This window comes from Lithobates pipiens, unplaced genomic scaffold (genome assembly GCF_037356315.1).
Source record: "Lithobates pipiens isolate NorthernLeopardFrog02 unplaced genomic scaffold, aLitPip1_a1.2 Scaffold_8, whole genome shotgun sequence".
Taxonomy (NCBI): Eukaryota; Metazoa; Chordata; class Amphibia; order Anura; family Ranidae; genus Lithobates; species Lithobates pipiens.
Window position 1 is genome coordinate 648,833,245 of NW_027507903.1, and position 72,089 is coordinate 648,905,333.

The 72,089-nt window shown below is 45.4% G+C and overlaps 1 protein-coding gene across 1 annotated transcript; it reads right to left on the minus strand.

The window, feature by feature from the left end:
* Positions 1-16,271: 16,271 nt before the first annotated feature.
* Positions 16,272-54,782, minus strand: LOC143962461 (C-type lectin domain family 4 member A-like). Its single transcript, XM_077471731.1, has 5 exons — positions 54,666-54,782; positions 46,726-46,824; positions 25,324-25,407; positions 21,297-21,359; positions 16,272-16,471 (listed from the first exon to the last, which is right to left on the minus strand). The coding sequence occupies exons 1-5, from the start codon at positions 54,673-54,675 to the stop codon at positions 16,272-16,274; spliced, it is 456 nt and encodes a 151-aa protein (XP_077327857.1). The 5' UTR covers positions 54,676-54,782.
* Between the last annotated feature and the right edge of the window lie 17,307 nt (positions 54,783-72,089).

Below are 72,089 nucleotides of genomic sequence, written 5' to 3' on the forward strand. Positions count from 1 at the left end.
CTCCATAGTAAATTGGGAGCATTAAAAGGGGAATGTGACATGTCACTGGTAAAATTATATGTATGTATTGGTACCATTTTTTTTTTCTTAAGGAATCTGATCAGATACAAATTTTTAGAGTCTAAACTTTAAGATTGTTTTGGGTTTTGTTGCCTATCCTTACATTATTGAAGTTAAAAGGTGTTTTTTTTTTTTTTTTTTTCTGATAACAGAAAATGTGCTATATTTGTGCAAATTGTTTTAATAGTGTTTAAGCTGTATTAACAATGATTGGGGATTTTAAAATGTTGATTTTGACAGACTTGGGAATATTAGAATTAAGAGTCCAGAATTCAAAAGTAAATAAAGGGAAGTTGTATATTCCAGGCGCTACGCCAGAGGAATTGTGGTTAGTAAAGAAAAAGAGAAGTAAATGTATGGTGTAATTCTGGACACTAGAGAGAAAATATTAAGGTTTGAAGGTGTTATGGACAAATGAAGGATGAATGGAATGGCCAAATGAATGTGGAATGAGAGAGTGGTTGTATTGTGTTTAACGAACACACAGGGTATAATTTCGATTAGTAAAATATTTTAAGTGTGTTTCTGGAATGTGCACAACATGTTGTCTCATACTGTGTTTAGGCCCATGTTATATTTTCCCTAAAAGTTTGGGGTTAAATTAAAAGAATTGATAAAGGGATTTTGGTAAAGGAAGGGTGAAAGTTAAAAAAAAAAAAAATGGTTGAAGAAGTTACTGCAATTAAATGACTGTAATCAAGATACATTGCTGCATATATTGAGTCCATGGGGTACTAAAATGTGATGGGAAGGATTTATTTGAAATAAACAATCAGAATGACTATTCTGGATATTTATCTTCTAAATTCCCAGGGTGTCAGTCATAGAGTGTTGATGATGAAATGTTGTTTATTCATCAATGTTTTGTTTGTTGCTGATGATCAGACATATTTGCTAAGTTGGGAGACTTCTGAGTCAGAATATGTTTGGGTAAAATGTTCTGTCCTAAGTCCCTTGGGTCCACTTGGGTCCCAGGAATAGAAGAAACTAAAGAGGTTTAAGTTTTGTTGAAGTTCTGCTATAATACTGGATTTGGAAAAATGTTTAGTTAAATATATTAAATCTATATAATGAAAACCTTTGCTGAGAAACATTTTCATTCCTGCATGTTTTACTTATGTTTGAGTCAATTAAAAATATTATGTTTAATATCTTCAATGGTTAAAGTGGTTGTAAACCCTTACAATCAACTAGATGAAGGCTTACCTGTAGGTCCAAGAAATATCTCCTAAACCTACACAGTTTAGGAGATATTTGCCGAAAGACAGGTACGGCTGTCTACGGCAAATGCGCCGTAGACAGCGGCGTGCAGGCGCACTGAGCGCGCCGCGGTCAATGGCAATATGCCGTGAGTGGTGGCTCCCGTGCGCATGAGCAGGAGTGACGTCATTGCGGCTTTGCCGAATGACAGCGGCGGAGTGGCGAGAACCACCGAGAAGATGGATGCGCCTGACTACAGGGGACAGCGGTGACTTCGCTGGCTCCTGTGTCAGGTAAGTGACACATAATGGACTACTATGCCATACATAGTAGTCCATTATGCTTTACCTTTGCAGGGAATGAAAGAGGAGGTAAACTCATCAGGGTTTACTTCTTCTTTAAGGCCTGAATTGATCAGGTAGATTATGTGATTACTCATGTCAGATAAGGAGTATCTGCCCCAGCTGGCCTGCATTCACCCACAGCCCTATGCACATGAAGAAATGCCCATCCTAGTCATACCCTATTCATACCCTGCCCTATCCGGATGAAGTGATGACTACAGCTTTAACATGGGAATCTTCGTTGTTCAAATACCATAGGAGGTGCTCAGATGACTAAAGGCGGATTCCTACTGGAAAATGTTCCTACGAATGATAGCTCAAGGGGGAGCCAAATGACGCAAACCTGGGGTACAAAATTCCTGTGAGCACCATATGAAAGAGATCCAGATGTGCCAGCTGAAAGTCCCCGGTCTCACCCAGCGCATAAGTTCCAGTCTGTCTGTGGATATCAAGTTCTGTCCTTACTAGGGATGAGCCGAACACCCCCCCGGTTCGGTTCGCACCAGAACTTTCGAACAGACCCCAAATTCGTACGAACTTTAGAACCCCATTGAAGTCTATGGGACTTGAACGTTTGAAATTAAAAGTGCTAATTTTTAACGGCTAATATGCAAGATGCTGTCCTAAAAAGGGTTTGGGGACCTGGCTCCTGCCCCAGGGGACATGGGTCAATGCCTAAAATGTTTTTAAAAATGACCGTTTTGGTGGGAGCACTGATTTTAATGACGATTAAAGTGAAAAAAAAATAGTGAAATATTCCTTTAAATATCGTGCCTGGGGAGTGTCTATAGTATGCCTGTGAAGTGCCACGTGTTTACCGTGCTTAGAACAGTCCCTGCAAAAAATGACATTAAACGGAAATAACATCATTTAAAACTGCTTGCCCATTACCAGCCCCTTTTGGTCTTGTACGCATATTAATGGGAACCCCGTACCCATATTAAAAAAAGGAAATGCGTGTGGCCCCCAGGCCCTATATACTCAGAACAGCAGTATACAGGCGGTGCAAACAAGACAGGGACTGTGTGGGTTTGTTGTGTTAAGTTGAATCTGTTTGTAATTTTCAACTGGTACATTTTTAAAGTGTAGCTCCAGTCAAAAAAACTATTTTTAAGCTTTTTGGAAAACACAGGGAAGGGTTATCACCCCTGTATAATTTGTTTTGTCGTCCATCTTTTTTCATCTCACTTGCTGCTGTCTCCTTCCGTTTGCAAGTAGGAGATGTTTGTAAGTTGGATGTTTGAAAGTAGGGGCCTGCGTTATATGCTCTACAGAAATGGCGGAACAAGGTGTTGGTTTTGCCACAACACTGTAAGCCCTCAAAGTGACTCTTGGTGGGCGCTGGAGTGCCCTGCTGTGAACGATTATATCAAGAATTGTAATTACATACCATTGTTGAACAGTGGTAGAAATTTTTTTATTATTATTATTATTATTATTCAGGATTTATATAGCGCCAGCAATTTACGCAGCGCTTTACAATATAAAAGGGAGACAATACAGTTACAATACAATTAAATACAAGAGGATTAAGAGGGCCCTGCTCAGAAGAGCTTACAATCTAAAAGGGTGGGGCAGGTGGTACAAAAGGTTATAACTGTCTGGAATGAGTTGATGGAAGTGGTAGGAGATTAGTTTGAGACGTGATAGGCTTCCTTGAATAGATGAGTTTTCAGGGATCGCCTGAAGGTAGCAAGAGTAGGGGATAGCCGGACCGGTGGGGATAGCCGAACCGGTGGAGGTAGCGAGTTCCAGAGGATTGGAGAGGCTCTGGAGAAATCCTGGAGACGAGTGTGGGAGGAGGAGACGAGAGAGCTTGAGAGTAGGAGGTCTTGAGAAGAACGGAGGGGACGGTTTGGCTGATATTTGGAGACAAGATTGGTGATGTAGCTCGGGGCAGAGTTGTGAATGGCTTTATATGTGGTGGTTAGTATTTTGAATTTAATTCGCTGGGTGATTGGGAGCCAGTGTAGGGATTGGAGGAGAGGGTTGGCAGACACTGAGCGGTTGGTAAGGTGGATAAGTCTGGCAGCAGCATTCATGATAGACTGAAGAGGAGATAGCCTATGGAGAGGCAGGCCAATGAGAAGGGAGTTGCAATAGTCAAGGCGAGATATAACAAGGGAGTGAATGAGGATCTTGGTAGTCTCATTTGTTAAAAAGGGACGAATTTTAGAGATGTTACGGAGATGAAATCTACAAACTTTTGACAACGATTGGACTTGGGGCTGAAATGACAAGTCAGAGTCTAGGGTTACACATAGTACCCTGGCGTGAGGGGAGGGCCTGATGGTTGCATTGTTGATTATGATGGAAAAGTCATGGAGGGGGGCATGTGCAGGGGGGATTATTAATAGCTCAGTTTTAGAGAGGTTAAGTTTAAGGAAATGGTGTGACATCCATGCTGATATGTCAGTTAGCAGGTTAGTAATGCGAGAGGACACTGAAGGAGTGAGGTGAGGAGTAGACAGATAGATTTGGGTGTCATTGGCGTATAAGTGGTATTGGAAGCCATGGGCGGTTATCAAGTGACCAAGGGAGGAGGTATAAATAGAGAAGAGAAGGGGTCCAAGAACAGAGCCTTGGGGGACCCCCACAGAAAGGGGCAATGGAGAGGAGGATACAGAGTTGTAGGTGACACTGAAGGAGCGCTGTGATAGATAGGCAGAGAACCAGGAAAGCGCAGAATCTCGGAGGTCAAGGGAATGTAGTTTATTGAATAGGAGCGAGTGTTCAACAGTATCAAAGGCAGCAGAGAGGTCAAGTAGTAGGAGTATGGAGTACTGGCTGTTGGTTTTAGCAGTTAGTAGATCGTTAGTGAGTTTTAGTAAGGCAGTTTCCGTGAAGAGCTGAGAGCGAAAGCCAGACTGTAATAGGTCAAGAAGGTTATTTTCAAAGGTCAAAAATTGACCTTTGGTGGTTGTGGTGCTGGTGCCACAACACTATAAGTCCTCACAGTTACTCTGGGTGGGCACAGGAACGGGCCCTCCTGTGAAATATTATATCAAGAATTGTAATTACATGTCCCTGTTAAACAGGGGCAGAAAAATTGGGCCTTAGGCACTGGTGCTGGTGCCACCACACTGCAACCTCTCCCATATACTCTAGTTTTATTGCAGGAATTAGCCCTGCTGCAAAGCATTGCATAAAAAATTGTAATTAAACGCCCCTGTTAAACAGGGGCAGAAAAATTGGACCTTAGGCACTGGTGCTGGTGCCACCACACTGCAACCTCTCCCATATACTCTAGTTTTATTGCAGGAATTAGCCCTGCTGCAAAGCATTGCATCAAAAATTGTAATTAAACGCCCCTATTAAACAGGGGTAGAAAAATTGGGCTGATGGCATCACCCAGAACCAAAAATGTTCTTCCAACATATCAGCGGAGGAGGAGGAGGATAGAGAATCAACATAACAGGACAGTCACTCAGCATCAGCATAGGCAGTCTTGAAGGGATGTGATATTTCAAAAAAAATATTCGGTTACATCAGCTTCAGGTGCTTGATAGCTGTGGGTGATCCAAGACTGATTCATCTTGATGAAGGTCAGTCGATCAACTGATTCGGTGGACAGGCGCACCCTGTGATCGGTAACAAAGCCACCAGCAGCACTGAAGGTGCGTTCCGAAAGAACGCTGGATGCAGGACAGGCCAGTAGCTCAATTGCATACTGTGCAAGCTCTGGCCAGTGATCCATCCTCAAGACCCAGTAAGCCAGAGGATTTTCGGTGGGAAAGGTGTCCAAGTCTGACCTTGCCCCTAGGTATTCCTGCACCATGTAAATCAGACGCTGGCGATGGTTGCTGGAACCGATCATACATTGGGGCTGCGGACTAAAAAATTGTCTGAAAGCATCAGTCAGATGGCCACCTTCTCCACCGCTCCTTCTGACCGATGCCTCAGCAACACGTTGTCCAGGACCAGGAGTTTATAACCTCCCAATTTCTGGGAACGCGTTGCGCAGACCTTTCTGCAAGGCCTCCCGGAGATGTCTCATCCTCTACTCCCTCTGCGATGGCATGATAAGGTCGGCAACCTTACCCTTGTATCGTAGATCAAGGAGAGTGGCCAGCCAGTAGTGGTCCCTCTCCTTGATCTGAAGAATACGAGGATCCTTCTGCAGGCTTTGCAGGATCACGGAGGCCATGCAGCGTAGGTTAGCTGAGGCATTCGGTCCGGAGTCCTCTGGGTCACTAAGGACAACATGATCCGCAGCTACCTCCTCCCAGCCACGTACAAGTCCACGTGTTTCTTGGGACTGTAAATCATCCCTACAAGACTGCTGCTGATGCTGAGTGCCAGCCTCCACCTCCATGCTGACACAATAATCCTCCTCCTCCTCTTCCTCCCCCTCATCCTCTTCCTGTGTGATGGGTGGCACATCAGGAACACTGTCTGGATAAAGGGGGCCGTGAGAGGCAAGAAAGTCCTCCTCTTCCTGCCTCTGTTCTGCCTCAAGTGCCCTGTCCATTATTCCATGCAGCGTATGCTCCAAGAGGTGGACAAGAGGTACAGTGTCACTGATGCATGCACTGTCACTGCTCATCATTATTGTGGCCTCCTCAAATGGTGACAGGACAGTGCATGCATCCCTGATCATGCCCCACTGGCGTGGTGAGAAAAAAACCGAGCTCCCCTGACCCTGTCCTGGTGCCGTAGTCGCACAGGTACTCATTGATGGCCCTCTGCTGCATGTGCAGCCGCTGCAGCATGGCCAACGTTGAGTTCCACCTGGTGGGCATGTCACATATGAGGCGGTTCTTGGGCAGGTTCAACTCCTTTTAGAGCTCAGCCAGCCGAGCACAGGCATTAAATGATCGGTGGAAATGCACACAGACTTTCCTGGCCTGCTTCAGGACATCCTGTAAGCCTGGGTACCTGCCCAAGAACCGCTGCACCACCAGGTTAAGGACGTGAGCTACACAGGGCACATGGGTCAGTTGTCCCTGTCGGAGGGCGGAGAGGAGGTTAGTGCCATTGTTGCAAACCACCATTCCTGGCTTAAGCTGGCGTGGCATCAACCACCTCTCGGCCTGCCCCTGCAGAGCTGACAAAACATCCGCCCCAGTGTGGCTCCTGTCCCGCAAACAAACCAGCACAAGCACGGCATGGCATCGTTTTGCCTGCGTACTTGCGTAGCCCCTTGAACGCCTACGGAGCACCGCTGGTTCTGAGGACAGAGCACTGGAAGAGGCCATGGAGGAAGAAGAAGAGGAGGGGGTGGAGGAGAGAGGTGTGTCACAACCAATAGTAGCATTTTGGAGGCGTGGTGGCGGAACAACCTCCAACACTACTGCACCTTGTCCTGCATCCTTCCCAGCTGCCAGAAAAGTGACCCAATGGGCCGTGAAAGACAGGTAATGTCCCTGTCCATGCCTGCTGGACCATGGGTCAGCGGTAATATGCACCTTACCACTGCCCGCCCTGTCCAGCGAGGCAAGGACATTGCCTTCCACATGCCGGTAGAGAGCCGGAATCGCCTTCCGTGAGAAAAAGTGGCGTTTGGGAACCTGCCACTGAGGAACCGCACATTGTACAAACTCACGGAAGGGGGCCGAGTCTACCAACTGAAAAGGCAGCAGTTGAAGTGCTAGCAATTTAGCCAAGCTACCATTCAACCGCATGGGCATGTGGATGGCTGGGAGTGAACTTCTTTCGCCGGTCCAGACATTTGCCTGCTATAATCGGACGTGGGTGTACTGCTAGCAGAGTGCCCGGAAGCACTTGGCTGTGACACACCTAATTCTACACCTTCATTCCTCTCAGAGCAGGTTTCAGAGAGGACTGAAGGTCTAGTGGGGTTGGAGATCCCAGATGATGAGGAGCAAGGAGAGGTCCGCTTTGTTCTTTGGTGTGGGTCTTTGAGGTACGCTTGCCAACGAGCTGCATGGCAGGTCAACATATGTCTGGTCAAGCATGTGCCCAAGCGGCTGATGTTTTGGCCACGCGAGATACGCTTGAGACATATGTTGCAAATAGCAGCGGTGCGATCTGATGCACTCGTCTCAAAAAAGGCCCACACCAAAGAACTTTTAGAATAACGCGCAGAGGCAGCGCCCTGCACAGGCGGAGCTCTGTGGTGTGATTCAGTCGGTGTGCTGCCCCTAAGCTGGCCCCCGGAGGGCATCCTGCCTCATTGGACATGTGCCTCCTCCTCCTCCTCTCTCCTACCAGACACCCACGTGGAGTCAGTGCCCTCATCATCCTCTCCCTCTTCATCGCTGTAGCAAACCTGGCAGTATGCTGCAGCTTGTGGAACATGACTGCCAGATTGCTGTCCTTCTTGAGCATCCCCTCTCTCTGCATTCACGCTACTGCCTTCCTCTAGCTGAGTATCATCATCAGAGCCTACAAAACACTGGGCATCCTCCTGGAGCATGTACCCCACACTGTGCTCAAAGAGTTCAGGAGACTCCTCAGGAGGACATGGTGGGTCTAGGAAAGGAGTCACTGATGATGACATTGAGACGAGGGAAGACGATGCGTTGGCAGCTGCTTTGCTAGTACCCTGAGACTTGGTGAGAGAGGATGAGAAGGATGAAGAGGGCTTGGTCATCCACTCTACCAAGTCGTTAGCATGTTGCGGCTCAACATGTCCAGCTGCCGAAAAGAAGGACAAGCGTGTCCCATGGCCACGTGCTGATGATGACGATGCACCGCGTCCACAACCAGCACTGTTGTCTCTAGACACAGAGCCTGCTTGCCATCTTTTATCGGCTCGCGCCTGTCTGCCTCTCCTTGCTACCCTTCCAGACATGGTAATGGCCTGAAGGGAGTTGGGAAAAACAGCAATTGGGTAGTGTATATTGTGCTGGAGGCACACAACACCCACTAACTCCTGCAGATGCCTTTATTATAGAACACCAGCAATAAAGGGTAAATACAGATGTATACTGTGCTGTGCTGGAGGCACACACAACTTCCAATAACTCCTGCAGATGGCAGATAGCTCAAATAGAGAAGCGCTATGTAGGTGGATATAGCGGTGTGTACTGGGTACAGAGCACGCAGGCAGCACGCACAAGCTCCTAACACTGACTGCAAGCTCTATTATAAAAGATAGATATATCGCTAGCTATATAGGTGAGGTGAATATAGCGGTGTATACTGCGGTCAGGGCACGCAGACAACAACCCCTACAGAAGAGCAAGATCGAAAAATCGTTGTATACTGTGTTGAAGGTACACAGAACACCCACTAACTGCTTCAGACGGCAACACACTACACAAGGCCGCCGCGCTGGCGGCCTTATATAGTGTGGGGCGTGTACTACACAGCCTGAGCTATGATTGGCCACAGGCATCCTGCCTGTGGCCAATCATGGCTCTCCTCGCTGCCGGCGCTGTGATTGGCCAAGCATGCGGGGTCACAGTGCATGCTTGGCCAATCATGAGCCAGCAATGCACTGCGCCATTGCAGTGCATTGTGGGCCCTGAGCACCACACGAATTTGGCGCGAATGGCCCATAACGTTCGGAATTCGCCGAACGGGCGAACAAACGATGTTCGAGTCGAACGTATGTTCGACTCAAACATGAAGCTCATCCCTAATCCTGATGAACAATTTCATTTCTTGAGGCCCGAAAATGTCAGGACCGTACAAATACAAAAAGTAGACAGCCCAAGGTATTTAGTAAGAGGCACGGAAAGATTTTGTTAAAGTTGTAATGTTTTGTCACAGTTTTTTGGAAAATTAAGAATGTTTTATTTACATACTGCTACCAGTGTAGTACAGCGTCATCATATAACTGGTGGGGCGTGATCAGGGATACTAACTGGTGACAGTATGTAAAAAAAAAAGGAATTGTTTTTAAAAAAATGTTTTACTTTTTTTAATAAAACATTTTTAAACTGTGACCAGAGCACTACAGTGTTACAGTAGTCAAGCATCGTGCTAATATTATGTGATGTATTGGAACTAACACTATTTTTCTTCTCCAGGGTCTCTGATTTTTATAAAGTGTATAATGTTTGGGGAGGAAAAAATGCAAGGATGGCTCTGGCAGCAAAAATGAGAGAGGCAATACCCTCAAGGCTTGGGCTCCAGCCCCGAGGTCTGAAACCAGGCACTCAGCCTCTCTATCATGCACCCCTTTCCCAGCTAGGGAGGGCTGAAGGACATCCTTAGAAGAGAGGGCTGGCAAACAGATTCCTCTACCCAGAATAGAGAAAGGAAAAAAGTCCTTGGAGAACATTGCCTACATGTTCTACCAAAGCTAGGCCCATTCCATTCATAGCAAGCTCATAAAGGGTTGTTTAGCTGAAAAAACTCTGGAGACTCTAGAACTTCTTCTACATAGCAGCTTGTAGCTATAACCAACATAATCTCCACTGTAGATGGCACCCGAAGCAGCATGACAGCTTAAGGGAAGATGGGTAAAACTCCATATCTCTGGGGTTTCCTGGCTCTTGGAGGCAGCGTTCCGGTTGGCTGCGCGGGGTTCAGATGACCCTTGGAAGTCATCTTGGGTCAGCAGAGTCTTTTTAAGTCCCTGCTCCTCAGGTTTTGGCACGCAGGTTACCCATTTGTCAGGGACAGTATTAGCAACAGGGAAAGGTTCCAGTCGAAGAGGGAAAGTGTAGGGTTCACAAATTCTCTGGACTTCTTCCGGCATTCTGCCCCTCCAAACAGGCGCTGCCAGTATGGCTGAAACCTGCTTCACTACACGCTGTTTAAATTTGTGAGTGTCCCGGTTGGGCTGTCTTCCTATTGGGTTGTTGTGAACTGTCTTTGCTTTATTTCAATGCAAGTTTTTACATTGCACCTTGACTGTGTATTGCCGCCGCACCATGCTGCACCCCACCTACACCTGGCAGCAGGATATGTCCTTTGCAGCAGGTGTGGAAGATCGACTGTGCTCTAACATGGCTCTGCTAGGATCAGCCTTAGCCCTAATATTGACATTTAATGGCGCTAACATTCCCCTGGCAGAGCGGGAGGAGAAGCTGGAGAGTGCCACCCACCTGGTGGTGTTGCTGGCCATTAAACGCCTTAGAGGCTTTTTTTTTCAATAAATGTTCTTTACATTGCACCTGGAGGACTGTGTGTGTTATTGTACCTCTCGCCTCGACTACTGCAACTCCCTTCTCATTGGCTTACCTCTACATAGTCTATCACCTCTTCAATCCATTATGAATGCCGCTGCCAGACTCATCCACCTTACCAAGCGCTCGGTGTCTGCCACTCCTCTCTGTCAATCCCTCCACTGGCTTCCGCTCAGCCAAAGAATTAAATTCAAAATACTAACAATTACATACAAAGCCATCCACAACTCTGCCCCCAGCTACATCACTAGCTTAGTCTCTAAATACCAACCTACTCGTTCTCTTCGTTCCTCTCAAGACCTCCTGCTCTCTAGCTCCCTCATCACCTCCTCCCATACTCGTCTCCAGGACTTTTCCAAAGCCTCTCCAATCCTATGGAATGCCCTACCCCAATCTGTCCGCCTATCTCCTACTTTATTAGCTTTTAGACGATCCCTGAAAACACTTCTCTTCAGAGAAGCCCACCCCACCCACACCTAACTGTATTTTCATTTTCTCCATCAACTCACCCCCCCCCCCCCACAGTTATTACCTTTTGTTTCAACTTGACCCTCCCTTCTAGATTGTAAGCTCTAACGCACAGGGCCCTCTGATCCCTCCTGTATTGATTTGTATTGTAAGTGTACTGTCTGCCCTCATATTGTAAAGCGCTGCGCAAACTGTTGGCGCTATATAAATCCTGAATAATAATAATAATAATAATAATAATTGTTGGTGCACCATGCTGAATACCACCTTCAGAAAAAGAAGAAGTGTGTGTGTGTATGGGGGGGGGGGGGGCATACAGCGTATGGGTACCCATATATACCCTCAGTTCAATTACCCACTCACTAAATATTAAAGTGCGGCTCTATGGCCAGAGTTAAAGTGGTTGAAAAGGCAGAAGGTCTTTTTTATCTTTATGCATTCTATGTACAGCAGCCCCCTTAATACTTACCTGAGGTCCCTCTCTGTCCAGCGATGTCCCCAAGTGTCTCAGCCATCCCAGATTCTTCTTCCTGATTGGCTGAGACACAGCAGCGGTGCCATTTGCTCCCACTGCTTTCAATCAAAGTCAGCTAGCCAATCAGAGGAGAGAGGGGACGAGGCCTGGCCAGGGCTCCGTGTCTGAATGGATACAGGGAACTGTGACTCGGCTCGGGTGCCGCCATAGCAAGCTGCTTGCTGTGGGAGCACTGAACTGGAGGGAGGAGCTAGGATCACAGAAGAGGGACCCGAGACGAGAAGGATCCAGGCTGCTCTGTGTAAAACCACTGCAACAGAGGAGGTAAGTATAACATGTTTATTATTTTTATAGAAAAAAAATAGACTTTACAATCACCTGATGAGCACGTGCTATATGGTTTTTGAAAATGAATATTCCTAAAACCATAGTTGGGTTTTAGGGCTAATTTTTCCAAACGATGGTTTCAGTGCCAGTCTAGCTGGAGTTCTCCTTGGCTGCGGGTGTCGCTGTCACTGCCAGCAAGTGGTAGAACGCAGTCTAGTTGGGTGTATTGAGTACCATCATTGTCTCGGAACCAGCCTAGTGGGAGTGTTTTCCTGCTGTGCATTCTGGGAGGTGGTATTTAAGGTTCTGCGATCACTTGCTTCATGGTTCCGGTCCAGAAGAGATTTTCTATCTGTTTGGTCCTGGTCCTCCTGAACAGCCCACATGGCCCATCTGGCATGGGGTGCAGATCCATGCAATTCCGAGCCTCGGGGCTGGATAGCCCGAGGCGAAGCAACTGCAGGGACAGGCCTGAATGGATATGAGGCCATAATGATTCAAAGGTGGTCCGGTGCCGTCTCATCTAGGGAGAGGCCCAGCAACTGGAGAAGCATCCAGGGGAGGACTCTTCGGGAGAAGACCATGCGCAAGGCTGGTTTCTCAGAAGGAGCCTGGAGGCTCAGCTGAAGGACACTTTGTGGATCTATATTCATACGGTATCGCCGGATTGGCTGAGAGATACTGGTACCGTATGATAGTTCTCTAAATTTCTCTACGTCCCTCAGTTACATCAAAGTCTGTGGCAGAGACTTTGCTTTACTTAACGCCCTACTGGCTGCTAGGCCTAGTGAGAGGAGGTCTATCCAGAGGTTGTGAGAATCCAGCTGTGAAACGGTTATTCTCTGGATTTTGCAGTTCCAAAAGTACCTGAACTTCTTTTCTAACCCTCTAAACTTTTATTAAGAAACTGTTGTTATCTTCTAAAATAAATAACCCAAAAGAGGATCCAGTGTCAGTTTCTGCATTTCTTTGGACTATCTACCACGGGAACCCCTTGACGGAGGCGAGGTCAAGAAGGTAAAGGTGAGCAAACAACACCATCTGTGTGTGTGTGTGTGTGTGTGTGTGTGTGTGTGTGTGTGTGTGTGTGTAAACACACAGATCACGGTTCTCTCAGGGGAGAGGAGACAGATCATGTGTTCATACTAAGTATGAACACCGATCTCTGTCCTCCCCTCGTCAGTCCCATCCCCCTACAGTTAGAACACACACAAGGAAACACATTTAACCCCTCGATCGCTATCCTAGTTTTAACCCCTTCTCTGTCAGTGACATTTATACAGTAGTCAGTGCATTTTTATAGCACTGATCGCTGTATAATTGTCATTGGTCCCAAAAATGTGTCTAATTTGTCCGCCGCCATTACTAGTAAAAAAATAACTAATAATAAAAATGCCATAAATATATTCTCTATTTTTAGATGCTATAACTTTTGCACAAACCAATCGATATACGCTTATTGCGATTTTCTTTACCAAAAATATGTAGAATACATATCGGCCTAAACTGAGGAAATTTTTTTTTTTTTTTTTTTTTTAATTGGGATATTTATTATAGCAAAAATGAAAAGATATTGTATTTTTTTTCAATACATATATAAAATGTTTACTACTTCTATATATATTTATTATGTACTTTGTTGTCTTTATATGTGGTCATATTGATGAATTTCAAACACATGTAAACAAAAAAATCTTTTTATAGCACCCCAATCTTCTAAAGAAGAAATGGTGGGGTCGAAATGTGAATCATCTTACCCCAGCGCTTAATTATTTTGTATCACTGTGTTTGGTTGTATTTGTGTTATTGTGTTCTTATCTACTTTATTCTTTGTAATACAGCTCATATTTTAATCTTTGCTGTCAATTTTTGAGATCTTGTCTTAATAATGCCATTTAATCCCAAATCACACGGTACAATTCTTCCACCTTTTTGCTGCCTTGAAAACCCCATTTGGGGGACAATTCCCTTTTTTCGATTTTGACACCCTTTTTGAACTCCTCTGGTCTAAAACACATTTCTCAGATAAGGTCAGTACCTGACCACTAAGGATAAATAAGGTTTAGACAGAACTCAGAAGTTTGGCCTCAACCCACGATGAAAGTGTGACCTGATCGCAGGTCATCTGCCCAATCAGCTACCGCCATAGAATTCTCTGCACTGTTGACCCAGTTTGGCTACATGGCCCTATTTGGTCATACCATTGTCCAAATGTGGTCACATTTGGTCAATGATGTCTCCAGCATCTCTGACCCTTTGTTATGAGCAGTTGTGGTGCAGGGAATTCCTTGGCTGATTTGGCTGGCGGCCTGCTATCAGGTGACAGTTTTCTATGTATTCAGGCCAAACTTTATCCCATCCTTGCCTACCACATGCATCATCTCAGCTACCTGACCTCTAAAGAATATAAGTTAGTCGTAACTGGCAACAAAAACTGACAAAGCCCACATCTCAGCATAGCAGCGTTTTTTAATGAAACAGCACAAAATATAAAAAGCTGCCACCAACACATCCAAAATTTAAATTTGTAACATTGTTCTTTTGTAAAGAAAACTACGACAAGGGAAATATATATTTAGGGCACCAGCATTGACCATTCTTAGGGTCTGTGTGGTCATCACTTGAGTCCAAGGGATGAGGGTTGAGTTGATGGGATCAGATCCTTCAGAACTCATTGACAGATGCATTTGGCTTTACTTATTTTCTGGAGTTAATTAGCTGCAACTTCACTGGCTGCATGAAAATTTTTACGCCAGAAGATCAGTATAACTGTGATGCCACGTACACACGATCGGAAATTCGACCAGAAAAAGACTGATGAGAGCTTTTGGTCGGAAAATACGACCGTGTGTATGCTCCAAATTCCCGCCAGCAAAAGATTGATAGCAGGTTCTCAATTATTTGGTCGGAATAAAGTTCCGATCGTAAATTCCGATCGTCTGTACCAATTCCGACGTGCAAAATTTCTACGAATGCTTGGAAACAATTTGACGCATGCTCGGAAGCATTGAGCTTCTTTTTCTCGGTTTGTCATAGTGTTATACATCACCAAGTTCTTGATGGTCGAAAGTTCTGCAAACTTTTGTGTGACCATGGGTGTGCAAGCCAAGCTTGAGTGGAATTCTGTTGGAAAAAAACATCCAAGATTTTTCCAACGTAAAATTAGGTAACTATCATTTTTACAAGGAAGCCTACGATGTGTTTCAGTGGGCTCTATTTGTATTTTTTTTTTTTGTAGCAAGAAGCATGAGAAGATCATCAGATGGAGATACAGTAGGTGGTGTTTCCTGAGCTTCAGCAGAACAATTTAGAGTAATCTCTTTTCACAGATGTACTTATGGTGCTGGGAACAGTAACCATTGGTAAGGCCAGTTCCATGTTTTAAATAGTTGCAATCTTCTCCTTTGAGATCCTGACTGGTACCATTATTGAACCTGCAGGAAAAAAGTGCCATTAGTGACCATGGTTGAAGTCCATACTCAACAGAATAAGAGCGGGTGATTCGTAAAATAGAACTTGAATAAAAATGTGGAATTGAGTGAAGGAGCTGCTGGTGACATTTTCAATGTGTAGACAAATGAAACAGATGACATGTCTGTGACTTGCTGTTTCTGGAGCAATTCCACCCAGTATCTTACCATGTTGTGTTATCGGAAGTCCTGTCCACCCAATCTTCAGGCTTCACCTCTCTGAGACCAATCCACCAGTCCTGATTATTCGAAAATGTATTCAGAAAATGCTTTAAAAAGATAAAAAAAAGTTTTTTTTTTATCATCATCTGTTTTAATATAATTGACATACCACAGTGCTGTACAGAGAACACAACGCCATTCAAAAATATTTACAATAAAGGATTTTTGGGGGATTTTTTCATAGTAGTAGACTTGTCAAACAGTCTGGTGTCTTTATTTATAGGTTATATCTTTTACCCCATACTTGTTCACACGATTGGGGGGGGGGGGCAGTATCTGTGGGGCTCCTTCTTATTTAAGGGAGCTTCCAGATTCCAATAAGCCTCCCACCCACAGGTGCCCACAATCACCGGCCAGGGTTGTGGGGATGAGGCTCTTGTCCTGATCAATATAGGGACAAGTTGCTCCAATGTCAAGGGCATGTGACCTGATATGGTCCGGGGGTGGAGGGCATGCTCATTCTTTTTTTTCCTGTCCAGTTAGGCTGCATGTTCTGCTTCGTAATTCATGACATTTCATTGCTAGCTTCTTAAATACCAAAGCAGAAAATAGACCCCTCCAAAGATCCTCCAAAATACATCCTGGTCCTGATTTAATGAGTGCTGTCTTTGTGTGTGACAACATCAGTGATGTTCCTGCTATAGAGGCCATCACTTCCAGGTCATACATGAGTCCCTCTATTCACCATAATGGTTCCTGGTACTCTTACCATCTCATCATCTCCATTAATTATAACCAGATCAGCCTTCATTTTCTTACAGTCTTCTTTGGCAGAATCCCATGGTTGTGTAATTGTAGACTTGTAGTAACAACTGAGGTTATAGAACTTCCAGTCTTTACCACACAACAGACCGGCAGTGCCTGAGAGAGGGATAGAGAGAGAGAGGATGATGAGACTTGTACTGAACTGTCACCTTATCCCAGGTGGACCAATTTATTAGGATTGTCAAAACCAAAAACAGCTATTGAAGTGGTCACACCTCAAATTAATGGGGGTCTTTTCCTACTGAAACAATCACCATATTCCGAACGCACACATCCCTGGAAATGGCTGTTTGATGTCAGCGGGTGCTGCAGTGACTATTGGCTGGAAAGTGAAGATATTTAAAGCAGAAAATATGTCACCAGCATGGATTCTCCAAACTGGTCCAAAGATTTATTCAGAAGTCACATAATCTTTACAAATGCAATTTTTTTCAGTGCCGCACAGGGCCCTTTCAGGGCTGGTGTCTGATGAAGAGACCTTGCTTACACTTGTGACATATGTTCTGCTTGTTTTCCTACTGAAAGGAACTGCTCAAACTATGCTCTGCATAAAGTACTAGTTCTGTTTCAAATTCCACTTTACTCATTGACATACCTCCGAGTCCTTAGACTCAGTCTGTCCAGACAGTATGGTTACCTGCTGACTTGGCACCATCCACAGACAGTTTAACACAGAGGTTAGACCACAAAATCCTATCCTTCTCATATTCCACATAACACAGAGGAACAAGGATTTCGGGACCCAGATCTGAACCTGCAACCTTTGCTGTGTCTCTTTTTACTGAGCTACCTGAGAAGCTGGACAGCTTCCTGGGCAATTCCTTGGACAATCTTGCCTTGTACCTTTTTTCTGGCAAACTATGAACTCTTTGCTCCTCCCATGAACTTCCTATTTAATCCATTCTTTTGTACTTCCTGTTTTGCCAGACTACTGTGCTCTCTCCAGCCAATATCTCACTCTGTTAACTCCTACCGCCATCCATATGTTCACTACCAATCATTACCAACCTTTGGCTTGTTCCTGAACTACGTTTCTGCTTGATCCCTACCTGCTATATCTGCTACTGGACTAGCTTGCTCACCTCCTGGTGAAACTCTCCTGAGGACCACAATCTGGTACTAGAACGCAATAAATTCCAACTCCACCATCAGGATCTCTGTTGAATACTGATTAGTGTTTAGAACCCCCACCCCGGATGAGCCCTCGTCATCTGCTCGGGTGTCCTGCTTGTATGCGTATCCAACTGATCAATGGGAGCCTCTCTATTGCTATAGCTGCTGGACTCTGAGCCTGACCCCTGATGGTGACAGCAGTTCTGTAATCATTAGAATTGTCTCAGAATATATTGTAATTGATAACAGTCAGCAGGATAGAAGGTTATCAGCTCACCAGCTTTCTAGCAGGATCATCAGGTCATTTCTTATTTGGAGCTGATCAAACAGATATAACATAACACTACAGTATATTTAACTTCTTCAGATCTGCGCTATAGCGGAATGACGGCTACAGCATGGATCTGCTTTGCCGGGAGGCCATTAATAGACGTCCTCCCCTTTGCAGTCTTGCCAGCCCCTTACCACATGATCAACTGTCAGCCAATGACAGCTAATCATGTGATGTAAACAGAAGATCGGTAATCATTTTTTTTTTCTGCTCACGCTGACCGCATTAGGAGAAAAAATGCAGATCACCGGCTTCTGTTTGAAGGGACATTGGTCCCTAGGAGGAAGAGGCAAAGCCGCCTTATATGTGCCCACCAGTACCGCCTGCCAGTGCCACCTGCCAGTGCCACAAATCAGTGCCCACAGTACATAAGTGCCAGCAATCAGTGCCACCTATCAGTGCCCACCAGTGGTGCCAATCAGTGCCACCTAGCAGTGCTGCCTATCACGGTCATCTACCAGTGCCGATCAGTGCCCATCACTGCCACCCAGTGCCTATCACTGACACCCATCAGTGCCCATCAGTGCCAGCTATCAGTGCCACCTATCAGTGCCCTTCAGTGCCACCTATAAATGCCCATCAGTGCCACCTATCAGTGCACACCAGTGCCACCTATCAATGCCGACCAGTGCCACCTCATCAGTACCCAACAGTGCCCCCTATTAGTGGCCATCAGTGCTGCCTTATCAGTGCCCATCAGTGTTGCCTTATCAGTGCCCATCAGTGTCGCCTTATCAGTGCCCATCAATGCAGCCTTTTCAGTGCCCATCAGTGCAGCCTATCAAAAATTTAATTTGGGTACATTGTTGTATGGCCGCGCAATTGTCATTCTTATGTCGCGTACACACGATCGGACATACCAACAATAAAATCCTGGATTTATTTCCAAAGGATGTTGGCTCAAACTTGTCTTGCATACACACGGTCACACAAATGTTGTTGAAAATTCCAAACGTCAAGAATGCGGTGACGTACAAGATGTATGACGAGCCGAGAAAAATTAAGTTTGATGGCCAGTGTGGCTCTTCTGCTTGATTCCAAGCATGTGTGGAATTTTGTGCTTCGGAATTGTGTACATACGATTGGAATTTCTGACAGCACATTTTGTTGTCTGAAAATTTGAGAACCAGCTCTTAAATATTTGTTGGAAATTTCAGACAAAAAATGTCCGATGGAGCCTACACACGGTCAGAATTTCCGACAACAAGCTTCCATCGCACATTTGTTGCCGGAAATTCCAATCATGTGTACGCGGCAACAGAGTGACAATGCTAAAAGCTGGAAATTGGTCTGGGCAGGAGGGGGGTTTAGGTGCCCAGTAAACAAGTGGTTAACAAACCAAAAGAGACCCAGTCAGAGAATTTTTTAGAATTTAAATATATTTTAAGGTCACCTTTCATATATATGGTTTTTGGAAAACAGCTTATTTTGCCCTGTGTCTCCACATATAATTATAATTGAGCTGCCATCAAATTGTGGTGCCCCTGTGGAGTACACAATTATACCTAAGAGCTCTAGCATTTATTTCTTAGGAATGATGGTGCCTCAAATCTCAAAATTTAGGTCAGTTGGTGTCACCTGAAATGTAGTGTCACAGCCCAACTTCTACCCACCATGCTTCCATCATTATACTGGAGAACTGAATCACTAGTCTTTAAAAACAATTAGGGATATGGGGTGGGTGCAAAGAAATTGGAGCTGTGATATTTCTGGTGTACCTGAGCCCCTCTATTCTCCTTAATGGTTCCTGGTACCTTTTCACCATCTCCATTAATGATCACAGTCTTCTTTGGCAGGGTTCCCATGGTTGTGTAATTGTAGACAAGAGATTTTAGAACTTCCAACTGCCACTTTTTACTTATCCAGCTTACACACGACCAGTTTTCTCATCCCCTTCAAATGACCCCTTTTTGGAAAACAGACATTCCAAAGTATTTAGAAAGAGGCATGGTGAGGTTTTTGAAGTTGTAACTTTTCCCATGATTCTTTGCAATATCAAGTTATTTTCTTGTTTTGTTTTTCACAAAATTGTCATATTATCAGGTTATTTCTCACACACAGCATATGCATACCACAAATTACACCCCAAAACACATTCTGCTACTCCTGAGTATGTCGATGCAACATGTGTGAGACTTTTACACAGACTGGCCACATACAGAGGCCCAACATGCAGGGAGCGCCAGCAGGCGTTCTAGGGGCATAAATTTCAAGGCTAATTTGACTATCTAATTACACTTTGAGGCACTGTAGTGGCATGGATGAGCCATGGATGTGGATGTCTGGGTGGGTATGGGCAGAGTATGGGCATAGTATTGACAGAGTATGAGCAGAGTATGGATGTAGCTGGAATGGGCACAGAGCAGTGCTGTGGGCACTACACATCCAGCCCACAGCGTTGCTGCAAACAATCTCTCTCCCTCTTCCCTCACACTGTACCGATCGGTACAGAGAGAGGAGAGAGGAACCGGACATGACGTTGATTTGTTGTTGGTGTGATAAGGTCATTTCTCACACACAGCATATGCATACCACAAATTACAGCCCAAAATACATTCTGCTATTCCTCCTGAGTATGGCGATACCACATGTGTGAGACTTTTACACAGCCTGGCCACATACAGAGGCCCAACATTCAGGGAGCGCCAGCAGGCGTTCTAGGGGCATAAATTTCAAGTCTAATTTGACTATCTAATTACACTTTGAAGCACTGTAGTAGCATGGATGCGAACTGACGTGGCATGGATAAGCCGTGGATGTGGATGGCTGGGTATGGCTGGGTGGGTATGGCTGAGTGTGGGTGGGATGGCTGGGTATGGCTTAGTAAAGTTAGGTATGGCTGAGTATGGATGGGTGGATGAATATTGCAGAGGATGGATGAGTATGGGCAGAGTATTGTCAGAGTATTGTTGTGGGTGGAATGGGCACTGAGCAGCGCTGTGGGCACTACACATCCAGCCCACAGCGCTGCTACAAATGATCTTGCCCCCTCTCCCTCACACTGTACAGATCGGTACAGAGTGGGGAGAGAGGAACCGGAAGTGACTCCGGTTTGTTATTGTGATCACTCTGTCATTTGATGGAGAGATCACGTGGTAAATGGCCGCTATCAGTGGCCATTTACCATTATCCATGATGCACCAGGTCTTCTGGACCCAGCGGTTATGGATATTTCCGAGTGCATGCCCCACGGGGCACGTGGGAGCAACATTCTTCGAGGACGTCCATGGACCCCCTCCCAGAATAAGCCGAGCACGCTGTAGCCGTCTCTATGGCCCGGTCGGCACGTGGTTAATGCACAATAAAATAATTGTGTAGAATAATACTTGGCTATGTGTTTTACTTCAAATGACAGTTTGGGAGTAGGCAGTTACATTTTATAAAATAAAATACAATGCAAAATTGACAAGGGACACCAACATAGTTGTATCTTTGATCTTAAAAACTACGGGATAATGGTGTTGTGGTTCAGTTTACCGTTTGCCAAAATATAATTCATGGTGGTATTGATCTCGGCCAGTTTATTGGTCATATTGAAATCTGCAGAAACAGGAAAACAAATATCATCTATAAAGAAAATCACCAAAATCATTGATCAGTCTATTAACTATACACATGGTTCTTTTATGTTAAAGAGGGGCTTTTTTTTTTTCTTTAAGCAGATCTTCACCACATCTGAGCACCAAAATCCAAAAACAGCATTTAGTTAATTTTTAATATTCAACGCAAACTCCCCCATCTATCCAAATCTCCATTATTTATTTTGTTGAGAAATCGTTTTGAAAAATACTCCCCCCTAGCATTTCTAGTGAGTAAGGGCAGATGATTAATTTAGCATTTACTTCTTGGAACCCATCTGCCCTTAGCTCCACATGCATGCAGAAGGGCGTGCTTAGCTAAGAAAACCCCTCCTTCTCTCCTCCCCTCTTGAAGACTCCAGGGATGGATGACATAATTGACCTTGGCAAAACCGCAAATAGTTTAAAACAAGTAGATACAAGTAAACATTTTCTCTAAACCCCAACAATATATAAATAAAATTGATATAAAGTGAATATTAAAAAAGGTGCAGCATCTTAAAAAAACAGAATATCCAGCTCATAAAAATGTACAAAAAGAAAAAATGCGCAAACCAAAAAAAAATTGTGAAAAAGGGAGAATTGAGTAGTGAAAAAAAACACAAAATTATTTTTGCAGTTAACTACGGCAATCAAATACTGTGATTAAATAAAAGGAATGTTCAAGTGATAAAATATCCCATATAGTATAGTCCACAAAATGCTGAAAAACGTAGCACACGAATACAAACGTCATAGGACATCAAAAAAATTATTTTTGTGGTGAATGAGTAGGGATATCATGTACTGTACCTCTTACTTTCAGTATTCATGCTAAGAGGGATGGTATTTTGGGGTCCTCCTCTTTTCCAGATTTTGATAAGCTTCTTATCTGAAAACCCCCACAACTCCCAGCCTGGGTGGTAGGGAAGAGACCCTTGTCCTCATTGGAAAGTATCCTCCCTGTGTTGGGAACATGGGGTCTGTTTAATGGGGAGGAGGGCACATGCTTGTGGTGAGAGGTAGGTTCCAGGGACAGTGGTGGAAAAAGGTAGTGCAGGTGGCGAGAGACAAGGAATGCAGGTGTGGAGACCAATGCTATGCATGCACAGTAATGAGATATACTGTAGGTCTCCATTCACACGGGTTCTCTTTGAAGCTCAATGAATATGGCGGGGAAATCTCGTGAGTATTCAGGAGTTTAAAACCAGTCCGGCACATGTGTAGGATCTTTCTGGCACACAAATAGGTTTGAAAAATGGTGGAGGTATATTGTGAATGCTTGTGAGTGTCTCTGCCCTACCACATATGTGTGAGATCTAGCCACAATATTCATCCACGGGTCAAAGAGGGCGGAAGCATCAAGATCAATGAAGCCACAATGTAGTACCCATGCATGGGGATCTATAAAGGGTGGGACACATTGTTCTGTCATTGGGCCATACTACTGCTGGAACATATCATTGTGTGATGTATGTAGGGATGGGCCGAACAACTCCCCCGGTTCGGTTCGCAGCAGAACATGTGAACAGGCAAAAAAGTCTATGGGACACGAACATGAAAAATCAAAAGTGCTCATTGTAAAGGCATATTTGGAAGCTATTGGCATAGAAAGTGTTTGGGGACCAGGGGACATGTATCAATGCAAAAAAAAGTGAAACAATAAAAATGAAATATTCCTTTAAATATCGTGCCCGGGGGGTCCCTTTAGTCTGACTGTAAAGTAGTGCATCTTTCCGATGTTTATTACAGTACTGCAGCAAAATGACATTTCTAAAGGAAAAAAATATAATTTAAAATTGCTTGCGGCTGTAATGTATTGTCAGATCCCAGCAATGTAGATAAAAAACATTGAGAAAAATGGCACGTGGCCCCATCCCACGCCAAAATGTGGAAAAGAAAAATCGCGTGGGGTTCCCCCCAAAATCCATACCAGGCCCTTCTGGTCTGATAATACATTTGTAAGATTTATACAATTGGTACAAATATAAGTATAGGTATAAGTGCTCTCCAAACGTATGGCATTGATATTAAAATGACCGCAGCACCAAGAAGGGAGTGAAGATGAAACACCCTACAATGATTGTGCGGTGAAGCCAGATTCATGAGCTTGGTCTGATGGACGTCAATTGTATAAATCTTATATATATATTATGAATAAATGAATTGATATTGATACTAATGGTATAGTAACGGTTGAAGAAGCAGACAAGAAGTCTGAGAAATGCGTAATTTTTTCACATATACATGCTGCCTTGTATATTGATTATCAACTATGGTCAACCATTAATGACCAAATGTTACTGTATCTCTATTTTTAACTTGAACATTTTGTAATAAATCGAAAATGTTATGAACCTTTCTGTGGTTGTGCTTACCTTAGTAACAGTAAAACATATCCGTTAAAATAAGGTGATGGGAGTGGTGCGCTCTCACCAATCTTTCTCTATATATTTACTAGGGATGTGGATGTGTTAATCTGTCCCTAGAAAGTTTCCAACAAACTGCATATATATACCCTGCCTAATCTCTCTCCACTATATCACTCTATATACAGCCGCCGTTGGAAGCAGCCTTATATAGTGTGGGGCGTGGACTTAGCCCCTGAGCCATGATTGGCCAAAAGCACCCTGCCTTTGGCCAATCATGGTTCTGACAGTACATCGCGCTGTGATAGGCCAAAGCATAAAGGTGAGGTGCATGCTTTGGTCAATCAGCAACCATCAATGCACTTGTGGTTCTGTTCTAAGAACAAACGAACACCTGATGTCCGAGTCGAACTTAAGTTCAACTCAAACATCGGGCCCATCCCTACAGATTGCGGGTAGGTGAAACATGCTAGGTGAGCGGGACCCCTGGAGGAAACAAGCTGAAGCCATTTCTTCATAGACCTTGTGACAGACCTAGCTGGGGCTGAGGCTCTTGGAGGGGACTGAACGCGAGCCTCTTGCCTTGTGATTATGAACCCCCGCATTTGGGGGAACGGTGCTCTTTGTGAGCTGTATGCCTGGGGACCCCTGAGGTGGTGTTACTTGGATTCAGGTCCGTACTCCCCCAAGACGCACAGACTCTGGATATGTAAATGCCATGTTAGCAATAGACTGAATCACACTATTGGGACACAAACTCTTAGATGCTAATATCATCACCTCCAGCCACCTTCTGTGTCTTGTCTAATGTAAATGAGTCTAGTTTGGCTTGACACAGATTCTAAAGAGTATTTCACCTATTGTTGTTTTGTTGTTTGTGCTAATTAACCTGCAATTGAATTGTTAGTGAGCTAGGAGCTGAAAAGTCTTATCCCTCAGCCAACTAGTGTGTTGATTTAGATAATTAGCTCATGCTAATTAGGTTAGGTTTTAGTCTTCTACTGTATTATAAATACTTGGCATTTTGGTTCTAATAAATGAGTCCATGTTGAGCAGCTAAGCTAGTGTTGTCTTGCTTTGTGCTTGTGAGCGGTTGGAATATCTGATCTCTATATTCAGACTTAGGAAGCGGTATACTGACGGAAGCACTCATTCGGAGTGTGGGATCGGTTCCGTCACAGACCTTAACTGGGCTGAGCATCAGTTGGGCAGCTTTCCACATCCTTCGTTAGTGCGACCAACAAATGTTTCACAAGTTTTGTTGGGCTGGGATGTCTGTCTGTCTATCAGCAAGCAAAAGATAAAATGGGGTGTGTACTGTAGATGTTTGTAGAGGCCAAATTACCCCTGTGAAGCCCCTAAATATAACAATCTGCCATGCCCTAATATTGGATGTTTTCAGAGTGTTACGGTATGTGATATTCACTATACAGGGAAATTAACCCAACACCACACTGTGAGCTATTGGCCTCTCCATACATCCAGCTCTATTGGACACATATGATATCTCAATGCTACGCCACTCTGAGGGCATTGCTTTATGATAAATGATATATAGAAGAAGAAAGAAATACTCACAGAATGTGAACAGAAGACTTGTGGAGAGAAATGTCATGAAGAACAGAAAGATTAGGTGGACCATCAGGAACTGAATAACCTGACCTAGAAATATTAAAGATAAAGAGCATTAAGCCTACACATATTAACTGGTATAGCAGTGTAAAAATGCTACAATAACATTATGCATGTATAAATCCCTGTGGTAGAAACTTAGAGAAATCTACCTTGCATGCTAAAATATTTTACCAAAATTTTTTCTCTGTGACAATGTGAAACAGCTATACATATATACATGCTAATAAACAGCAAGGAAATAAAATGTCTTTGTTGTTTGTGCATTCCGATACACCCTCTCTATAATCCTTACATCTTACAGGGGAATGTTTTCATATGGTTTTTATACATATATGCATTGCTATATGAATCCGTCTTATATCCAGACATTATTTTACAAACCGTATGAAACTCATGCAGAAGCATGGGTCCTAGAGTACTACATATAAAAGACATAAGTTCTTGTATATGGCTGCACCAAAAAAAAGGGGGTGTTTTTCCTGCATAGGTGCCCTATAGATTTTCATATCATCATAGTTTAGTATGGAATTCACAAATCAAGCTTAGATGCATGTGTATCTATATGTGCCGTATTGATTCACACATCATTTTAGTTTAGAATATAATTTACATATGGTGCTTGGATACACATGTGTCTATAATCATTTCTATACTACATTATTATTGAGGCTCATGTATGTCCTTGGATGCACATATTTACATTAAAGCTATCTGTTTATACATAACTATGAAGGACAGTACACATGTTCACACTGATACACTTCCAAATTGACTGAGTTTCCTTCTTTCCTAGAATAAATTCATTTTTAGAACCTATATTGAGGTGCTACACATGTTAGAATCGGCTTGAGATAGAGCAAGGATGTGCTCTCCATGTTGTCGTCTGGTTAGTTGCTTCTACTTTTAATTTTATGGGCTTTTAATCTTTTGATTTTTGTGGAAGTGCATATTTCATTGCCTGTAAGGGTTCTGGGGTTTCTTTTTCTTTCTTTTTTGTTCGGCTGTTTTCACTACCTACATTATACATATTGTTCACGTATACAATACCGATGTCCACCTTGATTCATGGTCTTTGGATATTTTCTGAGATGTTCTTGAGGCATTTGTATTATTCACATGCTTGGTGGCTAGAGTCTACAGCCGAATAATATTAAACCTGATTTAGGATTGTTTTGAAAAATGTATGGTTTTACATTTAATGTGTGTTTCACTTAATTTTGAAAAATATAATGCTTTTTCTATTTTTTGTATAATAATGAGTTGTCTATTATTAATTTATTTCCTCACTTTAAATGTATTTATGACTATAACAGGGCGAATTATTTATCCGCTTATGCTTGGTCACATCTATCACCGATAATTGTTTAAGGTCGGTTCGTCTACGTGAGCCTCTGTTAGTGATTGCCGATTGCTGTTCGCCCGGAGTTTCGGGATCTCCAGATATGTGGACAACTCACTTTAATGATAATTTTCTTATACTTTACTTGAACCGGTCATCACACTATACATTACCATTTGGTAGTTCATACAAGTAACATTTAATGAATGGCATTTTGGAGACGTGCTTGATTTTCTCTCTATGTCTTATTTTATAGGACCGGTTCAGGAAATTGTTATTATTTCATTTAGTTTAGATTCCATCACTCTGTATAGGAGTCTCTACGAGCACTTCCAAATTCACATATATTTTTCACTATTGGTTTTATATATATATACTGTATATATATTTTATTATCACTCATCTCTATATGAATAACTCACACTTTTTACATATTTTTGATATTTCACAATTATTTACCATTCTCGTTGACCTAAGACCATTTATATTTAATAATTTCTTCTCACACACATTGTCTATTTATTTTTCACACATATATCCACATAATTTATTCTGATTTTATTTTTTTTTTTTAACTTCACTCTTGTTTATTTTTAACTACTCAGTGATTGAGTGTAGGAGTCACATGTGTGGAGATTCCATGATGATGGGTTGCCGGCTGTCACGGTTTTTCACTCTTGATTATACCATCACATGATGACACCTATATAGTATATATTTGTTTCTCACTTAGAACAATAACTAGCTATGAGTAAGCGCTAGCTTTAGCGTGAAATGCGTCATAGATTTTGTTCTATTTGTTCTCCTTTGCTGCTGTGATTTGTGTGATGTGAAAGTTTTTTATTCGAGAAAATAAAGGCACAATTTACTTTTTATTCAATCCGGAGTGCGGCTGTCCAGAGTATCTTCATTCCTCATTTATATTACCAAAAATGTTTGGGCAGCCAGCCAACATCACAGATCTGGTGGACAAATTTCTGGGAGGGGCTGGGGAAGACCCAGCTGTCATGGTGCACGTTGGCACCAATGACAAAGTCAGAGGCAGATGGAGTGTCCTAAAGAATGATTTTAGGGACTTAGGAGCTAAATTGAGGAAAAGGACCTCCAAGGCAGTATTCTTGGAAATACTACCGGTACATCGAGCCACACCAGAAAGGCAGAGGGAGATTAGGGAAGTAAACAAGTGGCTGAAGAGCTGGTGTAGTAAGGAGGGGTTTGGGTTCCTGGAGGACTGGACCGACTTCTCAGTCGATAACCAGTACTATAGAAGGGACAGACCGCACCTAAATGAGGAGGGTGCAGATCTGCTGGGAGTAAAGAAGGCCAAAAAGTTAGAGGGTCTTTTAAACTAGGCTATAAAAATAAAAAATGTAATCAAATAAAAATAGTCCATATACTGTGCCAAAACAATTGTAGCCAAAAATCGTAGTCACAGGTAATGTAAAGATGTATTAAAGTCTCTGAATAATGAACACCACAGTGCACATGCATGAAATCCAAAAGTGTGCCCGATCACCATGGAAGTAGATTATGCTTATCAAATAGCAAGCATTTAAAGGTGATTGGCTAAACCCAGCCTAGGGCCTCTAAGCTTGCAGATGTCCACACCTCGGATCAGGGCCACATATACTTAAAAACTGCGTCCACCAAACAAAGTCTGTGTGCTGTCATGAATGGCTCCCGAAATAGAAAGGGACTATCATAGCATAATACGTTCAAGATATTAAGAAAATTTATTCTTAAAAGTTACACTTACAAAAGCAGATCGATAAAATGCAGTTTCAACGAAAATGCCGGCTGGCATACACATGGAGCCTGTGCTCCTACTCGGATGGCGTGGTGACGTCACTATGTGCCTTCCTCCCGACGCATTTCATCATCAACCAGACGTTTTCAATGGGGAACAGGCAGGGTAGTGACTCACCATCCTAAATAGAGGATCCAAACCTCGTTCTGAGTCACAAGTAAATGTATCTATACACGCCATGTTGAATATGGGAAAAATTTTCCATTACTGCCGGAGGCAAAGACAATTAAGTATGAAGTGCCTACACAAGCAGGGTGAGAAAGAAATATAAAATTAAAATTAAACTGAATTATAATGTACAAGGGGTAAAATATCATTCTACTAATCACCGTCCAACTCCAGAACAATATTAACCCCTCTTGAACACGAACAAAAAAAAAAAAGAGCAGAAAAGAGAACGAACCTAAATAAATCTGGTAAGCACAGTGAAAAATCATAATAGGTGCATACACTTTACTTGCCGCTACCATTCTCTATATTATAGATATAATTATTTATATCCATAGAGACTCTAGTAAAAAAATTCCACCAATACATATAAAATAATTAGTGAAAATTAGAAGTGTATATAGAAGTACTGAAACCCATAATATGCAATATATATATATATATAATTCTATGTTTATTTTCATACATCCATTTTTGTATTTTTTATTTGTATTGATAAAAACAAATGAATGTGTAAAAAATACCATAATTTAAAATAAAATTAATTAATGATAAAGTGTAATAAGTGAAAAATGTATTATTATAAATCTTATGAAGAATAAATTTCATATATGAAAAATTATATAAAAATACAATTAAAAAATAAATTCAAAGGGACTTCCACCCTATGTTGAGAATTAGTGCATCCAGTGTCACTAAATATATATATATATATAAAAATAAATAAAAATAAAATAAAATAAATCCAAAGTTTACATATATAATCATAAAAACAGGATAATATTATGAATTGTCTATAAATGCATTGACATTAGTATCAATATTGAGCCCATAAGGCGCATAGGTTCTCAATCTATGGATCCAAGCCATTTCTAATTTTGATATTTTCCTCACTAAAAGACTGCCCCTCCAAAGGGCCTTGTACTTATCAATTCCTAGAAAAATTGTTTTAGAGGGGTCTTTATCATGCATCAATAAATAATGCCTGGATACTGAATGGTTTTTGAAACCTGTCTTAATGATAGTGATATGTTCATTAAGACGCACTTGTAAGGGTCGCTTGGTATGGCCCACATATTGCAAGCCACAAGGGCATTGCAACATGTATACGACCCCCTCAGTGGCACAAGTAATGAAAGGCTTAATCGTATATGATTGTTGCGTACTAGTGGAAATGAAAGTGGTAGTGCGTCTATGGGTACACGCACTCAGTGCACACACTCTGCATCGTTTGCACTGATAAAACCCAGTCAGCTGATTAAAAAAATGGATTTGACAGTGGATTTGACAGTGGGTTGATTTAAAATATTGGGAGCGATAGGGTTTTTCAAGGAGGGTGCCCCCCTAAAGATGACCCGAGGTTTTTCCGGCAATACTTTATTCATTTATTTTATTTTATTGGTATTTTCTGTGTTATCGCACTGTATTGCTGCTGCTTTCCATAGGTTTCTCTCTTTTCTGCTAGTGCAGTTATATTCTTGTTTCTCTTTTAAACTAGGCGATGGGGGCGTGTCCAGAGGTAGAGATAGTCAGCGCGGAACATATTCCAGAGGGTAGTATTGGGGGCATTAGTGGTAGGTTGACTAAAGCACATAAACCGGAGGTAAGTATAGTAATTATAGTCCTATTTGCAATCTCAGAACACCCAATAAGAGGACAGTATGTGACCGGTCTAAACTGCGTAGTATGTTCACCAATGCCAGGAGCCTGGCGGACAAGATAGGAGAATTAGAGATACTGTTGTACGAGGAGGATTTAGATTTTGTGGGAATTTCAGAGACTTGGTTTAACAGCTCTCATGATTGGCTGGAAAACATTCAAGGGTATTCCGTTTATTGCAGGGATAGAGAGGGTAAAAAGGGGGAGGGGTATGCCTATATATAAAGAATAATGTACAAGTGAGTGTGAGAGATGGCATCACTAAGGGAGCTAGGGAGGAGGTGGAATATGTATGGGTAGAGCTTCAAAGGGATGAAACTAAAGGAAAAATAATACTGGGAGTAAGCTATAGGCCCCCTGAGGGAGAAGGGGAAGATGGACCTCCTATCACAATTTGGATTAGCAGCAAGGATGGGAAGTGTCATCATAATGGGGGATTTTAATTATCCAGACATAGACTGGGTGGAGGGAACCGCCCATTCGTCTAAGGCTCGCCAGTTCCTAAATGTCTTGCAGGACAATTTCATGAGTCAGATGATAGACGTACCAACTAGAAACAAAGCGTTACTGGATCTACTGATTACCAACAATACAGACCTGATCACAGATGTGGAAATAAGGAGCAATTTAGGTAACAGCGATCACGGGTCAATTAGCTTCAGTATAAATCACACAAATAAGAAACATAAGGGTAATACAAAGACAGTGAATTTCAAAAGAGCCAAAAAAAGAAAAAGAAAAAACCGCGCTGTCTAAAAAAACACCCAATAAAAGACTGCATGCAAGGTGCTACAACCACTAAAAGACTGTATGCAATAACAAAGTATCTGTATAAATACAGTGATAATCAAATAAACAAAGTATCTGTGTAAATATAAACAGTGATAGTCAAAATATGAATGTAATTAAACAATAATCAATAATGATATACAGTGTGCAAAGAATATTAAGTCCCATCTGTACACAGAAAAGCCAACTTCCCTAAACTACGAGCCTTGCTAGAGGATATAACTTGGAATAAAATCTTAGGAACAAAGAACACGGAGGAGAGACGGGTTCACTTTAAGAGCATATTAAACAAAGGCATTAGCCAATGCATCCCATTGGGTAATAAATTTAAAAGAGCGAACAAAAGCCCTGGATGGCTTAACTCCAATATAAAAATGCATATAAAGGCAAAGGAGAAAGCCTTCAAAAAATACAAGGTTGAGGTCATCATCAGCATTTGGACTTTACTAAGAATGCCGTGTACACATGATCAGAATTCTCGTCAGAAAAAGCTATGATGGTCTTTCCAACGGAATTCCGCTCAAACTTGGCTTGCAAACACACGGTCACACTAAAGTTTGCTGAACTTTCGACCAGCAAGAACGCATGTGACGTACAACACTACGACGAGCCGAGAAAATGAAGTTCAATGCTTCTGAGCATGCGTCAAATTGTTTCCGAGCACGCACAGGAATTTTGCGCATTGGAATTGCTACAGGTGATCAGGATTTCCGATGAAAACTTTTTCTGTCGGAAAAAAGGAGACCTGCTCTCAAATTTTTACTGGCGGAAATTCGGCCAGCAAAATTCCGATGGAGCATACACGCTGTCACTTTTTCCGATAAAAAGCTCTCATCGGTCTTTTGCTGGCCGAATTTCTGATTGAGCGTACACATCGTGAGGGTGCAATTAGGGCGGCTAAGATAGAACACGAAAGACACATAGCTGTGGAGAGCAAAAAAAAATTCCCAAGAAATGATTTAACCCCAGAAGACTCAAATATTGAACAAAATTGCAAAAACATTTTTTCATATTTTAGATATTATTGTAAGAGGCCTCTAATGCAGAAATCAATGGGTTTTAATTTTTTTTTAATTTTTGAATGTTTTTAGGCTAATGTTGTAATTTTGCAACATTGGGCCTGTTTGGTAGCAGAATTTCAGTAATTTTATTCATGCTGTCAGAACAAATGTAGAGACCAACAAAGGGTTTATTTGAAGGGCTTTCTGCTTATTAAAGTGGAAGTAAACCCACTTTTTTAACTTTTACCTACAGGAAAGCCTATAATAAGGCTTACCTGTAGGTAAAAAAAATATCTCCTAAACCTGTACGGTTTAGGAGATATTCCCCTCGGTATGCGCCGCTGACTGCGGCATGCGCACAAGGGGGTTCTCTCCGCGAAAATCCGGCAGCGCTCGTCCGGCCGGATTTAAATCTCCCGCGCGCATGCGCGGGAGTGACGATATCGCGGCTCCGGCCACTCACAGCGCCGGAGCCGCGATACCCGGAAGAGACGCCGAGGGAGCATGTCGGCTTCCTCGGCGTGGATCGGGCGAGATGTCGGGGCCTCGTTCTAAGGTAAGTATTTCATAATGAGCTAGTATGCGGTGCATACTAGCTCATTATGCCTTTTGCTTTGCAGGTTTTAAAAAAAAAAAAAAAAAAATGCGGGTTTACTACCGCTTTAAGTCCTTCAACAGTAGCCTATATATCTATAAACTAATTATCAAAAAATAATAATGATACAAGTCATATTTTTTATTAATAATCAATTATTATAAAACTATGTTCAAACTTTTTTTACAAAACCTACTGCATTGAATGAAAACGTTGACATTTATTATTAGAGATGGCCTTGCGGTTCACCCGGTGGTCGGTTCGCGGCGAAATTTTTCGAGATTCGAGATTCGCCAAACCAGCGGACTTCTGGTGCTGTTCGCGGCGGCCATATTTGTTTACTTTGTGAAGAACTTTGATCCATGACACATCCATCATGGGGTACAGCCAATTGAGACATTTCAGCACATGGACATACTCCCTACCTTATAAATAGACCTGATCTGGCAGCCATTTTACATTCTGTCTTTTGTCAGTGTAGGGAAAGGACGCTGTGTGGAGCAGGGACAGTTAGTCTGTAATCACTAACTATTACTATTATGTCCACAAAAGTCCTTTTAAGGACTGGTATAGGTGTACAGTATATAGGGTTGTAATACACTTATAATATATTTTCTTTCAAATATAGAAAGCATATTATAGTGCACTGCAGTGCTGACTGATTCTGCAGCTTTGTGTTCTCAGTGTAGGGATAGAGTTTGCTGTGTGGCACAGGGAAAGTCTGTAATTCACTAGCTACTATTAGGTCCACAAATGTCCTTTTAAGGACTGGTATAGGTGTACTATTTGGTGTGCAGTATATAGGGGTGTAATACACGTATAAAATACTTTTAAATATAGAAAGCATAGTATAGTGCATTTCTACTGTGCAGCATTGTGACTGCTGAGCAGGTCTGCAGCGATACTACAAAGAGGGACAAACGCAATTAGAAAAAAGTATTATAACTGGTGTGATAGACCAGTGGCCCCTCAAAACGACAGATTGAAGTGGGGTGTTATATACCTACTTCCACATATACTGCACTTCTCTAGAGACTTTTGTCACAGGGTCATTTAAAAAAATGACAGACAGAGGAAGAGGCAGGCCCTTCCGCAGGGGTGGTAGGGGTAGGGCAGGGGCAACAGGCTTGAGCCAAAGTGGCAAATTGCAGAAGGTGTGTTCGATTACGTCAAAGGACGCACCAGACCTGGTTGAGTGGCTCACTCAGCCTTACTCATCTGCACTCTTCTCATCCTCTCGATCTGCACCCTCTTCACTCCCTGCTGTGTGCACCCCAAAGACACTACCACCAACACCACCACCAGCATATACCCTCCGCTTGAGTCACAGGAATTATTTTCCGATCCATCACAAGACATTTCCGATGCACAGCCATTTTTGGCATTGGATCAGGAAGAGGAGGTAGCAGCAACCGCCACTCAGTCTGACAACAGTACCCAGATAAGCCCAAGGAGGTTGGTCCCCGCTGTTGCTGCCTACTCCGAGATCTCCAATTATAGCGGTGGGGAAGGTGACGTCGATGAGGACGTGTCTAGGGACGTCACATGGGTGCCCACAAGAGAGGAAGAGGAGGGGAGTTCAGAGGGAGATATGGACCAGCAGATAGGGAGGAGAAGCAGGCGGAACTTACATTGCACAGGAGGGACAAAGCAGACTGCTAATGTATCAGGAGCGAGGCATCAACCATGTACGGTCACATCTGGCATTCCCAGGGTGCTGGCACATGGCTCCGCAGTGTGGGCTTTTTTTAACGTGTCCGCTGCTGACAATAGTGTTGCCAACTACAGCCTTTGCAGTCAACGCATAAGTCGCGGTAAGCCCAACACTCACCTAGGGACGACCGCCTTTAGAAGGCACATGAGCTGCCATCATGAGCCCAGTGGGAGCAACGGAAGCCACAAAGCCACACTCCAGGCTCTCACCATCCTGCCCCTTCTACTTCTCCTTCTCCTCTCTCCTCAGAATTGTCCTCCACTCAGGGCCGGTGCTACCACTAGGCAAACTAGGCAGCCGCCTAGGGTGAACTGCTACCTAGGGGCGCCTGGCCGCTGGTTTCCCTCCATTTCTGCATGCTCTGCAAGCTTCAGCATGTAACTCAGTCTCAGGCAGCTGCTCTGTCCGACCGGTAGTGTAATTAGAGGTGCAGCGCTAGCGGAAGAAGATCCAATGGTTCCTGTATAGCGACACCTTCTGTCACATGGACAAGGCAAAGGGGGTGTAGTCAGGAGTGGAGCCAATGGGGGCGGCAAAATTAGGTTTTGCCTAGGGTGTCAAAAATCCTTGCACCAGCCCTGCCTCCACTCCACCTTTCATCATGTCGTCCTCATGTTTTTCTGGACAAAGGCAGGCTTCCGTGGGCCAAATGTTCGAGCGTAAAAAAATGATGACGTCGGATAACCCTCTTGCCCAACGGCTGACCGCTAGCTTGTCAGAACTGATATAGAAAAAAGAAAAAAGAAAGAACTGCGCTAACCATGAATACCCAAATGTGAGTAGGGTATGTATATGTGCCAGACCCACGATATGGGTCTTAGTATCTTAGTGTCTCCAAGACCACCTCCAAAATATAATGCAAACCATATGCAAATAAGTGCAATTTAAATGCAAAAACAAACCATAAATACGTGTCAAGAGTGTGAATTCCCCAAACACAATATGAGTAAATCAGACTCAGTGCATATACCTCTAAAAATAAAAAGTTAAAAAATAGAATAGAATATGAAGAAAAATATTTGCAATTTTTTTACATAAATGAAATATCAAGAAAAAAGATTATATTTAGAGACACCCTATATAATGTCCATATAGTCATATGTCAAAAAATAATAAAATGTCCATATAGTAAACAAACACCAGTGAAGTAAAGCTACAAGTGGAGTGCAGCAGTGAAGGATGAACTTCAAACAGCTGAGTTATAAGTACACAAAATAAAATCTTCTCCAAAGATGTACTGTGCTTTTCCCAACACCGAATGAGTGAATTGGCTTCTTACCAGATCCAAGCGACCCCCCGTCACAGAGGGTCACCACAGGCGACAATAGTCAAAGGGTATCCGGATAGCGATTCCTCCTCAAGCGATCCTGAATCTTTCACGCGGTAGGGTTATGGCTGTTATTCCACATATCACTCCCAACTCAACGTGGTATCACATAGGGAAAAACATAGGCTCCAGATAGTGTAAAACCAAAAGACTTTAATTTGCAAAAACGAACGTATACACTTACATAAAAGACTTTAAAAGCAGGTTCAAAACAGAAGCGTGCACCGGCCGGATGCACGCCAACGCAGAGACCGACCCATCCTTCCTGGTCCAAAAAGCACGAACGCGACTGGGGTGACGTCGACACGTTCGCACCGCCCTACGCGTTTCGTAATAATTTACGTCGTCCAGGGGCACGGGCGGCGTGCGACGTCACCCCTTTTATAACCATCAACTTAACCAAGCCTCGCTTTGGGTCAGCGGCCATCTTAGATATCACTTAAGCATTAGGAATCAATGACCATGGGCCAAGCCTCACTATCAATCACGAACGTCAGATATGCGTATCTGCAACGAACGTCCTATGATTATAGACCATACCTCGTTTCCATGCGAACGTCATATGGTCATAAACCAAGCCTCACTTCCAGGTAATGACCCTATTGGACGAGAGACGTGGCGCCACGTCTCTCGTCCAATAGGGTCATTACCTGGAAGTGAGGCTTGGTTTATGACCATATGACGTTCGCATGGAAACGAGGTATGGTCTATAATCATAGGACGTTCGTTGCAGATACGCATATCTGACGTTCGTGATTGATAGTGAGGCTTGGCCCATGGTCATTGATTCCTAATGCTTAAGTGATATCTAAGATGGCCGCTGACCCAAAGCGAGGCTTGGTTAAGTTGATGGTTATAAAAGGGGTGACGTCGCACGCCGCCCGTGCCCCTGGACGACGTAAATTATTACGAAACGCGTAGGGCGGTGCGAACGTGTCGACGTCACCCCAGTCGCGTTCGTGCTTTTTGGACCAGGAAGGACGGGTCGGTCTCTGCGTTGGCGTGCATCCGGCCGGTGCACGCTTCTGTTTTGAACCTGCTTTTAAAGTCTTTTATGTAAGTGTATATGTTCGTTTTTGCAAATTAAAGTCTTTTGGTTTTACACTATCTGGAGCCTATGTTTTTCCCTATGTGATACCACGTTGAGTTGGGAGTGATATGTGGAATAACAGCCATAACCCTACCGCGTGAAAGATTCAGGATCGCTTGAGGAGGAATCGCTATCCGGATACCCTTTGACTATTGTCGCCTGTGGTGACCCTCTGTGACGGGGGGTCGCTTGGATCTGGTAAGAAGCCAATTCACTCATTCGGTGTTGGGAAAAGCACAGTACATCTTTGGAGAAGATTTTATTTTGTGTACTTATAACTCAGCTGTTTGAAGTTCGTCCTTCACTGCTGCACTCCACTTGTAGCTTTACTTCACTGGTGTTTGTTTACTATATGGACATTTTATTATTTTTTGACATATGACTATATGGACATTATATAGGGTGTCTCTAAATATAATCTTTTTTCTTGATATTTCATTTATGTAAAAAAATTGCAAATATTTTTCTTCATATTCTATTCTATTTTTTAACTTTTTATTTTTAGAGGTATATGCACTGAGTCTGATTTACTCATATTGTGTTTGGGGAATTCACACTCTTGACACGTATTTATGGTTTGTTTTTGCATTTAAATTGCACTTATTTGCATATGGTTTGCATTATATTTTGGAGGTGGTCTTGGAGACACTAAGATACTAAGACCCATATCGTGGGTCTGGCACATATACATACCCTACTCACATTTGGGTATTCGTGGTTAGCGCAGTTCTTTCTTTTTTCTTTTTTCTATTTCTGTTTGGTGTATTCTTGGTGTACATTTTGAATTGCAGCTTCCGTTCAATACCATTTGTATTCCGTAGCGCAGTTTTTTTCCCCTTTTTTTCGCTGTCAGAACTGATAGCCTGCCAACTACTGCCATATAAACTGGTGGACTCGGAGGCCTTTTGAAAATTTGTGGCCATTGGAACACCACAATGGAAGTTCCCAGGAAGGAAGTATTTCTCACAGAAGGGCATCCCAGAGCTATATGGCCATGTTCAGCGGCAAGTGAATGTATCTCTGGCACACAGTGTCGGTGCCAAGATACATCTGACCACAGACACTTGGTCTAGCAAACATGGGCAGGGAAGGTATATAACTTTTACTGCCCACTGGGTGAACATTCTGACGGCCGTCAAGCATGTAACTCGTGGCACCCGTGTAGATTTGGTTTTACCGCCACGGATTGCATGCAGGCCTGCCTCTTCTTCTCCTCCTCCTACTCCATCCTCCCTCTCTCCTCCTCGGCTGACTCCTCCTTTTCCGCTGCTAGCGTCTCTTCCGCTGTGCCGCCCAAGATCCCCAGAACCTATTCGACATGCCAGGTGAGACGTTGCCATGCTGTGCTTTGTCTGTTGTGCCTGGAAGCCAAGAGCCACACTGGCCCGGCACTCCTTTCAGCTTTGTGTTCACAGGCAGATCAGTGGCTAACACCGCTCAATTTGACAGTTGGTAAAGTGGTGTGCGACAACAGTGCCAATCTGCTTAGCGCATTGAAACAGGGCAAAATTACACATGTGCCATGCATTGCACACGTCTTAAACTTGGTCGTGCAGCGATTCGTTGTCAAATACCATGGGGTCCAGGACATCTTGCGACAGGCAAGGAAAATCTCGGCCCATTTCAGAAGATCTGGCTTGCCTTGCTGACATTCAGCGGCGACGCAATCTGCCGGTCAAACGTCTTATTTGTGATTGCCCAACGTGATGGAACTCAACCTTCTATATGCTTGATAGGCTGCTCCAGCAGAAACGTGCAGTTAAGGACTACCTGTACGAATTCTGCGGCAGAACGGGTTCTGGGGAGCTTGGTTTTTTTTCACCGCGCCAGTGGCTGCTCATGCGCGACGCATGCAGACTTCTGCGGCCATTTGATGAGATCACCAAACTGGTCAGTCACAGCCATGGCGCCATCAGTGACATTGTACCTTACGCCTTATTTATGGAGCGTGCATTGCATTGTGTCATTGATCAAGCCGTGGAGGAGCAGGAGCAGGAAGATGAGGAAGTCGCAATGCTGGATGAATTCCCGGGGGGGTTACTCTGAGACAAGTCAACAACAGGAGTCTGAAGAGGAGTCAGAGGAGGATGGTGCCGGGGCGGATGAGGAGGAGCAAGAAGAGCATGCTTTAAACCTCTCTGGGATCCCTGTTGTTGTCCGTGGATGGGGGGAGGAGAATGAGGAGGACGACATTGTCCTGAATGATGAGCAGGAGCCAGGCCACCACAACGCTTCCAGTTTAGTGCAAATGGGGGCCTTCATGCTCCAGTGTTTTAACAGAAACCCCTATATAAAGCATAAGGGTCAAGGACCAGTACTGGGTGGCAACGTACTTAGACCCCGGTACAAACACAAAATGGCGGAAATTTTATCACCATCACAGAGGGCTGAGAGAATGGAGCACTTACAGGCCTTGCTTAGAGAAATGCTGCATTCTGTTTTTGCATGCGCTGGCAGTGGAATTCCCACTCCCAGAGAAAGAGTTGCGGGTACCAATCCAACGGCGCCTGCAAGAAGAGGGCGGTTTGAAGATGTGTTGGTCACTTCTGATATGAGATCATTCTTTCAGCCAACCTATCGACAGGTGTCATCCGGATCCAGCATCAGGGAACGCCTAGACCGACAGGTGTCCGACTACATCGGGTTAACGGCCAATGTGGACGCTCTGAGAAGTGATGAACCCCTGGACTACTGGGTGGGCAGGCTTGACCTCTGGCCAGAGTTTGCCCAATTTGCAATGGAACTGTTGGCTTTCCCCTCCTCCAGTGTCCTGTCCGAAAGGACATTCAGCGCAGCAGGGGGGATCGTGACCGATAAGCGCACTCACCTAGCTCACGACAGTGTTGACTACCTCACATTTATAAAAATGAATGAGGCATGGATCTCGGAGGAATTCAACACATGTGACCAATAGACTATGTATATGCATAACTCTATAAACGATTTATATAATCTAGCACATGGACCTTTTTTCTACCTTTGGCTCACTTGTACAAAAAAAAGCACACCGTACTATATGGCCGTACCCTCCTGTTTGAAGAGGTTGAGCAGTGTCATATTTTTGGGTCCCTCAGCGAGTTGCTGGTGTCAGTGCTCTCTATCATGGTGCTGGTGTCAGTGCTCTATCTCGGTGCTGGTGTCAGTGCTCTCTATCACGGTGCTGGTGTCAGTGCTCTCTATCACGGTGCTGGTGTCAGTGCTCTCTATCTCGGTGCTGGTGTCAGTGCTCTCTATCATGGTGCTGGTGTCAGTGCTCTCTATCTCGGTGCTGGTGTCAGTGCTCTCTATCTCAATGCTGGTGTCAGTGCTCTCTATCTCGATGCTGGTGTCAGTGCTCTCTATCACGGTGCTGGTGTCAGTGCTCTCTATCTCGGTGCTGGTGTCAGTGCTCTCTATCTCGGTGCTGGTGTCAGTGCTCAGTCTCTATCACGGTGCTGGTGTCAATGAGGGAGATAGCAGCGGAGAAGCCAATCAGCAGGCAGTGCCAGCACCATGGCTGAGGATCAGCACTGGACTGTCACCTCCGGACCACCACAGTGGAGCCCTGCATAGGCGGGGGTAAGGGCCGGGCAGAGGGAGGGGTCAGGGGCTCAAGAACAGGTTGGCACACTGGGACAATGGCACAGGACTGCGCTGCCCTGACTGTGGCACTGATCATCTCCTGCATCCCCTTCATAGGCTGGCCTGACCTTGCCTCTCCTCCATGGCCTTCATGCGCTCCTGAATTGACAAAATTTCACAGGTAAAAAAAGAATGCTTGTCGATCCCAGATTCACTTTATACTTCTGGTATGTCAGTGTCCATGTTGTGGGACTATGTGTGCACAGCTAGTATGTATTTTGTGGCTGAAAATATGACCTGGAGGTTTTTAAGGCACCTGCCATTAAAGTGAATGGGGTCCACCGCGAACCTGTGGTTCGCAAACATTTGGGCACGTTCGTGGATCGCGTTCGCGAAACGCCCCGTTGAAAGTTCGTCCATCACTATTTATTATGTTTATAGCCATGCTCAGTTATATTAGTCCCAAAGGCAGTTCTTGACCTCTGAGAAGCAGAGGTGGTCATTGTACTTGCTGCAAAGTGTGTTGGTATATCCTTGACCAAAGTGTTTTTAGCACCCTCTACATGTTTTTTATAGACAAATTTCCATACGTGTCCTTGCAAATGTCTTTTGGTGGGTGTACAGTTGACCTCTCTTCATGTCAAGTAAGGGGCTCCTTCTGTAGAATTGGGCTCCCATGGATTAAACCTGCTCGCCCTCTCTTTAATTTTAGGACGGTTCACAGGCAATTTCATATTCTTCTTCATCATTTATATCAGTGTCCTCTGAGTCTATCTCAAAGTCACTGTCCCCATATTAAATAGCATTAATGACATGGAAAACATTGTGTCTGGGCTGGGCTCAGCCCTTCATTCTCAAAGCTGGCCTCTCAGCTGTTGGCCAATTTCCAGCTCCTATCTCTCCACAGATACTCAGCTGTTGATGATATCCTGATTGTCAGTCCTGCCTACTTAGGCTATTCAGCCAAGTGCATCTCTGCCTTCGCCTTGGTCAACATCACAGAGACTATTTCCTGCGTTCCTGTTCAAAGACTTGCTTTGCTGACATCCCTTCTGGCTCCAGATCCTGCTTGCTATTCCACTACATTGATCCCTGACTTCTGGCTTGGCTAATTATTCGTTCCGGTTACCAAACTTTGGCTGTGTTTTGACTACGTTTTTGTTCTTTTTACTTTTATTATTAAACAAGTGTGATTTAACTGTACTTTTGTCTCGGTCTGATTTCATGGTTTCTGAAACATTGTAGATATTGCCCTTGCTTGGTGATATTCTAAGATGGAAACACTAATTATTTTCCAGGCTAAACAATCTCAATGTAAATGAATCCTAGTCATACATAAACATTCAAAAGACCTAACACATTCCAATCAATTAACACAATCCACACAATACTGTCTGTTTAGCCTATTGTGCCCTCTGCTTATTATACGGTTAGAACCTATACCCCCTCCATATACCATAACATGATCACCTGTCCCTCATGTAGCAAGCAGATATTTAGCCAATGGCCATAAAACACAACCGGACCAGTTACGTATATACAGTACAAACATTAAAAGATAAATACTGGTAATTAATTCCTTAATTTAAACTTGATTTTTTTCTCGTTCAAAGCTTTTTATTGAAAGAACAACATATGGTAGTATAATGTATCAATTAAAGGTATTTTAGTAGTTACATGTAAAATAAAGAGGCAGGTTATGGCATTGTACTAATATAACACAGAGATGGTAAAATTATTGTTAGATAAGTTCCCTATTTATCAAAATGATACAGAGTTTTCAGACTGTTTCAATATTAACCACTTGCTTACTAGGCACTTAAACACCCTTCCTGCCCAGACCAATTTTCAGCTTTCGGTGCTCTCACACTTTGAATGACAATTACTCAGTCATGCAACACTGTACCCAAATGAATTTTGTGTCCTTTTTTTCCCACAAATAGAGCTTTCTTTTGGTGGTATTTGATCACCTCTGGGGTTTTTATTTTTTGCGCTATAAATGAAAAAAGACCGAAAAATTTGAAAAAAAACGCATATTTCTTTGTTTCTGTGACAGAATTATGCAAATTATTAATTTTTCTTCATAAATTTTGGCCACAATTTATACTGCTACATATCTTTGGTAAAAATAACCGAAATTAGTGGATATTATTTGGTCTTTGTGAAAGTTAGAGAGTCTACAAGCTGTGGTGCGAATCGCACAAAATTGATCACATCTGATGTACTGGTGACCTATCTCGCTTCTTGTGACCCGAACAAGTCAGGAAAGTACAAATACCCCCCAAATGACCCCTTTTTGGAAAGTAGACATTCCAAGGTATTTAGTAAGAGGCATGGTGAGGTTTTTGATGTTGTCATTTTTTTCCCACAATTCTTTGCAAAATGAAGATTTTTCATTTTCTTTATTTTTCTCCACAAAATTGTCATTGTAATAGGTTATTTCTCTCATGTGGCATGTGTATACCACAAATGACACCCCCCAAAAAATTCTGCTACTCCTCCTGAGTATTACAATACCACATGTGTGGGACTTTTTCACAGCCTGGCCACATAGAGAGGCCCAACATGCAGGGAGCGCCATCACGTGTTCTAGAAGCATAAATTACACATCTAACTTGTTGACTACTTATTACACTTTTGAAATACCAGGACAATGACACGTGACACTGATGACAGATGGCACTGATACGTGGCAATGATGACACTTATACGTGGCACTGATGACACGTGGCACTGATGACAGATGACACTAATATGTGGCACTGATGACACGTGGCACTAATACGTGGCACTGATGACACGTGGCACTAATACGCGGCACTGATGACACGTGGCACTAATATGTGGCACTGGTGACACGTGGCACTAATACGTGGCACTGATGACACGTGGCACTAATACGCGCCACCGGTGACAGATGGCACTAATACGTGGCACCAATGACGCGTGACACTGATGACAGATGGCACTGATAAGTGGCATTGATGACACGTGACACTGACAACAGATGGCACGTGACACTGACAGGTGGCACTGATGACAAATGCCACTGATACGTGGCACTGATGACAGATGGCACTAATACGTGACACTGATGACAGATGGCACTATGTGGCACTAATAACACGTGGCACTAATGACAGATGCCACTTATACGTGGCACTGATGACAGATGGCACTGGGGACAAATGGCACTGACAACAGGTGGCACTGGGGACAGATAGCACTGCGGGCAGGTGGCACTGGGGTGGGGTGGATTGCACTGGGGTGGATGGCACTGGGGCGGATGGCACTGGGGCGGATGGCACTGGGGCAGGATGGCACTGGGGCGGATGGCACTGGGGCGGATGGCACTGGGGCGGATGGCACTGGGGCAGGATGGCACTGGGGGGGGGGCATGGCACTGGGGGGGGGGTGGCACTGGGGGAGGATGGCTCTGGGGGAGGATGGCACTTTTTTTTTAACTTTTTTTTTACTTTTTTTTTCTTTTTTTTCTTTTTTACACTGACGGCTGCTGCAGCCGTTCTTCTCTCCCCTCTCACACGCTGTCTGTGTGAGGAGGGAGAGCGGCGCTGAGAGATGATCTCATATGTTTACATATGAGATCATCTCCCATTGGACACGCCGATCACGCTGTAAACGGCCGCTGTGATTGGCCGTTTACAGCGATCTGTGTTTGCCTGTCCCCGGGGGACACGGCAAACACAGAACTTCCGCGATGCGCGCCCGCGGCGGCGCGCATTGCGGAAGTAAACACCAGGCCGTCCAGGGACGGCCAGGCGAGGGAAGCCGCCCGCCCTAAGGCTGTCATTCGGCTATAGGGCGGGCAGGAAGTGGTTAACTTACATTAATATTTAGGGGATAATTATCAGTTAATGAAAGAAAATAAGGTCTATTTGTGTCTGAGTTCTTATGTGTGTTATACATTTGAATAAAGTATATGTATCAAACTACTGAGTGTGATATCTGAAGTCTATGGGACATTAACATTTTAAAGGCTTATATGCAAATTATTGTCATGAAAAGTGTTTGGCCCAGGGACATGTATCAATGAAAATGTTTATTTTTTTTAAACTGACGTTTTTTCGGGAGCAGTGATTTTTTTTCTAATGCTTAAAGTGAAACAATAAAAATGAAATATTCCTTTAAATATCGTGCCTGGGGAGTGTCTATAGTATGCCTGCAAAGTGGCCAATTTTTCCCGTGTTTAGAATAATACCACAGCAAAATGACATTTCTAAAGGAAAAAAAAAGTAATTTAAAACTGATCACGGATGTAATGAATTGTTGGGTCTTGGCAATATAGATAAAACTCATTGAAAAAAAGAGCATGGGATCCCCCCCAGTCCATTACCATTAAGGGGAACCCCCGAACCAAAATTTAAAAAAAAATTGCGTGGGGGTCCCCCTAAAATCCATACCAGGCCCTTTGGGTCTGATATGGAAATTAAGGGGAACCCTGCACCAAATTTAAAAAAAATGGCATGGGGTCCCCTCAAAATCCATACTAGGCCCTTATTCGAGCACGTAACTTGGCAGGCTGCAGGAAAAGAGAGGGGGACAAGAGAGCACCCCCCCTCCTGAACTGTACCAGGCCACATGCTCTCAACATTGGGAGGGTGCTTTGGGGTAGCCCCCCAAAAGCACCTTCTCCCCATGTTGATGGGGACAAGGGCCTCATCCCCACAACCCTTGCCCTGGGTTGTAGGGGTATACGGGCAGGGGGCTTATTGGAATCTGGAAGCCCCCTTAAACAAGGGGACCCCCATATCCCGGCCTCCCCTCTGTGACCCTGCCCCCTCTGATGGCACAGGGACTTCCCTATGGCTTTCCCGTGGTGTCAGAGGTGGGCGGGGCCACTCGTTTACCTAAACAGGTTACCCCTCTGATGCCACAGGAAAGCCATAGAGAAGTCCCTGTGGCATTAGAGGGGGCGGGGTCACCATGTGGCCCGCCCTCAGTTATATAAGAACCGTCATAAGCACAGAAGCTTCACATGGTGGGAGCCTCCCATTGAGGCGATTCATCCGGAGGATGAAGCAGGGAAGAAGAAGCCCGGAGGAAGAAGCAGAGGAAGATAGAGGAAGAAACGGGGTAAGAGGAAGATGGAGGAAGAAGGAGAAAAACGAAGGAAGACCAGAAGAAGATGGAAGAAGAAGCAGGTAAAAGAAGAAGACATTATTAAGAAAGGAATTGTTAAAAACCGGCTATTGTCTTTTTTTACCATTTTGATATTTTTTTGTGAAATGGTAGGGGTACATCGTACCCCCTAACCAATTCATACAGGGGGGAGGCTGGGATCTGGGAGTTTTCTACTCTACTCCAAAGCACCCTCCCCATATTGAGGGCATGTGGCCAGGTACGGTTCAGGAAGGGGAGCGCTTTCTCATCCCTCCCTCTTTTCCTGCGGCCTGCCAGGTTGCATGTTTTGATAATGGTCTGGTATGGATTTTGAGGGGGACCACTACGCAATTTTTTAAAAATTTGACGAAGGGGTTCCCCTTAAAATCCATACCAGACCTGAAGGGTCACAAACATTCTTTTGGCTGGTTGGGCACAGATTCCCACAGACACACTCCAAAATTTGTGGGAAGCTATCCCAGAAGAGTGGAGTCAGATCCACAAAGAAAATGGTGTGAACACTTTTCTGCAGAGGAACTTTAATGTCCTGCACAGACCCCTAACCTCAACCCTACTGAACAGCTTTGGGATGAATTGGAATGCCGATTGTGAGCCAAGTCCTCTCCCCCAACATCTCATACGTTTTCTTTTGTCTGAACACAAATTCTTACAGGAACACTCCATAATTATGTCAGAAGCCTTCACAGAAGAGTGGAGCCAGCTCCATAAAAACATGCTTTGATGGGTTTGGTGTGGAGAAACTCAAGTGTCCTTCACTAAGCTCTGACCTCAACATTACTGAACACCTTTGGGATGAATTGGAAGGCCAACTGTGAGCCAGTAGGGCAAAACTGCTTTGGTTTGATTTGAGGCAAATGGAGGTCAATGGAAGTCAATGGAAAGCAAATTTTGAAAATAGTTTCTATTTTCAAGGCTAATAAGCAAGGGATTTTGACATAACGGGCAGAGGAAGCTTGGCACTGCCAGGGAGGACATCTGCCAATACAAATGTTTTTGAATACCATTCGTCAGGTTGCAGCTCTTTTAATAGGGCTTAACGTGATGATGATCAATTGATCATCAACACTTGCTGGGTTTGCAAAGCCTATATTAATGTTAAAATATACACACCCCAGAAATTGATGAGTGTCTTGAACACAATAAAAGGTTATACCTTGTGATGGTGAAAGCTTACGTTGGGCCTTTGGTTCATTCTTCTGCCGTATGTTGAGATCGCAGACATTGTTGTACATTTCTTCCTCACCAGAGACCCCTGCAGACAGAAATAGACCTAAAAATGTGATCCCAGGCAATGTGTGCAATCACTCAGCCCCATGTACTGTACACTACAGAAATAAAACAAAACAGTTGCTTTTTATGTGTGCTGGTGAATATTTTGGTGGGTAGTGGTGTGTTTTTCCTGCACATTTAATGCTCACACTTTTACCATCATTAAAACACAAAAAACATAAAATGCATCAAAATGTGTATCAACATGGTAACGTTTGTATGACATATTTGTTTTAGCATCACCAAAGCCATTGTAATGTAGAGTAGAGTTGGGCGAACGGTTCAGCCCGAGCATGAGTTTGGGCTGAACATTGGCTGTTTACCCCATTCCGCGAACACCTGAATTTGAAGTTCCCCCGATTTGTGTTCCACCGCGGAATGCCCTGCGATGCACAATGTATTCTGCGCCCTGATTGGGCAAAGATTTACTCGCAGTAAAAGCTGGTTATTAAGGAGCTGGGCCAGGAAGCCGGGCCACAGCCTCCTTAAAGTGTACGTTCACCTTTACAGAAAAATCTGTAAGGTGAACTCACACAGGACCACCTCCTCACCCCTCCCCCTGTCCCACTGACCTGGAGCGCGGCGATCCCCCGTTCTGAGCCCCGGTATAGCTGCCTCAACAGACCGGGTCTTAGCCCTTGTACACATGGTCGGAGAGTTCGTCGGAATGTGTCCAATCAGACCGTGTTGTCGGATAATCCGACTGTGTGTGGTATGCATCAGACTGATTCCATCGGAATATCCGTCGGACCCACTTTTCCAACTTGTTGGAAATATTTTCCGACAAACTGGTCCGATCGGACATACTCCGATCACGTGTAGAGAATTCCGATCGGACAAAGTGCCACGCATGCTCAGATCAAATTCCCACACCAAAGCTATTGGCTACTAGCCTGAACGTAGTCCCGTCGTAACGAAATAACGTCATCACGTTCTGAATGATCGGATTTTCCGACAACTTGGTCAAACCGTATGTATGCAACAGTTTCGGACACAATCCGTCGGACAAAATCCAATGGATTTGGTTGGCAGAATGTCCAACTGTGTGTACAGGGGCTTAGAATCCCTCCATCAGCAGGGACGTTTCAGAGCATTATAATTGGTCGGCCAATTAGACCAATCATATCCCGCGTAGCCCGTGCTTTCAGTGGGGAAGAAGTAGAGAGAATGCCGAGGGGATTTCTAAGCCCCCGTCTAATGAGGTGGCTATAGCAGGGCTCACAACGGGAGATCGCCGTGCTGCAGGACAGCAGGACGGGGGCTGCGGAGGAGGTCCTGTGTAAGTTCACCTTACAGATTTTTCTGTAAATTTGAACTTACACTTTAACCACTTGCCAATCAGCCGCTGTCATTTTACTGCGGCAGATTGGCACAAAACCCCGTGAACCGTCGTAGCTATACGTCGGCTCGCAAGATCGAGGTAGCAGGCGCGCGTGCCACCAGAGGCATGCATCCATTGCACTGCCGGGTGCCGATGCCTGTGACCAACGGTCGGGATGACCGCCGGCCGCAAGCGATTACGAGCACAAGGGGCAGAACACGGAAGTATGTGTACAAATCCCTGTTCTGTTCTGACAGGAGTGACAGATGGTGTGTTCCTATTAGCTAGGAACCATGATCCGTCACTTCCTCTAATCAGTCCCCTCCCCCTTCAGTTAGAATCACTTCCCAGACAACACAGTTAACGCCTTGATCGCCCCCTAGTGTTAACCCCCTTCCCTGCCAGTGACATTTTTACAGTAATCAGTGCATTTTTATAGCATTGATCGCTGTATAAATGCCAATGGTCCCAAAATGGTGTCAAAAGTGTCTGATGTGTTCGCCATAATGTCGCAGTCCCAATAAAAATCACAGATTGCCCCGATTGCTAGTAAAAAAAATAATAATAATAAAAATGCTATAAATCTATCCCCTATTTTGTAGACGCTATAACTTTTGCGCAAAGCAATCAATATACGCTTATTGCGATTTTTTTATACCAAAAATATGTAGAAACATACATATTGGCCTAAGCTGAGGAAAAAAAACTCTTTAAAAAAAATAAAAAGGGGATATTTATTATAGCAATAATATACCGTATATACTCGAGTATAGGCCGACCCGAATATAAGCCGAGGCCCCCAATTTACCCCCAAAAAAACTGGCAAACTTATTGACTCGTGTATAAGCCGAGGGTAAGACATGCCTGTCCATCCCTGTGTGTGTGTCCGTCCATCCCTGTGTGTCCGTCCATCCCTGTGTGTCCGTCCATCCCTGTGTGTCCGTCCATCCATCCCTGTGTGTGTGTGTGTGTCCATCCATCCATCCCTGTGTGTGTGTGTGTCTCCATCCATCCATCCATCCATCCCTGTGTGTGTGTGTCTCCATCCATCCATCCATCCCTGTGTGTGTGTGTATCCATCCGTGTGTGTGTGTGTGTGTGTGTGTGTGTGTGTGTGTGTGTGTGTGTGTGTGTGTGTGTGTGTGTGTGTGTGTGTGTGTGTCCAGCCTACCTGTGTCCCAAGCCTTTGTCCCGAGCCTCCGTCCCGTGCCTTGCCTCCTTGCCTCCGTGCCTCGCCGCCGTGCCTTGCCTCCGTCCCGTCCCGTCCCGTGCCGTGCCGTGCCTTGCCTTGCCTCCGTCCCGTGCCCTCTTCGTCGGCGCCTCGGCGGCCATTGTAAAATTCAAAAGCTGCGCCGCCGCCTTCGCCTGTGATAGGCGGAACACTGAATTTCCCAGCAGCCTGTGTTCCGCCTATCACGTACATCGTATCATCCTCGTCCGTAGTACGAGGATGATACGATGTCCGTGATAGGCGGAACACAGGCTGCTGGGAAATTCAGTGTTCCGCCTATCACAGGCGAAGGCGGAGCCGGAGGCGCGGCTTTTGAATGATAGAATGGCCGCTGTCTGTCTGCTCGACACGCTGATCGAGCGGGCAGACAGCGATGACTCGAGTATAAGCCGAGGGGGGCACTTTCAGCCTCAAAAAAGAGGCTGAAAATCTCGGCTTATACTCGAGTATATACGGTACTGTAGTATTTTCAAAATGTATGTTTTTTTTTTTTTGTTTATAGCGCAAAAAATAAAAACCACAGAGGCGATCAAATACCACCAAAAGAAAGCTCTATTTGTGGGAAAAAAAGGACGTCAATTTTGTTTGGGTGCAGCGTCGCACGACCGCGCAATTGGCAGTTAAAGCGTCGCAGTGCCGAATCGCAAAAAAATGTCCTGGTCATTCAGCAGTCAAATCTTCCGGGGTTGAAGTGGTTAACAACCGATGAGTCATCAACTCTCAATGGGCTTCCCTCTGACAGCTGAATAAAAAAATTATACAAAAAAAAAAAAAAAGAAAAAAAGGTCCCCGTTGTAAATCCACTGCCAATCACACTGCTCGCCACATCTGCAAAAAAAAACAAAAAAACGCCCCCACCGTTTATGAAGTCTGGCCCTCTACTGTAGGCTCTGTTTGACAGTGTCGTTTGACAGTACCTTTATAGGTAAGGGGATGAGGCCCTTGTCCCTGTCAACATGAGGACAAGGTACTTTGGGGTGGGGAAGACAGTGCCCCCCTGCCCCAAAAGCACCCACCCCCCTATTTTGAGGGCATGTGGCCTATTATGCTGAAGGGAGGGACTCACTCGTTCCTGCCACCTTTCCTGAACTGCCTACATGCTCAGAGAAGGGTCTGGTATGGCTTTGGGGGGCACCCCACTGTTTTTTTTCTTTATTTTTTTATTATTTTGGTGTGGGGTTCAGCTTAAAATCCATATCAGACCCTAAGGGCCTGGTATGGACTGGGGAGCACTGGGAGGCACCCCACTGTTTTTTTTTTTCAATAGCCGGGTGCTGGCAATTGAAACCATGAGTAAATTTCAATGTGATTTGACTTGTTTCTTTAAAAATGTTTGTTTTGCTGCAGCAGGTTCTATACACAGTACAGATGTGCCACTTTACAGGCAGACTAAGGGGACCCCCAAGGCACTATATTTAGTTAAGGGTTTCCTGATTTAAAGGGCTTCGTGATGATGACCCTTCCTAGTATTGAAAAAGCGTTGAGGCTTGAGCACATCATCGTGACATCAGATCCACCTGAAAAATGGACTACCGCGGACCGAGCCTCACTGCAACAGAACAGTGACCGACGGAAATTGGCTGGATAACCCTTCTATTTTAAACACATGCTGATCACTCCGGGTGCAGGCACAGGCACCAAATCATGTGAGTGCATCCCATATGTTTTACTTTCTATCATTTTAATAAAAAATGGTTTTACACTATGGGTGTCCCCCTTCTTGGCAGAGAGGGTGTGTTTTTTTTTTCTCCCCATCCATGGGGGATCATCCTAAGCACAGCTGATTCTGTAATTTACCCACTAGCTTTATTCCTCACAAAGTGCAAGTAACCACTCTAGTGATAGGTGGTCAGCTTGTAGGGGTGAGTGTACATCCATGTGGGGCACCTCTGTCTGAACACTAAATATTGGAGCACCGAATATTTATCTACGCACGAGCACTTTATTTCACATACATGTGATGTTTCTAATTGTTTCTAATTAATTGAATATTTAATTTACATGTTTATGTTTATCATGTTTAAATTTTGTACTAGCTAAGCGCGGTGTCCAACCACTTCATTTCACAGTGACGCTAGTCAGCTCACATTTACACACCTGCTGGCAATTGTTTGATTGATTCCATTTTATAATTTTCTTTGGCGCAAAGTTTTTTTGTTCATTATATTTAAAGGAAATTTTCATTTTTATTTTTGCACTTTAACCACTTCAGTCCCGGAAGCATTTACCCCCTTCCTGACCAGAGCACTTTTTGCGTTGCCTTAACTGACAATTGCGCGGTCGTGCAACGTTGCACCTAAAGAAGCTTGACGTCCCTTTTTCCCCTCACAAACCAATTGGTGGTATTTGATCATCTCTGCGTTTTTTAGTTGTTTTTTTTTTGCGCTATAAACAAAAAAAGTGCAATTTTTTTTTTTTTTTAAACGCATTATTTTTTACTTTTTGCTACAATAAATATCCCCAAAAAAAATATAAAAAAGTATTTTTTTTTTCCCTCAGTTTAGGCCAATACAGTATGTATTCTTCTACATATTTTTAATGAAAAAAAAATCAAATCAAATAAAATAAAAAAATCGCAATAAGCGTATATTGATTGGTTTGCGCAAAAGTTATAGCGTCTACAAAATAGGGGATAATTTTATGGCATTTTTCTCTCTCTTTCAATTGTTTTTTTATTAAATATTCAACAGACAAACATAATAACATTTGCATAGTACAAAATACAAAGTACAAAGAACAAAGTAGAGAGTCACTCACCATTACATCTTATATGTTGCATGTTGATGTATGTCTTACATCATTACATCTTATATATTGCATAATAATCATGGAATACAGCCATGTCTCCCAATAAGTATTAAATGTATCCGTATTGTGTGTTTTAATGGCAAAGAATTTTTCATAAGTGTACTGTGTTTGAACTCTATGAATAACCTCTGATACAAGAGGGGTGTCTTTGGATTTCCATTTGGAGGTTATGGTTAATTTAGCTGCTATTAGTATATGTGTAGCTATAGTTCTGCGATTTTTTGGGAGTAAGTGCACCCCCTACGTTAAGAATTGCCAGCTGAGGGGTAGGTACCAAGTTTATTCCTGTTGCCCTGTTTATTATGGTGAGGACCTGTTTCCAGGAGTTTTGGATTACCGTGCAATTCCATAGTATATGTAGGATGCCACCTCTCCCCCCCACACATCCACCAACAGTCAGGGGAGGAACCTGGATAAATCAGCCTTACTGGAGTTAGGTAGGTTCTATATATCACTTTAAGCATTAATTCCCAGTGATTTACACAGTGGGAGTGTTGGAAGTGGGATCGAATAGCTTTCTGCCACTCCTTTTGCACAATTGTAATTCCCAATTCCCTTTCCCAATTTTGCATATTTGTGTTTTTCTGGAAGTTTCCACTATACTGTAGCCTGTTGTAGAATCAAGACAGTCCTTTTGTTCTGTCTCGGTCCGACCTCAAGCGCGACCATGATTCCCTATGTATGTAGTAGTGGAGGGATGGGTTGTTTTTCTGAAAGTAAGTTAGTTGTATATAGGAGAAGGAAGTAGGTTGTGGATACTTATTTACTAGTTCTCTATAGGTCTGGATTCCTTCCCTGGTCCAATGGTGTATGTTCAAATTTGGTATAATATGATCATAGATTAGTAGGGGTAAGTCCGTGCATTTAGTCATAGTGTCTGTAGGTACTATACTATGTAGATAGTTCCAAGCTGCTAATGTGGCATCTATAGATGGAAAAAGGTTTATGGATCATTCCCTTGTGGGTCAGACTCGACAAGAGCAGTGCGGACAAATCACTATTGCCCACCACACTCCCCTCAATCCCGACCCACAGCTTATTTTATGGCATTTTTATTATAATTTTTTTTTTTTTTTTATTAGTAATGGTGGCGATCTTCGATTTTTATCGTGACTGCAACATTATGGCAGACACATCGGACACTTTTGACACTATTTTGGGACCATTGTCATTTATACAGCGACCAGTGCTATAAAAATGCACTGATTACTGTGTAAATTTCACTGGCAGGAAGGGGTTAAACACTAGGGGGCGAACAAGGGGTTATGTGTGTCTTAGGGAGGTATTCTAACTGTGGGGGGGTGGGCTACCTCTCACATGACAGCAATCACTGCTCCCGATGTCAGGGAGCAGTGATCTCTGTCATGACACAAGGCAGAACGGGGAAATGCCTTGTTTACATAGGCACTTCCCCGTTCTGCGGCTCCGTGACATGATCGCAGGGACGCCGGCGGTCTTCATGTCCTGCGGGGACGGTCACCCTGTACGCGGCGGGTGCACGCACCCACTAGCCCCGCCAATTAAAGGGTAACGTACAGGTACTCCCATTTGCCCAATGCTGCCATTGTGCTGACGTATATCGTCCTGCGGCGGTCGGCAAGGGGTTAAATATATTTTATGGTAAATATATGGGGGTGCACAAAATACAAAAACATTGGAAAAAAATAACAGGAAGATGCTATTTTATGGTAAATATATGGGGGTGCACTAAATACAAAAACATTGGAAAAAAATAACAGGAAGATGCTTTATTTTTCAAATTTTAGACTATTTATTCTCAATAAAAGCCAAGGAGATAAAATAGATGTATCCAGATTTGTTTAACATATAATAACACATAGTTAGGTTGAAAATGTCCCTCTAGTTCAGGGGTCTCCAAGCTGCAGCCCAGGGGCCAGATGCAACCCTTCCCTTTCTTTTATCCAGCCCTTGGGGCACTATTCCTTCCACTTGAGGCACTTTTTCATCCACTGATACCAACAACAGGGTATCATTTCTCCCAATAACACAAATGATGGGGAACAATTCCTCCCACTGACACTAGCGAAGGGTAACAATTTCTCCCAATACCAAAAACAATGGGGTCCACTGACACCAATGATTGAACCCAATTACTCCCACTGACACCAACAAAGGGTAACAATTACTCCCTATGACAACAACAATGGGGGGTCCACTGAAACCAATGATGGGACATCATTTTTTTCCACTGACGTCGGGACCTTTTCTACTCCCAATGGCCACTGTCCAGCCCTTCTAAAGTCTGAAGGACAGTAAACTGGCCCTTCATTTTGAAAGTTTGGCGACCCCTGCTCTAGTTCAACCAATAGAAAGAAATAGTTCACCAAATTTTGAGTAATATTTGCTAAACCGTTGATGATTTGAACCCGGGTGGAATCACCTATCTGTACCTGACACAGTTCATTCCTAATGAACATAATACAGTCACATATTTAGGTCTTACTTGTCCCCATCTGCAGATCTCTAGGGGGTCCTCGTTATGTTCTGTGGACAACCAGGATTCCGTGTGCTCTGTGATTTGTCTCTTCGGGGACCCCACTCGTCTTCTGCTCTGATTGTGTGAAAAATAGGACATCCTATAGCAGAGTTTTGTTTCAGGAACTGAAAATGACCACAAAAGAGGGGAAGTGTATGCAGTTATATCATATTGCTATTATTCTGATTATTATTAAAGCAGAACTATAGGCAAAGCTTTTTTTTATAAAATTTTTTTTTTATTTTGGCATAGGGTTATGTTAGATTTTTTTTTTCACCATCTGTGATCCATTGCAGAGTAGGGATGAGCCGACCACCCTCCGGGTTCGGTTCGCACAAGAACATGCAAAAAATTTGGCAGAACACACAAACACCATTAAAGTCTATGGGACACAAACATGAATAATAAAAAGTGCTAGTTTTAAAGGCTTATATGCAAGTTATTGTCATAAAAAGTGTTTGGGGACCTGGGTCCTGCGCCAGGGGACATGTATCAATGCAAAAAAAAGTTTTAAAAACTAAAGTTTTTTTGTTTGGGAACAGTGATTTTTTGCAAGTGAAACAATAAAAATGAAATATTTCTTTAAATATTGTGCCTGGGGGTGTCTATAGTATGCCTGTAAAGTAGCGCATTTAGAACAATACCACAGCAAAATTAAATTTCTTAAGGAAAAATTGTCATTTAAAACTGATCTCGGCTGTAATGAATTGTCGGATCTCGGCAATATGGATAAAACTCATTGAAAAAAAAGAGCATGGGTCCCCTCCCCCAGTCTATTACCAGGCCCTTTAAGGGGAGCCTCGAACCAAAAAAAATAAAATTGAGTGGGGGTCCCCCCAAAATCCATACCAGGCGTGTCAGGTCTGATATGGAAATTAAGGGGAACCCTGCGCCAATTTTTTTTAAAAAAAGCGTAGGGTCCCCCCCCCAAATCCATACCAGACCCTTATCCCAGCACACAACCTGGCAGGCTACAGGAAAAGAGGGGAGGGGGGCGAGAGAGCAGTCTCCCCTCTCCTGAACCGTAACTAGGTCACATGCCCCCAACGTGGGGAGGGTGCTTTGGGATCTGACCCCAAAGCACCTTGTCCCCATGTTGATGGGAACAAGGGCCTCATGCCCACAACCCTTGCCCCGTGGTTGTGGGGGACTGCGGACGGGGGCTTATCAGAATCTGGAAGCCCACTTTTACAAGGGGACCCCCAGATCCCGGCCTCCCCCATGTGAATTGGTAATGGGGTACACTATATCCCTACCATTTCACAAAAAAAGTGTCAAAAATGGTAAAAAAGACAAGACACAGCTTGGGTCCTTTATTAAAAAATAAAAATGTCCCACGATATACATTCACACTGCCCGATGAACCAAAAAATTAAAAAATTAAAAAAGCTGCAAATGTTCCGCTTCCATGAGAGGCTCACGCCAACTGACGTGTCTTCTCTGTGACAGTTCTTATATAGCGGAGGGCAGGGCCACCCGGTCATGTAAATGGGTGACTCCGCCCCCTCTGATGCCACGGGGGCTTCCCCGTGGCATCAAAGGGAGGTGGGGTCATCCATACAGACTCCTGGTGACCCTGATGGTGACAGTGCCTGGGGTGTCTCCTGTCTGGGATGGAACTTTCCTGCGGACTTGGGACAGGCTCACAGGACAGCATGACATCGTGCTGTGCTGAGCCCTGTGAGCCTGTCCCAAGTCCACAGAGTACACCGGCTGTCACTGCAGGAAAGTTCCATCCTAGGCAGGAGACACTGTCAACATCAGTGGGAACAGCTTTGGGATGGTCTACTCCTGTTCCAACATGACTGTGCACCAGTACACAAAGCAAGGTCTATTAATACATGGATGAGTGAGTTTGGGATGGAGGTACTTTACTGACCTGCACAGAGTCCTGACCTCAACTCAATAGAACACATTTGGGATGAATTAGAGCAGAGACTGCAAGCCAGGCCTTCTGATCCAACATCAGTTTCTGACCTCTGGAAGAATGGTAAAAAAACATTCCCACAGACACATTCCTAAACCTGGTAGACAGCCTTCCCAGAAGAGTTGAAGCTATTATAGTTCTAAAGGGTGGGCCAACTCCATATTGAACCCCTACAGACTGAGATGCTATTAAAGTTCATGCGAGAGTAAAGGCAGGTGTCCCAATACTTTTGACAATACAGTGTATGTTCTGCTACAGTGTGTCTCCTCTAGTCTTGATTACTTCCTGTCTGTCTGGCAGAGAGTTATAAATTCAGGAGGAAGGATGGTGTGGTGGAGTGTTGTGGTTGTCAGGGTTGGATTCTACCCATGAGAGGTAGTCGTGTGCTGTCATTAGATTCACCCCAGAACAAGACCCCTTGAAGGGATGGACTAATGTTCTATGCAAAGGAACAAACCCTGATGCATTTCACCCCACCCATCCTATGACTAAGCTCCAGTGGTGCGAAATGCATCAGGGTGTGTGGTTTGGTGGAGACATATAGGCTGAGGCTACACCTTGTTTATTCACGTGAGCTGATTGGGAGCAATCCTTTCTTCTTTACATTGACAAGCCCTCTGCATTGGTTTTAGGACAAGCCCGCACCCCATGTTCTGGGATACAGGTGTAGCGCACCCCCTAAGGAGCCGCAGTTAAACTGGGATTCTCCACCCTACCCTTGAGGGCCACCGACAGCCTCCTTCGCACTCCATCTCCATCTTCCACCTGACTCCCCCTGCTGGCATGACTCATGCCTATTTATGAGGTGGCCTGCCCCCTGCCAGCCCTTTTACTGGGGATTGGCTGAGACCCTAATAAATATTCCAAACAGCCCCTCCTAACCTCCTCCCACTATGTCTAGAACATTCTCCAATGTCCCAGAAAGGCATCAGAGAGGCTGCTAGCATGTGTCATCCAGCCCTGAGTCATTGAACTCTGACCCAGATTCACAGCTCAGGCTTAGCCCTGAGCTGAACTAAATTTTCATACACTAACAATTCTACGCTAACAAACCTAGCTCACCCTAAAGGGTGCTACACAGGGATATACTTTCATCTCTACTTTAAGGCCGGGTTCACACTGCTGCGGGGGGAGATCCGGATGTGATTCGCACCGCACTGCAGTGCAAATCACATCCGATCTCCGTAGCGATGCGAGTTCAGCCATACAGATAGTATGGCTGAATTCGCATCGCTCCTGCAGCAAACTCGCACGGGACCCTTTTTTTGGTCCGCAACAGAATTGGATCGCATGGGGGTTCACACCATGCGATCCGATTCCTGTGCGAGTCTGCAGATCGCACTGCGATATGCGGATGGATCTGGGGGTGTCATTAACTTTTCATTGACACTCCCAGCCGTTCGCATAGGGCAGTGTGAACTGCCGGCGGGAGTCATGCGATGCGGGAAAACGCAGCGGATTCGCAGCGTTCCCGCATCGCTGTGGTGTGAACCCAGCCTTAGTGATGCCAAAAGCAATATATAACAGTTTGTACTGTATATGTTTGGACTATAGGGGGCATCTGGATCTGGAAAAGGTATATGCACAGCAGAAACCATGTGGAGCGTATGAAAAGGATGTTTTACCATATTGTAAATGTTCTACCACTTACTCTGAATACCACGTGTCAATGTTTCGGCGAGCAGAGTAAGTGATGTTATTGTTATGGAAATAAGGAGCAGCCAGCTCAGTAGCAGGAGAGGTGGTGTCCAGGAGAGGAAGGTCCTGAGGGTGAGGTGATCCAGCAATCCAAATGCACACCCCTGAGCAGCTGAAAACTATTTTACAGGGACCTGTTGCAGCACAGGGCTAGTTCTAGGGACCCAGTCTGGAGCCACGGAAGGCAAGGCCGTATGATGTTCTGCCAAAGCTCCCTTCCTAGCCTTCAAGCTCAGTTGGAGAGTAACTGAGTTGTGGTAAGAGCTGGCATGAGGGACAGTGCTCCACACCATTATTCCCAAAATGGGTGAAAGGACAGGGGTCACTAGCAGGGAAGATGCTGTCCTTCCATTTGTGGGGCCCCGGGATGGTAATATGGCCTCTAGACACAAGGGGGCACAGACCCAAATGCTAACAAGGTAGTATGGTTCAGGAGAGGAATGTTGAAAGTGTGAGAGGGGGAAGAATGTGAGGAGAGGAGTGTGGAGGATATGCCAGTGGGTAATATATACAGGAGAGGAGTGTGGAGTAGATGACAGTGTGCAGTATGTATAAGAGAGGAGTATGGAAGGTATGACAGTGTGCAGTATGTATAAGAGAGGAGTATGGAAGGTATGACAGTGGGCAGTATGTACATGACCAGTGTAGTTCAGAGGTACCCAACTTGCCTCTTACTGCTATACCACTTGTACTCCAACATCCCCATTTCTTACCCTTCTAAAATGATGAGACCACACCTTAATTTTGGAGTATAAATGGCCATAGCAGCCTATTTATTATTCACACCATATAAATAACTGCAATATCAAATATATACCAAAATATCACCTCCGTAACAACTTGTTTAACTCCAGTCTGTTGGTCTTTGACGGCACCCCGGAACTCCAACACTCCACCAATACACTGCGGGACCTTTTTCCACACGATAGGCCTCCAGCGGATAATCAGCTCGGAGACAACCCCCTTCCCGCAGTGCAACCATTACAGTATTCCAGCTAACCTTTCACTTGAATACACAGGAGGGGCACATACTACCGATGAGCCCCCATCCCTTTCCATCACATATTTTTACTGCCACCGTCAAAGACCAACAAAACACAGCCACAGCCCGCAAGGATGACACCTTACCCTTAAGGGCTCCCCCACACCCCCAGGGCCCGTTGGATCCCATCTTGCAGCCCCAGTGCCCAGCCAACAATCACCACTACAGAGAGGTGTATGCCAACGCCCTCAATTACAGGCCCATGTTAGTTTCCACCTCTACTTGCCTGATCACCATGCCCCCATTCTGAGCCACAAACCTCCCCACCACCTGATAAACTTCGATGCAGGCCTTGTTACTTTTCGCCACGGACCATGCCATGAGCTTCATCGTCTACAGATCCATGTCGGACCCCAGCAGCATAGTGTTAGAAAAACCATCCGAAGTTTTAAAATTTCTGACATTACGTCCGAGATAATCTCCCTGATCGTCCCTAAAGCATCACCACCTGCATGCATACCCAACCAACCGGCAGTCTATCCCGCCACGCCTAATGTTCCACTTCCGATACCATCTTGCTCCACCTCAACCCGTATACCCCTAGCCAGTGAACACATGTCTCCCTCCTTTAGATACCCAACTGTCTGCCAACCAGTCTCACATCTGCTCTCTTGGCCCCCCAACAAACATACAAATGACCAAGAAATCCAGACAAGGCATATAAGACCTCCATCTGGACGAAAAACTGCCAAACAAAGGCAGCACCAACTTTAATCTAAACCAACTTACCCCACTCCTCAAACAACACAGCTTGCATGTACAGCCAATCCCCCACCTCCTCTTACTTTTTTTTTTTTTTTTTTTTGTTTTTTTATATATTTATTCCACCACCAAGTGAAGGCATATGTAAGTACGGAATCTCCTCGCTTCCCACCTACCAGTCCTCCTTACCACTGCCTCATCCAACCCACATCTGGCAGCTTCCACAGCCACCCCTATGCGGAAGGAGTGTGAAGTGTATTCTGCACCATCCAACCTTGCATCCCAGTGGCATTTTCAGAACACCCACATGAACTGGAACCTCGACCAATACTTCCCAGCCTTGTGCTGCATTAACCGCCCCCCCCCCCCCCATTCCATCTGTTCTAAAACCTAGAAACTCCTTTGCCGTTTTCCCAGAGCATACACTGCAACCTGGTACCACAAACCACAGCACCTCCACCCCTCTAACCCTTTGATCCTCATTCATTTTTTTTGTTTTTTAAACTGTCCAACCCAAACTCCTTTGTTCAATCCACCCTGCCCAGCAGCTTAAACAAAAGCCACAAACCCGTCAGTTTCCTCTCAATGCCAGACACCAACCTCCCCGTTTACCATGTTCCTGGAACCAAAGTACCAAACCAACAACCTTACCCCCCACACGGCCATGTTTGACCTCAGACTCCTGCACCAAAAAAACACCCTTCCTTTCATACCTTCACATAAGCTGCCCAAGTGGACTCACTGACTGACTGCCCGGGTACCTCCTGTGCTTACTCCAATGCCATACCCCCTATCCAGCCTGAGTAGGGAACTCCTCCCTTCTCTGTGGCCAGCTAACTCTCTGAACCTGTCCCACTGAAAATAGAGGCAAGGAGTAAGCCCCTGTGTTTTCGATGTCCGTAATATAATAGCATAGAGAAAATGTTCAACTGCACTCAGCGCAACCCCAAATGGCATAGCCGCCGCATGATTAGTTGTGACAAAGCGAACATGCTATTGCCCACGTGAACCACATCCACGTAATCACAATTCAGCTCCATGTCAGGTTCCTGCATGACCCTTACCACAGCTCCATAGCCAGAACCACTGGAAAATTCCAATAGCCCCAGTTTGTGAATGAACACCCCACTTCCACCCCACAAAACTTGGGGCCAAGGTTCTGCACCACTTGCCCCTAAAAGAAAAAAACAAAACTCATTGACCACGCCGTGTTTATGACCCCTTCCCTATCGAACTTACTCACCGGGCTGGCATCCAAACCGATCATCCATTATATGCGGCTAAAAACTTATATCAAACCTTCTAACCATCCCTATGTTCCCCGTTCAACCGTTTAAATGGGTAAGGGTCCTACATACAAAACATCCCATTCATGTATGGTTGAATCAGGGACCAACAGGTCTCTATCCCCCCATTCCAGTAAAGAACTAAACATCTAACCATGGCCCGGTAACTTGAGCAACCCATGGGCTGGCACCGATCCAAATAAAAAATCCTCTTGTCAGCATCTATCCCCCAGCCGAAGCTCTCTGAATGACTGTAAGCAAGCGGAACACGGATTCTATGTCCGATTAGACCATAAATGCCCCCCCCCCCTTATCCGTCACGCCTAACCCACCATAAAGTTGTGTACCTGAAGTATGGGCAGGCCCGGATTGGCCATAGGGCAAACCGGCATTTGCCCGGTGGGCCGGGGCCGCCGGGCCGCATGTCCTTGCTTGTAGGGCCAAGGCAGGCTGCTCTTTAAGCCCGTGCCAGTCCCCTAACCTTTCCGCGGCTGCCCGGCTGCCAGTTCAGCTCAGGCTCAGCCATTGGCCTGAGGCATGAAGGGGGGAGGAGCTAGAGGAGAGACCTCTCCACGGCCACCAGTAGAGTTAAGCCGTTGGTGCCTGGGGGCGTGACCACGAAGGGGAGAGGAGCCTGATGCAGCCCCCGGATCAGAGAGAAAGTAAGTGTGGCCACCTGTAACCTGTACAGGAGGAGCAGTGGTGGGGGGGGGGGCTGCATATAGAAGAATCATTCTCTCCATCTTCCTCCCACAGTCTCTGAATGCCTGCTTCTACTCCTCTCCCTCTTGCAGGCTTTCAGGTACTGCGGGAGGAAGATGGAGAGAATAATTCTTCTATATGCAGCCGCCCCACTGCTCCTCCTATCCTGCTTATCTCTACTGCCCCCACAGGGCTCTCTACCCCCCACAAAGTGCTCTCTAACCCACCCAGTGCTCTCCACCTCCCCCATGCTCTCTGCTGTGCCCTCTGCCTCTCTCTCTGCTGTGCCCTCTGCCTCTCTCTCTGCTGTTCCCTCTGCCTCTCTCTCTGCTGTGCCCTCTGCCTCTCTCTATGCTGTGCCCTCTGCCTCTCTCTGCTGTGCCCTCTGCCTCTCTCTCTGCTGTGCCCTCTGCCTCTCTCTCTGCTGTGCCCTCTGCCTCTCTCTCCCTGTGATATGCACCTCCCCCATGCTCTCTGCTGTGCCCTCTGCCTCTCTCTGCTGTGCCCTCTGCCTCTCTCTCTGCTGTGCCCACTGCCTCTCTCTCCCTGTGATATGCACCTCCCCCATGCTCTCTGCTGTGCCCTCTGCCTCTCTCTGCTGTGCCCTCTGCCTCTCTCTCTGCTGTGCCCACTGCCTCTCTCTCCCTGTGATATGCACCTCCCCCATGCTCTCTGCTGTGCCCTCTGCCTCTCTCTGCTGTGCCCTCTGCCTCTCTCTGCTGTGCCCTCTGCCTCTCTCTCTGCTGTGCCCTCTGCCTCTCTCTCCCTGTGATATTCACCTCCCCCATGCTCTCTGCTGTGCCCTCTGCCTCTCTCTCTGCTGTGCCCTCTGCCTCTCTCTGCTGTGCCCTCTGCCTCTCTCTGCTGTGCCCTCTGCCTCTCTCTGCTGTGCCCTCTGCCTCTCTCTCTGCTGTGCCCTCTGCCTCTCTCTCCCTTTGATATCCACCTCCCCCATGCTCTTCGCTGCCCCCTGTGCCTTCCACTTCTCCCCCAGTGCTATCCAGCCCCCCGTGCTCTCCTCCTCCCTCCTGGGCTCTCCACCAAACCCCATGCTCTACACTGTCCCCCTGTGCCCTCCGCCTCTCCACCCTGTGCTTTTTTACCTCCCCCTGTGCTTTTTTTGCTTGCTCCCTGCTGCCCGGATAGGCCCCGCCCACTTGTGGAACTGCCGACCTCATCCACTACCGGCCCAACATCCGTGCCTGCCGTGGCTTCTTTGTCCCCCACCGTGCATCCCCCCTAGTAGCAACCGAAGCGGGGGGGGGGCGAGTGTCCCTCAATCCCACAATGTACAGATGGGAAAGAGGCGCCATGGCGGGCTGTGACCCCACCCACCGAGCTCGGCTGGCGGTGGTGTGTCTGCCCGGACCCTCGCTGCAGTGGTTGGATCAGGGCCGTTTTTAAGGCAGGGCAAAAGGGGAAGCTGCCCTGGGCCCTGTCATTGTTGTGGGGCCCAAAGCAGCTGCCTCATACTTGCCAAATATTCTGGTTTAAATTCCCTTGAAGTTTTAGTCCTGTGCTGTGTCCCGATATCTCAGTGTGAAGTGCTTCTACTCATGCTGCCCAGCTCTGCCCTATTGTTGTGTAAAGATGACTCAACTGCAGACGATGTGTTTACATGTACATTACCGGCATTCATATGTAAATAGGGGCGGCCAACGGTATTGATATGTATATCATGCTCCCCTCAGGTCATATCCACAGTAATCTCTAGCAACCAATCAACAAGCAGAAATCATGTGCTGTAACCTCTAGCAACTAATCAGTGAGCCGTAATGTGTGCTGTAACTTCTAGCAACCAGTCTAGCTGCTATTTATTGTATGTCTCAGAGCAGGTGGAGAGCAAGACTGCATGGGGGGCCCCCAAGAAAAGTTTTGCCCAGGGTCCAGTCAATATTAAAGATGGCCCTGGGTTTGATGAATCAGTTTTTTGCTGGGGGAGGCTGCCACCTGCATGTGGGCACCTCACCTCCATTCCGCGGTCCGCTCGCCTGATCATCAATCCCTGCTGCCACCCGGCTGTGCCGCCCTCTGGTCCCCTGCTCAGCGCCATTCCAACAGTGTAAAATAAGCTGAGACAGCCATAATGGAGGAGCAGTGAGGGAAAAACCTCCTTTCTTTCTCCACAACTTTGTTCCCCAGCCCAGTCCCGCCTCCTTCTTATATAGTACCACTCCCACCTGGACTTTACTCAATGTCCCCTCCCCTCTTAGCTCTTCATAGTAACCCATGCATTGTCTCCCCTAAACACACTGTCATTCCCGGCCTTGCAGTACTTTCTCTTTCTGTCTTTTTCATTCTGGGCCTCACTGGAGAGGAGTGAGGGGGTATGACAGTGGACAGTATGTACAGGAGAGGAATGCGGAGGGTATGACAGTGGACATTATGTACAGGAGAGGAATGTGGTGGGTATGACAGTGGGCAGTATGTACAGGAGAGGAGTGTGGAGGGTATGACAGTGGACAGTATGTACAGGAGAGGAGTGTGGAGGGTATGACAGTGGACAGTATGTACAGGAGAGGAATGCGGAGGGTATGACAGTGGACATTATGTACAGGAGAGGAATGTGGAGGGTATGACAGTGGGCAGTATGTACAGGAGAGGAGTGTAGAGGGTATGACAGTGGGGAGTATGTACAGGAGAGGAGTGTGGAGAGTATGACAGTGGACAGTATGTACAGGAGAGGAGTGTGGAGGTATAACAGTTGACAGTATGTACAGGAGAGGAGTGTGGAGGGTATGACAGTGGACAGTATGTACAGGAGAGGAGTGTGGAGGGTATAACAGTTGACAGTATGTACAGGAGAGGAGTGTGGAGGGTATGACAGTGGACAGTATGTACAGGAGAGGAATGTGGCGGGTATGACAGTGAGCAGTATGTACAGGAGAGGGTTGTGGAGGGTATGACAGTGGACAGTATGTACAGAAGAGGAGTGTGGAGGGTATGACAGTGGGCAGTATGTACAGGAGAGGAGTGTGGAGGGTATGACAGTGGGCAGTATGTACAGGAGAGGAGTGTGGAGGGTATGACAGTGGGCAGTATGTACAGGAGAGGAGTGTGGAGGGTATGACAGTGGACAGTATGTACAGGAGAGGAATGTGGAGGGTATGACAGTGGACAGTATGTACAGGAGAGGAATGTGGAGGGTATGACAGTGGGCAGTATGTACAGGAGAGGAGTGTGGAGGGTATGACAGCGGGCAGTATGTACAGGAGAGGAGTGTGGAGGGTATGACAGTGGGCAGTATGTACAGGAGAGGAGTGTGGAGGGTATGACAGTGGGCAGTATGTACAGGAGAGGAGTGTGGAGGGTTTGGAGTGTGGAGGGTATGACAGTGGACAGTATGTACAGGAGAGGAATGCGGAGGGTATGACAGTGGGTAGTATGTACAGGAGAGGAGTGTGGAGAGTATGACAGTGGACAGTATGTACAGGAGAGGAGTGTGGAGGTATAACAGTTGACAGTATGTACAGGAGAGGAGTGTGGAGGGTATGACAGTGGACAGTATGTACAGGAGAGGAGTGTGGAGGTATAACAGTGGACAGTATGTACAGGAGAGGAGTGTGGAGGGTATGACAGTGGACAGTATGTACAGGAGTAGTGATGGCCGAACGGTTCGCCCGGCGGTCGTTTCGCGGCGAATTTCCGACTTTCGCCGTCCGCGGGTTCGAACGCCTTTTTCCGTCGTTCGCCCCGGCGGACTTACGTGTTTAATGTATGCAAGAACTTTAACCTTTCGTGACACGTTTATCATGTGTTACAGGACAACCAATTGAGACATGACAGCTCATGGACACTTGGACATTCCCCCTAACCTATAAATACACCCGATCCGGTGGCCATTTTACATTCTTTCTTCTGTCACTGTAGGGAAAGGATCCTGTGTGGAGTAGGGACAGAGAAAACGCTAGCTATTTGGTACACAAAAGTTCTTTTCAGGACTGGTATAGGTGTTAGGTCAGCAGCCTGAGTTTCTTTTGTCAGTTTAGATAAAGGGACAGAGCGCTGTATGCTGCTATTTTAGGGACAGCTCAGCCAGATTAGTCTTTCTTCATCATCATCATCATCATCATCATTAGCTGTTACTATCAGGTCCACAAAAGAGCTGTTCCAGCTAATCGTTCCAGCCTACTCTTTTTTGCCAATTTGTATAGGGACAGGCAGGAAGCAGTGTGTCAGGCAGTGAGGATAATTTTAAAGACTTGCTGTTACTATTAGTTCCACAAAGGTTCTTTTCAGGACTGGTATCAGTGGTACGGTAATAGGCTTGTACACGTATAATATTCTTTCTTCCAAATATAGAAAGAATATTATACTTGACTGCTGCCCTTCTGCTGCAGTCTGCTAATCATTCACAACTCACTTGTTCCACAAAAGTTCTTATAAGGACTGGTAACTTGGTCTGTCTAGGGTGCTACGGTACATAGGCTTGGGTGCGGTACAGTCTGCTGTTCTGTAAGGACCGCTATCGGTCCACAATAGATAGGGTTGCCGTGCACTACTGCTGACCGCTGCCCTATACTGCAGCAGTCCTTCAGCGGTATAGGGACTGACGCACAGTCTGCTAAACACTAATACACAACCTGCTTGGTCCACAAAAGTTCTTATAAGGACTGGTAACTTGGTATAGGGTGCTACGGTACATAGGCCTGAGTGCGTTACAGTCTGCTGTTCTGTAAGGACCGCTATCGGTCCACAATACATAGGGTTGACGTGCACTACTGCTGACCGCTGCCCTATACTGCAGCAGTCCTTCAGCGGTATAGGGACTGACGCACAGTCTGCTAAACACTAACACACAACCTGCTTGGTCCACAAAAGTTCTTATAAGGACTGGTAACTTGGTATAGGGTGCTACGGTACATAGGCCTGAGTGCGTTACAGTCTGCTGTTCTGTAAGGACCGCTATCGGTCCACAATACATAGGGTTGCCGTGCACTACTGCTGACCGCTGCCCTATACTGCAGCAGTCCTTCATTGGTATAGGGACTGACGTACAGTCTGCTAATCACTAACACACAACCTGCTTGGTCCACAAAAGTTCTTATAAGGACTGGTAACTTGGTATAGGGTGCTACGGTACATAGGCCTGAGTGCGTTACAGTCTGCTGTTCTGTAAGGACCGCTATCGGTCCACAATACATAGGGTTGCCGTGCACTACTGCTGACCGCTGCCCTATACTGCAGCAGTCCTTCATTGGTATAGGGACTGACGTACAGTCTGCTAATCACTAACACACAACCTGCTTGGTCCACAAAAGTTCTTATAAGGACTGGTAACTTGGTATAGGGTGCTACGGTACATAGGCCTGAGTGCGTTACAGTCTGCTGTTCTGTAAGGACCGCTATCGGTCCACAATACATAGGGTTGCCGTGCACTACTGCTGACCGCTGCCCTATACTGCAGCAGTCCTTCAGCGGTATAGGGACTGACGCACAGTCTGCTAAACACTAACACACAACCTGCTTGGTCCACAAAAGTTCTTATAAGGACTGGTAACTTGGTATAGGGTGCTACGGTACATAGGCCTGAGTGCAGTACAGTCTGCTGTTCTGTAAGGACCGCTATCGGTCCACAATACATAGGGTTGCCGTGCACTACTGCTGACCGCTGCCCTATACTGCAGCAGTCCTTCATTGGTATAGGGACTGACGTACAGTCTGCTAATCACTAACACACAACCTGCTTGGTCCACAAAAGTTCTTATAAGGACTGGTAACTTGGTATAGGGTGCTACGGTACATAGGCCTGAGTGCGTTACAGTCTGCTGTTCTGTAAGGACCGCTATCGGTCCACAATACATAGGGTTGCCGTGCACTACTGCTGACCGCTGCCCTATACTGCAGCAGTCCTTCATTGGTATAGGGACTGACGTACAGTCTGCTAATCACTAACACACAACCTGCTTGGTCCACAAAAGTTTTTATAAGGACTGGTAACTTGGTATAGGGTGCTACGGTACATAGGCCTGAGTGCAGTACAGTCTGCTGTTCTGTAAGGACCGCTATCGGTCCACAATACATAGGGTTGACGTGCACTACTGCTGACCGCTGCCCTATACTGCAGCAGTCCTTCATTGGTATAGGGACTGACGTACAGTCTGCTAATCACTAACACACAACCTGCTTGGTCCACAAAAGTTCTTATAAGGACTGGTAACTTGGTATAGGGTGCTACGGTACATAGGCCTGAGTGCGTTACAGTCTGCTGTTCTGTAAGGACCGCTATCGGTCCACAATACATAGGGTTGCCGTGCACTACTGCTGACCGCTGCCCTATACTGCAGCAGTCCTTCATTGGTATAGGGACTGACGTACAGTCTGCTAATCACTAACACACAACCTGCTTGGTCCACAAAAGTTCTTATAAGGACTGGTAACTTGGTATAGGGTGCTACGGTACATAGGCCTGAGTGCGTTACAGTCTGCTGTTCTGTAAGGACCGCTATCGGTCCACAATACATAGGGTTGCCGTGCACTACTGCTGACCGCTGCCCTATACTGCAGCAGTCCTTCAGCGGTATAGGGACTGACGCACAGTCTGCTAAACACTAACACACAACCTGCTTGGTCCACAAAAGTTCTTATAAGGACTGGTAACTTGGTATAGGGTGCTACGGTACATAGGCCTGAGTGCAGTACAGTCTGCTGTTCTGTAAGGACCGCTATCGGTCCACAATACATAGGGTTGCCGTGCACTACTGCTGACCGCTGCCCTATACTGCAGCAGTCCTTCATTGGTATAGGGACTGACGTACAGTCTGCTAATCACTAACACACAACCTGCTTGGTCCACAAAAGTTCTTATAAGGACTGGTAACTTGGTATAGGGTGCTACGGTACATAGGCCTGAGTGCGTTACAGTCTGCTGTTCTGTAAGGACCGCTATCGGTCCACAATACATAGGGTTGCCGTGCACTACTGCTGACCGCTGCCCTATACTGCAGCAGTCCTTCATTGGTATAGGGACTGACGTACAGTCTGCTAATCACTAACACACAACCTGCTTGGTCCACAAAAGTTTTTATAAGGACTGGTAACTTGGTATAGGGTGCTACGGTACATAGGCCTGAGTGCAGTACAGTCTGCTGTTCTGTAAGGACCGCTATCGGTCCACAATACATAGGGTTGACGTGCACTACTGCTGACCGCTGCCCTATACTGCAGCAGTCCTTCATTGGTATAGGGACTGACGTACAGTCTGCTAATCACTAACACACAACCTGCTTGGTCCACAAAAGTTCTTATAAGGACTGGTAACTTGGTATAGGGTGCTACGGTACATAGGCCTGAGTGCGTTACAGTCTGCTGTTCTGTAAGGACCGCTATCGGTCCACAATACATAGGGTTGCCGTGCACTACTGCTGACCGCTGCCCTATACTGCAGCAGTCCTTCATTGGTATAGGGACTGACGTACAGTCTGCTAATCACTAACACACAACCTGCTTGGTCCACAAAAGTTTTTATAAGGACTGGTAACTTGGTATAGGGTGCTACGGTACATAGGCTTGAGTGCGGTACAGTCTGCTGTTCTGTAAGGACCGCTATCGGTCCACAATAGATAGGGTTGATGTGCACCACTGCTGACCGCTGCCCTATACTGCAGCAGTCCTTCAGCGGTATAGGGACTGACGTACAGTCTGCTAAACACTAATACACAACCTGCTTGGTCCACAAAAGTTCTTATAAGGACTGGTAACTTGGTATAGGGTGCTACGGTACATAGGCTTGAGTGCGGTACAGTCTGCTGTTCTGTAAGGACCGCTATAGGTCCACAATAGATAGGGTTGACGTGCACCACTGCTGACCGCTGCCCTATACTGCAGCAGTCCTTCAGCGGTATAGGGACTGACGTACAGTCTGCTAAACACTAATACACAACCTGCTTGGTCCACAAAAGTTCTTATAAGGACTGGTAACTTGGTATAGGGTGCTACGGTACATAGGCTTGAGTGCGGTACAGTCTGCTGTTCTGTAAGGACCGCTATAGGTCCACAATAGATAGGGTTGACGTGCACCACTGCTGACCGCTCACCTATACTGCAGCAGTCCTTCAGCGGTATAGGGACTAAGAGTTTTGTCACAGGGTCATTTAAAAAATGACATGCAGAGGAAGAGGCAGGCCCTTCCGCAGGGGTGGTAGGGGTAGGGCAGGAGCAACAGGCTTGAGCCAAAGTGGGAAGTTGCAGAAGGTGCGTTCAATTACTTTAAAGGATGCACCAGACTTGGTTTAGTGGCTCGCTCAGCCTTACTCTTCTGCACCCTCCTCATCCTCTCGATCTGCACCCTCTTCTTCACTCTCTGCTATGTGCACCCCCAAAGACACTACCACCAACAACACGACCACCACCACCACCACCACATACCTTCCGCTTGAGTCACTGGAATTATTTTCCGATCCATATCAAGAGGACATTTCTGATGCGCAGCCACTCTTGGTATTGGATCAGGAAGAGGAGGTAGCAACAAGCGCTACTCAGCAGTCTGACGCCAGTACCCAGATCAGCCCAAGGAGGAGGTTGGTCCCCGGTGTTGCTGCCTACTCTACTTATAGCGGTGGGGAAGGTGACGTTGATGATGACGTGTCTAGTGATGTCACGTGGGTGCCCACAAGAGAGGAAGAGGAGGGGAGTTCAGAGGGAGATATGGACCAGCAGATAGGGAGGAGAAGCAGCAATGACTTACATTGCACAGCAGGGACAAAGCAGACTGCAAATGTATCAGGAGCGAGTCATCGACCATGTACGGTCACATCTGGCGCTCCCAGGACACCGGCACATGGCTCCGCAGTGTGGGCTTTTTTTAACGTGTCCGCTGCTGACAATAGCGTTGCCATCTGCAATCTTTGCAGTCAACGCGTTAGTCGCGGTAAGCCCAATACTCACCTAGGGACGACCGCCTTAAGAAGGCACATGAGCAGCCATCACCGAGCCCAGTGGGAGCAACGGAACACACAAAGCCACACTGCAGGCTCTCACCGTCCAGCCTCGTCTTCTACTTCTCCTTCTCCTCTCTCCTCACAATTGTCCTCCACTCCACCTTCCATCACGCCAAGCTCACATTTTTCTGCAAAAAGGCAGGCTTCCGTGGGCCTAATGTTTGAGCGTAAAAAAATGATGACGCCGGATAACCCTCTTGCCCAACGGTTGGCGGCTGGCTTGTCAGAACTCATAGCCCGCCAACTACTGCCATATAAACTGGTGGACTCGGAGGCCTTTCGCAAATTTGTGGCCATTGGAACACCACAATGGAAGGTCCCAGGAAGGAAGTATTTCTCAGAGAAGGGCATCCCAGAGCTATATGGCCATGTTCAGCGGCAAGTGAATGTATCTCTGGCACACAGTGTCGGTGCCAAGATACATCTGACCACAGACACGTGGTCTAGCAAACACGGGCAGGGAAGGTATATCAGTTTTACTGCCCACTGGGTGAACCTTCTGACGGCCGTCAAGCATGTAACCCGTGGCACCCGTGTAGATTTGGTTTTACCGCCACGGATTGCATGCAGGCCTGACTCTTCTTCTCCTCCTCCTACTCCATCCTCCTCCCTCTCCTCCTCAGCTGCCTCCTCCTTTTCCGCTGCTAGCGTCTCTTCCACTGCACCGCCCAAGCTCCCCAGAACCTATTCCACATGCCAGGTGAGACGTTGCCATGCCGTGCTGCGTCTGTTGTGCCTGGAAGCAAAGAGCCACACTGGCCCGGCACTCCTTTCAGCTTTGCGTTCACAGGCAGATGAGTGGCTAACACCGCTCAATTTGACAGTTGGTAAAGTGGTGTGTGACAACGGTGCCAATCTGCTTAGCGCATTGAAACAGGGCAAAATCACGCACGTGCCGTGCATGGCACACGTCTTAAACTTGGTCGTGCAGCGATTCCTTGTCAAATACCCTGGGGTCCAGGACATCTTGCGGCAGGCAAGGAAAATCTCGGCCCATTTCAGAAGATCTTACACGGCCATGGCTCGCCTTGCTGACATTCAGCGGCGACACCATCTGCCGGTCAGACGTCTTATTTGCGATTGCCCGACGCGATG

Excerpts from the sequence above, each read along its gene's own strand:
- LOC143962461 (XM_077471731.1), bottom strand. Across the intron at positions 21,360-25,323 it reads AAGTCTTCTGTTCACATTCT|ATTTCAATATGACCAATAAA; the intron begins GTGAGTATTTCT and ends CTGTTTCTGCAG. Across the intron at positions 16,472-21,296 it reads GAATTATATTTTGGCAAACG|GCACTGCCGGTCTGTTGTGT; the intron begins GTAAACTGAACC and ends TCCCTCTCTCAG.